The sequence below is a fragment of the Eschscholzia californica genome, unplaced genomic scaffold (assembly GCF_041429995.1).
Source record: "Eschscholzia californica isolate CP2 unplaced genomic scaffold, dmEscCali1.0.p SCAF_3, whole genome shotgun sequence".
Taxonomy (NCBI): Eukaryota; Viridiplantae; Streptophyta; class Magnoliopsida; order Ranunculales; family Papaveraceae; genus Eschscholzia; species Eschscholzia californica.
In genome coordinates, this window is record NW_028238420.1 from 37,746,285 (window position 1) to 37,818,373 (window position 72,089).

Consider the following 72,089-nt stretch of genomic DNA (forward strand, 5'->3'; position numbering starts at 1 on the left):
TTTTGAAATTTGATGGGAGTGAATTCAAGCCTTAGAGTTAGAACAAACACTATCTAAATTTAACCCCCCAAACAGATGTTCCCAATTCAAAATATCAAGTGGATCTAGATATACTACTGACCTTGGTATACCTTCAACAAATGAGGAGCTTCATCTCCATATTTAAACACATACTTGTTTAAGAATGAATCCTCAGACATACTTAACACATAACTAATTTTAAAATCTTTATCGATCAACCCTTTCGAAATAAGAACTTGAAGAACTAAATATCTAGGAATTATCCTTTTCTTTAAACTAAGCATAAGAACAGACGGGTGTTTAGCTATAAGAGAAGAATTATTACCCATTTTGTTCACTAAGAAATCCATTATCGCCGTTATCTTCTCCTCAGATGCCATCATACAATATGGTTGTTTCTTGAATGGCATCATGAGCCGTTTGCATGAACTATCTTTGGCTAGAAGAATTAGATTCAAACTTGAATAACTAGATAATAGTGTTTGAATAGAGATTTAAACATATTTTTGATAAGATCAATTAGGGTTTTTTTATTAGATTCAATGACCTAAAACACTAAAATACTAAAACACTAAAACATGAGTTTTTTAGAAAGGGTTTTCAAAAACTAACTTTAGGTTTAAGAGGTTTTGATAAAAATCATCAAAATCCATGAAATTGGATGATGAATTCATAAAAAACAGTACCTAACAGCAGCTTGAATAAACAAAAACAGAGAAAAGAAGCAGTTGGAACCTTAAGGTTTCCAAAAAATTTGGAAACCCAACTGGCCGGACCGGCCAGGATGCGTCCGGGTCGGACCAGCAGGTCTCAGACTGGCAGCCCGAGACCGGGTGGGCCACGGACTGGAAATCCCAGTCCGAGACGGACTAGGAATCCGAGATAGAAGCGTCTCGGACATCCCAGCGCGTCTAGGACGCGTCTCGGACGCCCCTCACGCGTCGAGGACGCGCTCTTGAGAATCCTAGTTGGTCTCGGTCTAGGACCGAGACCCTAGGCGCAAGTCCAGACGCATCTAGGATGCGTCTGGAGCAACCGGACGCAACTAGGATACGACTGGAAGCTTCCAAACGCACCTCGGATGCGACTGGAGCATCCAGATGCGTCTAGGACGCGTCTGGAGCAACCAGAAGTGTCTAACACGCATCTGGGCGCTTTCAGAGGGAATCCAAAGCAGGAAGCCCGTGCCGTTTGTGGACAGAAGCGTCTAGGACGCTACTTTCAGACCTTGCATCCGAGATGGCCCATGTGCTGTCCCAACCGCGTCTCACTGTTCCAAACACCTCTCGGACTTAGCATCCGAGAGGGTCCTACATAGACCCGATGGTCTGGACGCGTCTAGACGCTTCCAGAACTCATCCTAGGCATCACATCCGAAATGCCTATGGGTTGTCCTAGGTCAGAAGTGTCTAGTACGCATATGACCCGACCAGGACGCCTCTAGCTAGGCTAGAACGCGTCTGACCAAGGGACAGAGCACGATAGGAAAGTGTTGTCCCTAGGTCCGGCATATGACTAGGTTGCCCCGAGACAAGTCTAGGGTTGACCCGAGACCAGTCACGGGACTTTGACCAGGGTTGACTTGGGTCTTTTCGAGTTTGACTCGAAGGCTTTTGGGCCTTGACCTGAGTGGGAGTTTTTCAAACCTTTTTCTCCTGATTTCAAGCATATTTTTCCGACATTGACCGGGCCATCGAAGGGCCCAAACGGAGTTTTTCTTTGAATCGATTTTGGAAATCATTAAGGAAGAAACATAATGTGCCTTTAGTTCAAATTTTACGAAAATAAACTTTAGACCCCATTAGACATGGACATGTCACAATTTCCTACAATTAGCTATACGAAACATAGGAAACCTAAAAACGAATCTAGGATACATACTTTGTATTTAAATTATGAATGCATATTATTGTATGTATGAATATATGTGATTGCGTAGATTAATATACCTTTAGATAGGTAAACGCTTCTTGTTTCCAAGCGCAAGTGTGATATGCCCGAATAATACTTAGAGTATAGGGTCTTAGAATCCATTAACGAACCGAACGATGAGGTTATGGTTCAAGTGGGAGTAATCAATGGAGGTTCAAGGATATGAATCCAAACGAACCATAGGCGAACAAGTAATAACCTAAAAGATGAGATCTTTTAGGGGCTATACTAAGATTTAATAAATCATTACGCAAACCCACATAAACTTTTACGTAATAAATCATAACTGGTTATGCTAGAGTTCACAATAACGTAACTTGATAAATTACGTAATAAGTTCCAAAAAGAATTTTGAGTAAAGCCTACCCAGATTAAGACACCTGTTGAGCCCTTGTTCATCGATGGTAGGTTCTGCCAAAGCAGGGTGTCATCTTTTACCTCGGGACAATACGGGTAGATCTATGAAGAAGTTAACATGTCTAAATGGTTATTCTCAACGAGTCAGCAAAAGAATTTTAGATTTCGGGGCTAAAGGACAATTTGACACTCAAGTGTGAAATTAGTCAACCAAGAATCATAAGAGTATGATCAGTAAAATGTTACTCACCCAGGGCGACGAGTTAAGGACATTGCCAAAGTACGCTTAATTTTGAAGGAATGGGATCTTTGAATTATATTATTCTTAGGGGACAATAAATACAGAATAATATAGGCAAATAAGAATTATGTCAGGATAACAAGTTTAAATCACTTTCGCGTTTCTTACATGTAGTTTAATTATGACAAACAACAACATCTTCAATCTCCACACCGTGATTGTGAAGTTGGATGACACCTACTTCGTTCAATGGGAAAGAAATCTGAGAAAGGTTCTCGGAGCAAGAGCGGTAGTATTGGACACTCCAATCCCCATACTTTCAGATACCTCTTCTGATGAAGAGCGTAAGCAAGTAGACATTATTCGAAGGAAGTCAGCGCCAGTAACCGGCTTAATGTTAATGTCCATGGAAGGGAAATATCAAGATATGTTCATTGACATAGAAGCATACACTATAATTCGACAACTCAGAGAAGTGTTTAGAACACGATGTCGAATAGAGAGATTTAGAGTCAAAATGGTAACACTGGAGAAACGACTTGAGAAAGGGAAACCATTTCGTCACCATGCTTTGGAAATGATTGATCACTTCAAAGACATGAAATGGATGGGATCTCCTATGGCAGTCGAACTGGCGATTGACATCATCATGCGTTCACTAGACGATAGTTATCAGGATGTAAGAGCTAACTTTGAGCAAAAGTTTGGAATAGTTTCCTTTGAAAGTCTACTCGCAATTCTGGAAGTTGCTGAAAACAAAATCAGCATACCTAAAACTGCAGAATAAATTCTTAGTGTTCAAGAAGGTACTAGAACGGAAACGAAAAACGTTAGGAGAAAGAGACATTCTGGCAGAAGAACATGCAGGAGAGTGCCAAGACCCATAACTATCCTTCCTAACAATAGTTGTCTGTTTTGTGGGAGCACATCTCATATCTGGATAAAAGATTGCACATGCTGTAAGGAAGAGCTAAACAATGTAGCTGAGAATTACGACTAAGGTATAAATATTAAAAGTTCGTTCGGTTAAGTACTTTTCCTTTAAGGTATTGGATACCTAAAAAGCTCTTTTCATTATGAATGATAGGAGCAAATGGGAGTTGAGTATTTAATGAAGAAGGAGATGAACCGGTCAAAAGCTAAGGAACAAGAGTTGCTACAAAAGCTCAAGAAGGATCATAGACTCCATAGGCATTACTTTAAGTTAGTTTTAGTTTTCTTTTTTCTTTTTCCGAACATCGACTCTGTAATAAGATTATGGAGGTAAATAAAGTATTTAGTATTTTATGATGTTCTTAAAAGATGTCTATTTAACTTTTAAGTAATTATACCAAACGATTCAACTTAGTTATTCTAATCAGGTCAAATAAATTTGAAAGAACATGGATGAAGCTAAAGTTGCTTGGTCACGTATTTCTCAACGATAGTTAATCATGGTTCCAACAAAGAAATTTGACAAGATCTCTTATGACAAAATAGAGGTCAATTAATCATTAAAACTTATGTTAGACATGAGACTGTGATTAATGTGACTAGAATAGACTAAGTACTATATTGTAGGAAAAGTTTTAGAAACTAAACCCAAATCAAGTAAATAATCAATTTGACCAAAAATTATGATGAGATCATAAGGTCATTTAATCTTCCAAAAATAATAGTCTAATACACATCTGCCGACCCACTAAAACCTAGAAAAGCTATAGTGAATAAATGATTCCATACAAGTATGGATTTTAGAAAGAGTTCTAAAACTAGTCATTTATTCAAAAGTCTAAATCCTTTTAGACATAGATTCTTCGGATGAAGAATAACGGGGTTTTTTTTTCACAAATCATCAAAACAAAATTAGATTGTTGCTCTCGATGGTGTCTTATTTAAAAGAGGGGTCTTTTAAAGAAGACAAGTGGGAGGAAAATAAATATTCGAATGTTTTCAAATAAGAGAAACAAATAGGAGCAAAGAAGTTACTCGCTATAATGGGAGTAAGGAATTACTCGCCGTGAAACTTCTTAAGGAGTTAAGGAGATCTCTCGATATTTGCTCATAACCCCGGGTGAGTCCTCGGAAGAAGACTCACACAAACTGTAGCAGAACCACTCCGAAATTAGACTGAGAGTCTAAAGAGATAAGATTAAGATTGGGTTTCTAACATTCGTAAAGAAATTCAAAGAATTCGATTTCTTATAATGATTAGTCTTGTTCGACAAGAAGGTAAGTGGGAGTGAAACAAGATTGTTTTAAGTCCTGTATGTAGGAACATACTGGGGTTGAGAAAATCATTAGGAATGTCAAAACAGTTAAAGAACTGACTCAATAGGACAAAAGACGAGGGTAAATTAATGAGGGAATCGAAGTCTATACCAATAGATCAAAGAGATGATGAGACTCATTCAAAAGGAGTTTTGAAAGAGATCAAGATAGAAAAACTCTTAGAGAGAGATTCTGCCCTTCTCGCATGAAAACTGTCAAGCAAAATTCGGAATTAAGAAATTCTGATAAGCAAATTAAAGAAAAACATGAGAGAAATACTTATGTCTAAAACATGAGATCGATCATGAAGATGATTGATGTTTACCCGAACATCTAAGAAATACTTAGAGTATAAAAGATGTCGTCACCCATAAAGGTCAGAGAACGACCTAGAATGCTAGGAGCATCCATGATTAAGTAATCTGAAAACAAAAATTGAAGAAAGTCATAAAAGCAATCTTCCGAAAATAAAGGTAAGAATCTTTTAGGAAGGACAAACAGATGAAAAGGAGTATTCATGCTGGGAGTCGTTGCTAACTCTACTAGTGAAGAAAGTAAAGTTAGAACTTAGGAAGTGTTAGTTTCAGTTTAAGAAACTGATATTATCATAAAAGCTTATGAAGACGTTTTTAAGCACGATAATAATAAGCGAAGGGAAAATGTAACTAAATTGTCACCTTAGAATGAACATAGAAGATGAACAAATCTAAGGAATTAGGATCAAGGTAGAGAATCCTAAGAGACTTGTAAAATTGAGAACGTAAAGAAGTTTACGCGGGTGCTCAAAATTTACAAACTCTTGTTATCCGAAATAAACTCAGTTTATTCCATCATCTAAATTTTGGTTTAGAATTTAGACGAAAAAGTCCAAAATAATGGAGTGTTCTAGGTAGGTTTATTAAATGCGTGATCTAATAAAAGAGACCCTGCTAAGTGAACATGGAAGCACACCATTATATTGTCTCTAGTCCAGGTCCTTGTTTGGACAACAATGACTTAGGAAGACTAGCATGAGTGATTGACAAGATAGCGTTGTTTCTTGGGCTATGGGAATAGGAGTATTCAAAGTTAACTTCGTGGGTGTATAGATGATACACTGAAAACCAGCCAAAGTGAGAGTACTTCACGAGTTAAAGTCATGAATTGTCATAACTCTCATTTAAGCAAATTTGAGAGATTCCTCAAAACATGAGTACTCGCTCAGTTTATGTAAGGAATGTCGAACTTTGGTACCGTTAAACGCCAGCAGTAAAAAGAAGCTATAAAGGCGGATTACTGGGGGAGACAGGATAGACATGAAATTGAGTGGGAGTGCAAGAATGGAATATGTCTTCCTGAGTAAAATCAGGATAAAGTATCTCCGGGCCACTTGATGAGAAACAACTGAAAAATGTATGGTCGTGCTCAAATGGATTAAGAGTTAATCATTTGACTTGACAGTTTGTTCTCGGGATCAAGAAAGTCTGATAAGTATGACATATCAGATGAGATATGAAAAGACATGGGAATCGAGCATTGCACTTGTTCCAAGTACAAGTGGGAGACTGAAGGATATATTCCCTCGGCCTAAAGGAATAGTATCCTTCTGAAGGAATGTCCTTCGACCAAGATGTCAATGCATACGATTTGGCGAATGGGATCATGATGACCTTAGACGGAAGATCATTAGTCCGGTCGAATTAGGGGTCGTAACGCTTAGCTAGAAGCCAACTACGATCGTCGGATAACTTCGGTAATCTGCGGCTAACATAGACCGGATCCTACAAGGGTTACACATAAGAGTGATGGTTTGAACGGAGAGAAGTGACTAGTGAAAGATTGGAAAATAGGTGGACTGGATCCATTATTAGTAAGTCCATATGGTTTGGAAGAGTCCGGATAAAAAACAGACATAAAGGAAGCTCCGGGAAGGCTTTAGGAGGGTCGGCCATACGATGGCCGACCTAAGCAAGGGGCCAGTCATCTTATGGACGATTAAGCCCTAAGTGGGCCGGACAAGTAAGCCCATAAAGGGCTATGTTGGCCGGCCACACTAAAGGTACCTTAAAAGGGTGTTTTGAGAAAATACCTTATAATTAGGTTTAGGAATCCTAGTTTGGGTCAAACACCTATTCTAAGGATTTTTATATAAGGACCTAATTAGACAACCTAAAAGAGGAGAAAAAAAGTTAGTAAGAGAAAACCTAAGCCAACTGAAAAGATGTTCAGTGTAATTTCTCAAAGAGAGAGAAAAGGAGTTTCTCTCAAATATCTAGTCAAGAAGAAGGAGCTCTTCATCTCAACCTTCAAGAAGGTCCTAGCTGACTCGAAAGAGGGAGTTCAAGTTATACACTCGGTGTCTCAAGTAGAGGAGCGACAATTGGAGCTCTTATCTTCCGAATACTGGTCGGGATTTAGTTCGTGGGAAAACGATTAAAGGTAATCATCTTTCCATTCTAGTTCATTGATTAGTCATGTATATCGATCCTCGCAATCTAATGTTAACATATAGATGTTTGAGATTCCGCATAAAACATTAGATAGTGTATTAGATACACAAGAAACCTAACATTTCATTCGGAACTCATCCTTGGAAACATCCACCGAAGCATTCAATGGGAATGCTTCATACTCTTGTCCCTCCATTGGCATGCCTAGTAGGAGAGCAACATCTCCGGGAGTGAAATTAATCATCTTCCCTCCGATGTTGAAGGCTTGGGACTCTTTACTATAGGTACTCAATATATCAAAGATTGCCTTGTCAGGATTCACGTTTACATTTTCTTTTATGAATTTCCTACTTGCGAGTGAATTAAAGAAGCACCCAAAAGGGGAAGCCCACAACATCGTCTTTTGTTCCTATGTCATGTCCATATTTACCTACATGACATGAATACATTCTACTATTTTTTTCATCAATTGCAGCATGAGAATAAACGTAACCTGTTTCTAAGGTAATCAGTAATTTTTTCATATAATGTTGTGTTGTCCAATTCCTTTCCGGGTCTCTAATTGAAGCTAGTATGAAGAGCTCGGGGATATCCCCGTAGTCTTTTATAAATTTACTTTCCATCATAAAGAGAAGCAAGCAAGAACACAACATATTCTACCAATTATAATGAACAATTTCAAATACAAATTACAACGATAAAGAAAAGAAAGAACTGAGGCGATATGAATCGTCTCGATCAAATAACCCGAAATCAACCTAAATCAGCTATTCAAACGATTCAAACATCACAAGTCAAGACAAAAGGAAACATTTTGAAATTTGATGGGAGTGAATTCAAGCCTTGAGTTAGAACAAACACTATCTAAATTTAACCCCCCCAAACAGATGTTCCCAATTCAAAATATCAAGTGGATCTAGATATACTACTGACCTTGGTATACTTTCAACAATTGAGGAGCTTCATCTCCGTATTTAAACACATACTTGTTTAAGAATGAATCCTCAGACATACTTAATACATACCTAATTTTAAAATCTTTATTGATCAACCCTTTCGAAATAAGAACTTGAAGAACTAAATATCTAGGAATTATCCTCTTCTCTAAACTAAGCATAAGAACAGACGGGTGTTTAGCTAAAAGAGAAGAATTATTACCCATTTTGTTCACTAAGAAATCCATTATCGCCGTTATCTTCTCCTCCGATGCCATCATACAATATGGTTGTTTCTTGAATGCCATCAGAATTTCATCTTCAGACCAACCCCATTTCCTATAAACATTCAATTTCGATTCCCTAGTTGACTTACTCATTGATACCAATGCATGGATAGCTAGAACAAATGTTAACTTTAAAGGATCAAAACCCGCTTGTTTGAGATCCATTACCATCTTCTGAAAGATGTTAGTATTTACTATTAAAGCTCTTGGTTTGGTTATGAATAATTGATTGATATTGGATTCTGGGACATTTTGATTTCGCAGAAGTTTGATATTAGGCACCACTGTCTTATTAAGATCTCGTAGGAAAATCCATGAGGATCGTTTTAGGGCAGCAATGACATTTTTGTTAGTATGAAGAGTGTTTTTGAGGTAAGTATAGGAAGGAATAAGATGTTTTTCTACGCTTCGTTTGAGAAGATCTGGATCACGTGATAAGATTTTTGCAAGGTCGAGACCAGAAAGTCCAATTGAATTATAAAAATCCAATTTGGGTTTTAGGGTTTTGAGAGGATCTGATGAAAGTATCCCAGGACGTATACTAATAAGCTTGAAAATGTAGGGTTTAGTAAAACCATTGTTTTCAAGGAAAGTGATGACTGAATCTGGTTGAGAAGAGGTTTTGAAACGAAGTTGTTTAGAAGCAGAGATGGCTTTATCTTCTGAAAACCCACATGAATTTATGAGGTAAGAAACTATAAAAGGAGAAGAAGAAATGGTTTGATTTGTGGAGGAGGAGAATGATTTAGGGAAAATTGGAGAAGGGTTTTGAAGAAGAAGGGAATATAAGAAATGGGTTGTTGAAGAATTTCCATTAATGATTTTTCTGTGAAGTAGAACTGTGTTTCGAACAGAAAAGAACATTGAAGAAGAAGAAAGATATAGAGGAGCCAGAATTTAGAGAGAGAGAGAGAGAGAGAGAGAGAGAGAGAACTCACTGCCACTGGTAATAGGAAGGGAGGAGGAAGAAACCTTCGATCGATGGGATTTGAATATATCTGCTTCTGGTTGGGAAAATTTTCACCCCTGCCTTTAATAAAATGAAAACTTTTTAAAGGCCACCAAAATTGGGTATTTAGGTGTTTTTTTTTTTTTTTTTTTTTAAGCCAAGGGAACAATTTCCATTAATAAGTGAATAAATCACAAAGTTCAACAAAAAAAAAAGTGAATAAATCACAATGTTTACATGGATGAATTCTTATTTCTCTCCTCTGAAAACTTCATGAGAGTTAAATACCTTTAAATGCAAAGTGCTTCACGAAGGGAAAGAAATTAGACTAGACATAGACACTATTGGGATCCTAAAGATCCGAGAAGAGAGACCCTAAAGATCTGACAAAAAGAATCCTGAAGATTCGTGAAAGAAGACCCTAAAGGTCTGACAAAAAAAAGAAAACAAACGAAACACCGCCATTGTCGCCGGAAACCGTCATTGTCGCCGGAAAACCGCCATTTGTTGTCGGAAACCCGTCCTTGTCGCAGGATAACCGTCTTTATCACTCCACCATATCCATCATTGTGTAGAAGATAAAGTCGAACGAAACACCGATTATAGCCTTCTCCATTTCCATGAAGCAAAGAATCTTATATTTAGATTGATTATGATTGTGTTATATCTGCCGTTCTTAGACCCCCAAGCCGATTGATTGCCATCCACCAAAGACCTCTTTAGGGTTCAACATGTGATGGTGATAATTAATGTGATGGTGAAATATCCACATGTGATGGTGATAATCAAAATACAAACTGTTCGCCGATGGAAAGAATTGAGATCGACTGAGTCGCCTGACATCGTTGATGGTGTTATATCTTTATTAGAAAACAAAAAAAAAAAGAATCTGGCAAAGGGAAGACCCTTCGCCGGAGAGGCAAAAGCCTCCCTGTAAAGAACGAAGCAAACGGTTATTAAAGGATTGTACTTTTTTTTTTTTAAATCATTAGTAAGAGGGCCGGATATTTAGGTTTAGACCCTTCAATTTCACTCCCTTTCGAATTAATTTGATACACCTATTGTTTCGGCCTCCTAAGGAAGCTGATTGTCCATGTATTAATGGCCTTCAAGAATGACAAAACGTAAAGGTAGGTGTGTGAGGGTGCTTCAATTTTATTGTTGAATGGTAAAACAACAAAAAGAACTAATCCATGATAGTCCAATATTGAGTGAGAGAAGGACCGGAGCCTAAAGTTAGGTACACGTAACACGCTCAATCTCAGTAAGTTAAGCGTTTTGAGTGAGCTCGTAGAATCAATAACTAATAAGCTTTGAGACATTACAAACCATTACAGATAAAAGTAAGTAAAATTTTGACTTTAGACCATTTTGCTCCATAGCTTTCAATCAATTGTTCATTTTCGATATGGAAAAGGAGGGTTTTTATTAACTTTTTTTTCCTCACTTGTAGAGACACTTAAAAATTCATTGCAGAAATCAGAAATTAACTAAAAATTCCAATATGATGAACTTGTAAAACGGAGAAACCTACTACTACAATCAGCCTGGGAGACAATTCTCAAAATGAAACACAAAATAATCTTTCGGAAGCTTTAAATTTACCTGACTTCTTGTTATTCATAAAACTTTAATGACTTATCTTATTTTCCTTTGGATTATAAAGGAAAAGAAAAGCAAACAAAACATTGAAGAATACTATTATGTCAATCTGCTCAAGAATGTATCTTTCATATTCATCAAACAACCTAAAACACAGTTTTAATTCAAGTCCAAGAAAATGGAAATGGGCATCCACAGATAATGGTTTTCTAGACACTTAAGGTTTACACCTTGACCTTGAGCCTTTCTTTTGTTAACTTTCATAGGAAAGACACAGTTTTACAAACCAGATATGGCTATAAGCCGATATGCCATTACATGCAACTGATTAGTTTATGGTATCGATCTAGCCTTCTTCTACTACTAGAAGTAGGTACCTTCAGGAGGTTGGACCAGTTTCCGGTTGTGTGAGGTCGACATCTCTTTTTTCAGTTGCGTCAATATGTCCTCCATTGTGTACTCCCGCTGCCAATTTGCCAACATCCCAAACTTTCTTGGTTCTACCTGCAGATGTTAGATGGTATTATAGCTCAGTGTCCATAATGAGCCAAAAGGTGAAAGAGAGGATCAATTGGTTTTAGACTAAAGGGCAGTCTTATGTAATAGTAGACGTCGCTTATGGGAGCGTCTGCACACTGCGCTTTAGGTGCAAGCTCAAGCTTAGTAAGTGATGAGGCCTTCCAAGTGGCTTCTGGTGCTTCTGTTAGAAACAAAACCCTGAACGTGCGGACAATGGCGATAATCCTTACGCTTAACACTTGTCTTACTATTACAAATAACAAATAAAGGAGGATTGCAAATGAGAAACGGGTCGCTGATATCTGGTTGAAATAATGAGAATTATGGACACAAATACAATCACTGAAACTACCTAGAGTCAGGATGGTCTTACTAATTTTCGACCTGTGAGGAGGAGACAAAAACTGGGGCAAGCTTTCAAGTGCGAAGACAACTATACATTTACAATGTGAAAACATAAAGAGTCAAAAGAAAATCCATGGCATTAAATGAGCTTGACCACTTACCACTCCAGTGTCATGGTTCACGCAAGTCATGTTGATCCGTGAATGAAATCTAACACTTGGAGGCTTCTCTGGGTAGTCTTTGTCACAGAAAAGCTTCAATTGATAAATGCGACCTTCATGGACAGACTGAAGAGAACTAATGAGCTTATATTATCGTCTACCTCGAGAACTAAAGAAGACGAGCAGGTAAGTTTTAAGGGCTTACATTATGGGGACCAATTATGGTACCCGTCCAAGAACGCATGTAAACATCATCTCCGTCATCCATTCCGTAGCTAACTGTGCCATCTCCAATACCCTTTTCGCCTCGCTCAAGTTCCTCCAGCAATCTGAAGTTTCTTGGGACTGCATAATATATGCACACATAGACACACATATATCCATAAACAAAACTCAAGACATAAAAGTGGGAACTGAAGAATCTCAAATAGGTTAGCCAAAGACGCATTATATAATGGAAGAATGCGAGCTGAAGTTGATATTGGGTGCTCCACAATCTGTTATTCATGGAGCGATAGGAGAAATACAATCTTCAGATATGATCAAGATGCAGATACATTCTAGGCTTTTGACCCAACTCATTGAGAGCCTATAGAACTCAAAAACAATGTATATACGTAAGGACTTATAAACGTTGACATCTGACTTCAGGTTTTCCATGTAAAATGTGTAAAGCTTCGCGATAATCCCACCACTATCTTATTTGGGATTATATGGTCAGATGAAAACACATTGTGGTCAATTAGCAAGTTTGGTTTTTTAAGCCAAGCTATAACCATGTTTACATTAGCTAAAACCAATAAAGGGAATGCTTCTTTTAGTATCGTCAACCATGCCCAATACACAGATACTCATACACTCGAGTTGGGCACTTGGTTACTCGTCCTGAACACTCCTAGACAGTGCAAATGGTATTATGTGTGATGTTTATATTTTGTGAGTACTTGCACATTCATTCTTTCTAGGAGTTAGGACAAAAATTCAAAGGTAACAACGTCATTTAAGAAATTTATGGTTTAACATTAGACAAATAACTGCACATTCATTCTTTGACCTTAAGGAATGATAGACCATTTTCCATGAGATAGGCTTGGTCTATCCACTACGCCGATCCGATCCACGTGTTACTCGGTGGGTAGGCCAATCCCAACTACTTAGCAAGCAAGATCGCAGTACAATTACATCTTTTTCAATTTTTAGTTGCAGACTTGCAATATAATATTAGAACGGGGTTTGGATTCGGGCTAACTAATACCAACCGTAGGCTGCTCCCCACTTGGGCTACTGCGAGCAAGGCTGTTGAGACTTCAGCCAAGTATGGGTATAAAGGTTTACTTACCAAAATCCTTAGTTGGACGAGCTTAAGTAGGGTGAATTACAAAGTGGAACTAGCTCCCCAACTTGATAACTTGTATATGTATATGCTTATCAAGTGGAATTATCCAGACACACAAAAAACAAAGTTAACCCTTTTCTCTCACTTCAGTGAGAAGATCGAAAGCAAAGAGGAAACAAAACCTTTTTATCGTATTAAGATAAAAATTCAGAATATCTTTAATTGGAAAAAAAACTAAAAAGTAAAGAGAATCCTACCTATATAGTTTACCTAAATTTGTTGATCAATTCAAAGAAACACCTTATCAAGCATGAATCCTACCCCTTATCAAGCATGAAAATAAATCTTTCTACTCAACCTCTAAGATAACACATCATGAACATAAACGCATCAAGAAGAAGACTGGAGTTTTTTTTCTAAGTAGATGGTAAATATGGACTAAAACCAAAAATCATGAACATATAAAGTGAAAACCCATTAAAAAGAACATGATTAGAACATATATCAAAACCCATAAGAAGAATTTAAAAAAGAAAATTATAGCCTGAGAAAACTCAATTATTCCACAAGCAGAGAATAAAAAGAGAATCAAACACCCAAAAACACAGAAACCATGAATCCAAAACACAATTGAACAAAACCCATTAAGTATCTCACATAATAAACAAATTACAAGCAAACATATCAGAACAACAGAAACCTAACAATCAAGAAGACCTCAAAAACCCCAAAAGAAGAACAGATTTGGGGAGGTTAGATTTCTTACCAACAACACCAGATCCTCCGGACCCAAACGTCATTTTTGAGGAAGAACTGTAGTTTCCGACGGAGTAGATAAGATCCGATGAGAGCTAGAGATAACGGCGATAGAGAAATTGAGGAAGTGGGGAAGAAGGGTAGAGAGAGAAATATGGGCTGTGGGTGGAGTTGAAGGTGAGAATAAAGTTGGATTCTTTTCCGTAAAACATTTTAATTCGGTCATTAATATTACGTCACAAAAAAGAAAGAGGAAAATTTCTTTCTTTTCATTTCTAATTAATATCTTGATTTTGTCCACATAATTGCAAGGATTACAAAGTAAGAGGAGGAAAGAAAATATTCTATTTGCAATTTGGACTAATTTAGAAATGATATATTTGGAAGATTACACTTCGGTGTGACTTTTGGCAACGCTTTTGTGGTGGCTTCTCGTTACACTTTTTGGTGACATCTGCGATGCTTTGGGTTGTCTTAGACGATGCTTTGGGTTGTCTTAGACGATGCTTTCAGTGTTTCTTTTTGTGACGCTTTTAGTATGTTCAGGATGTTTAGTATGACTTTTCAGGATGTTTGGTGAATTTGGGCGACACTTTGTTATAATTTATTAGCAATGATTGTGGAGTAGCTTCTAGCGACGCTTTTAGGAGATACTTTCCATGGCGCTTTCTTAACAGCATCTGAGATGACTTTTGATGATGTTTTTTGGGGTGACTTTTGTGATATCTTTCAGGCGGACTTCTTGCGATACTTTTGGCAACATTTTTGTTGGTGACACTTTTAAGTGACTCCGAACCTTTTGAAGTGACTTTTGTCGGTGGTATGGGATGATTTTTGTAAGAGATTGAGGTTCTAGGTGACGGAAATAATGTACCTATATGTTTATTTATAAATGTAAAGTATTACAATAGATGGAAACAAATAAAGCGAGTTAATGTAAATATAGAAATATCCCTTAATTCAAGTGTATCAAATCCTTTTATATTTTGTAGAAAGATGTTTAACTTTAGAGCTATTTTTTTTGCCCCTACTTTGTGACCAACTTCTTTTTTGGCCCCCTACATTTTATAAATTCAAATACGTCCCCCTTTTTTAATGTAAATGTCATAACTGTCCTTCATATAAATATTTATTCAAAATAATGTTAATTATAAAACATGAATTTCCACCTCACTTCCACCTCACCTCTCTCTCTCCACCTTACCTCTCTCTTTAACTCACCTCTTTCTCTCTCCAACCCACCTCTCTCTTTTCCGATGAAGGTCGTCGGTCAGAAAAGTTTTTTATCTGTGACTTGAAGGTCTGTTCTTGAACAGACTACCTCCGACGGAGTGTTTAGAGAGAGAGAGATGAGAGAATTTTTTTTTTTTAATAATAATTTTTTTTATGACATTTACATTAAAAAAGGGGGTCATCTTTGAATTTATGAAAAATAGGGGGCCAAGAAGGAAGTTGGTCTCAAAGTAGAGGGCCAAAAAGGAAATAACACTTAACTTTAACAACATGTTTGGTGTGGCTTTTGACAACCCTTGCTATGTGATAATTGAAGACTTTATGTTAATCATTTTTAGCAACGTTCTGTGCGGAACGGTGCCGTACAAACAGAAATTGGCACCCCCTCTCTGTTCCAATGACTCCCTTCCTTCCTCCCCCAAATCTCTTTCCCCGACTCTCTCCCTCTTAATCGATGTCGAAATTAGAAGAGGGAAATGAGGGAAACTCTGTTTTTTACAGGGAAAAAAGGATGGAGAGTAAGAGAGGACAATGCATATGATTCTATGACAAGTTATACTCAAACTGATGTCTACAAATCAGAAATAGATATAATTGTTAGTGTATACATAGCTTTATGAGGGTCTGTTTTGTAATTACTAGCTTTGAGTGAGACATCATTGTAATTATCCCTTCTCTACTTCATTATATAAAGAATGGTTGCCTTACTTTGTGGGTATGCTCAATTTCACCAACTTACATGGTATCAGAGCCGCCTCCCTAATCCTTTTTGGGTCTTGTGCTATTCTCCTTCTTCTTCTTCCTCTTCTTCTTCTTCTTCTCCTTTCTTACTGTTTCATTCATGGCTGACTTCACCATTAATACTTCTTCTCCTACCAGAAATTCTTCATTCCCTACCTCCTCAACCACTGTTTCAACACTACCTACTCTCACTAATATTACAAATCTCATCTCCATCCGGTTGGATAACACCAACTATTTGCTATGGAAGAGTCAGCTCCTTCCAATCTTACACTCTCAAGACCTTTACAAATTTGTTAATGGCTCTTACCCACCTCCACCTGAATTCATTACCTCCTCCTCTGAAACTTCTTCTGTCTCTTTACCTAATCCAGACTATGCATATTGGTATAGAATCGACCAAATGCTTCTCTCCTGGCTAAATGCCACTCTTATTGAGCCAATCCTCACCCAAGTTCTTGGCCTAACTTCCTCTCGAGCAGTCTGGGAATCTCTGGAGAAAAGTTTCTCCTCCTTCAACTCAGCTCACCTCATGAACTTGAAACTCCAGCTTCAAACCTCTAAGAAAGGTTCTCAAACTATCTCTGAGTTTCTTCTTCGACTAAAGGGTATCACTGACTCTTTAGCAGCCATAGGCCATCCAGTTAGTGATGATGAACTGGTTCTTATAGTTCTCTCTGGCCTAGGTCCTGAATATGAGGGGTTTGTAACCTCCATTACAACTCGTTTAATACCTCCCACTTTCTCTGAGCTTCACTCTCAGCTTCTTACTCGTGAATTTCTTCTTCAACTTCTCCAGACCAATACCCCACAACCCACTGCCCTCTTCTCTCACACATCTCCTCCTCCTCATTCGACCACTCAGTCTTACCCTTCTCGTGGTCGTGGTTATTCAACCAGAGGGAATCGAGGTCGAGGTTCTTACTCAGGGAGAGGAAATTTTCGCCAAAACTCATCCTTTGTTCTTGGAAAACCCCCTGATCGATCTCCTATCACATGTCAATATTGTGGTCGTATTGGGCATTCAGCACGTCAATGCTTTCATCTGACTCGTCAAAATGATTTATCTACATCTTTTGCTGTTCTTGGGATCGACTCTCTTCCTCCTGATCCAAATTGGTATGTCGATTATGGTGCAACATCTCACCTAGCATCTGACAATGCTTCTCTTAGCTCTCGTTCTGAAATTCATCCTCTTGATCAGGTTATAGTGGGTAATGGCTCGGCTGCTTCTGTCTCAGGAGTTGGTAACTATAACTTAACACCTACTTTTACTCTTACAAATGTTCTTATGGTTCCCTCATTTAAGAAAAATCTAATCTCCATTTCTCATCTCCTTCGTGATTTCAACTGCAAAGTAGTTTTTAATCGTGGCGGTTTCTATGTTCAGGATCTTCTATCAATGAAGATACTACTCGCAGGCACGATTGAAGATGGATCGTTTCGTGTCTCCACTGCCCCTGCTCCTTCTCTTCCTTTCTCTCTCTATGCAAAATCAATGTCAGCTGGTACTCGAGCAACACCAGATGTTTGGCACTGTCGGCTTGCCCATCTTCATCTCCAAAATTTAAATTACCTAATTAGTAATGATGTACTACCTGTAACTTCTTCTAAAATGAGCAAATCTATTTGTATTGGATGCGTTTCAGGAAAACATCATCAATTTCCTTTCAAACTTGTTCAACATTCCTCTGTTCAACCTAATGAGATTATTCATAGTGATGTTTGGGGGCCATCACCTGTTCTCTCTAATTCTGGTTTTCGATATATGTTGCTTTTAATTGATGATTACACTAGATTCACATGGGTTTACTTCATGAAGAACAAATCTGAAGTTCCATTTCATTTCAAAAACTTTAAGGTATTTGTGGAAAAACAATTTTCAAAGCCAATTAAAACACTTCAATCAGATGGGGGAGGAGATTATATCAGTAATGATTTCTCTCAATTTCTTCTCACTAATGGTATTCAACACAGAAAATCTTGTCCTCACACCCCACAACAAAATGGGATTGCTGAACGGAAAATCCGATATATTGTAGAAACCTCTCTCTGTCTTCTTCATCACTCCTCTATTCCCAAAACCTTCTGGCCAGAAGCTTTTCAAACTTCTGTGTATACCATTAATCGATTGCCCACATCGGTTCTAAATAACAAATCCCCATTTGAAGTCTTATTTAATTTGAAACCCGATTACTCCTTTCGAATTTTTGGTTGTCGATGTTTCCCTCTCCTCACTCCCTATCGTTCTTCGAAGCTTGATGTCAAAACAAAACCCTGTGTTTTCTTAGGGTACAGCTCTCATCACAAAGGTTACTTATGCCTTGATGAAAACTCGTCCAGGATCTACATCTCTCGTAATGTAATCTTTGATGAAAATCTCTTTCCCTATTCTTCTCCTACTTCCAGTTCGTCATCTTCCTCAAGCAAACCCTATTCTCCTCTTCTTTTGAAATGGACGGTTGCTGATCAACCTCTCTTATCAAATCTTGGTCGTCCAAATCCCTCACCTTCCAGCGACCGTACTAACTCAGCTTCTTCACCCACTCCAAGTGTGCCACCTGGTTTTGAAAATTTTCGTCCTTCTGGACCACTCAGTAACACGTCATCTGCTCGAGGGACACCACATTCCCCTTCTCAACGGTCACCTGTCCTCAGTCCCTCTGTGGTCCCTCGACAAAACGTTCTGTCTAATGTTATTCCACTTGTCCCCATTACTCCTCGTCTAGCAGTCTCAGCTGGCCTGCCTACAGACGTGGTCCCTGCTCCTAACGTGTCTACTAATAATAATCCCAATCAGAGTAGTGTCCCCCACGCGTCCACTTCAATTCCGCCTTCTTCCTTTTCTGAAATAATCCCTACGAATACTGATTCGCAAAACCCTAATTTTGTTTTTCTCCAAATTCAATCAAACTCTTCTCAACTTAATCCCTCAATTCCTTCTTCCTCTACTCATCCAATGATCACTCGCAGTCGAGATGGCACAGGAAAACTCAAAATTCTACTTACCACTAACAAATCTTCTTCAGATGTTTTATTGTAGGAACCTAGCACATTTGCTCAAGCCTCGAAGATAGCTCACTGGAGAGCTGCAATGGAAGATGAAATTCAAGCGTTGCACAAAAATGGAACATGGTATCTCATTCCTAGAACACCTAATATGAACTTAGTAGATTCAAAATGGATTTATAAAGTCAAACAGCGACCTGATGGCTCTGTTCTTCGCTACAAGGCTCGTCTTGTGGCTCGTGGATATACTCAACAAGCAGGAATCGATTATGCTGAAACATTCAGCCCAGTGGTTCGACCAGAAACGATTCGAACAGTTCTATCACTAGCAGTTACAGGGAATTGGGAAATTAGGCAATTGGATATTAAAAAAGCATTTCTCAATGGTGATTTGCAAGAGAGTGTCTTCATGACTCAACCGAAAGGGTTCGTCGATTCAAGGTTTCCAGAGCATGTCTGCAAATTAAACAAAGCTTTGTATGGATTAAAGCAAGCTCCTAGGGCTTGGCACAAGAAATTTAGTGACTGTCTCCTTCGGTTGAAGTTTCAACAATCCATCTCTGACTCGTCTATGTTTTATCTTCGTCTTCCTCATACTCTAATCATCTTACTTCTCTATGTGGATGATATAATTGTAACAGGGTCCTCTTCTTCAGATATACACAAACTTATTCATCAGCTCAATCGGCAGTTTGAATTGACTGATATGGGGCAGTTAAGCTATTTTCTAGGAGTGGAGGCTTCAAGGGATCATCACACACTCACATTAACCCAAACAAAGTATATTACTGATCTCCTTCATCGATTTGGTTTAAATTCTTCCAAACCAGTATCTACTCCAGTCACTACTGGCACTAAATTATCAAAATCAGATGGTGTTCCTCTGGATGATCCTCAACTATTTCGAAGCCTTGTAGGAGCTCTTCAATATCTCACATTAACTCGACCTGATATTGCTTACTCTGTTAATCAGGTCTCTAAGTTTATGAACAAACCTTCATCAATTCATCTCATTGCAGCTAAGAGGATACTTTGTTATCTCAAGGGTACTATTTCGAATGGTCTCTGTTTCCGACGAGCAACCAGTCAGCACATAATTGGATATTCCGATACTGATTGGGCTGGTTCGCCGGATGATCGTCGCTCCACCTCAGGCTCATGTGTCTATCTTGGTCCAAATATCATTATATGGACATCTAAAACCCAACCAACAGTTGCTCGGTCTTCAACTGAAGCAGAATTTCGAGCAGTCTCTCACACCTGTGCTGAAATTCGATGGCTTCATAATATGCTTCTTGAATTGGGAATTTCTAACTCCTCTACACCAATCATATATTGTGATAACATAAGCACAACATATCTTTATGTCAATCCCATCCTTCATTCAAGAACGAAACATGCTGCCATCGACTTTCATTTCGTTAGAGAACAAGTCAAAGCAGGCAACTTAAAAGTTCACTACATTCCTGGAGATTCACAAGTAGCAGACGTCTTCACCAAAGGTCTTTCATCCACCAGGTTTAATGAGTTAAAGGCCAAGCTCTCACTTGTTAATGGCGTTCGGCTTGAGGGGGGGGGGGGTGTTAGTGTATACATAGCTTTATGAGGGTCTGTTTTGTAATTACTAGCTTTGAGTGAGACATCATTGTAATTATCCCTTCTCTACTTCATTATATAAAGAATGGCTGCCCTACTTTGTGGGTATGCTCAATTTCACCAACTTACAATAATCTCAATCTCTTCTGGTAAGGAAGCATTTCATTGTTGATGAATTATAATAAGGTTTCAGTTTACTTTTGTTTATAATTTCCCAAATTCCTCTAGTTTCAAATTGAATAAATTTTTTTTTTACATTGATTAACAAATTTGTACCACTAAGAAACTTTGCCAAAGAAAACCTTTTTCTTTTCTTTTTTCATTGATATCCTAAACACAGCTAGTTATTTGAGTATAATGTAGTAGTTGAATATGCTTAGTGTTTGATAAATTGTTTATTCCATTCGCAAGTTGAAACTTGTTCTCAACTTGGGCGTGTTTTTTTTTTACTTGTCAGTCATGTAAGTGAATATCATGTTAATATTAGCATTTCATTACCACTCGCCTCCCTCTCCTCCGTAAAATATAAGATCATCCTGGCGACGTAGTTATTTAGTATTAAGAAATGTGGGGCACTAGGGCCAAAGATGGTTACACATTTATAATTTACAACATTACAAAAATGCAGGAGAGCACTTTGAGATGAATATATCTTTGCCCAGCCAAAAGTTGTAGGTTCAACGAACCACATCAAAGAATCAAATTGAATGTTAAGATTATTAGGAAGAGATCTCGAATAATAAAGAGGAAGGAGCATAGAAGTCTAAAGCAGCAATAGTAAAACATTAGGATTGTCTTCTAAATCGTTAAAACATTATGAAGTTGTCTTATCTGTGAAAATCAATAACAATAATCATAAAGAAGGAGGAATAGGAGAAACATTGTAGAGGCTATGAATCTCATTCAATTAAACTAGGGTTACAACTTAACAAATATATACTAATGATAAAAGACTAAAAGGTCCTTAAAGGGCAAATTACTAAACAACCCCTAACTATTACATATATTATTCTAACACCCTCCCTCAAACTCACGATGCGATTTTGAAAAGTATCGAGAGTTTGCTAACTAAGCAACGAAAGCGTGGAACCGAGTGTGACTTGGTGAACAAGTCACTGCTAAACCAAATACTGCAAATTACTGCAAAACTGCTAAACCAAAATCCAATATCCGATACTGTCAACCAAAGTCCAATATTGGCCACCGAAATCCAATATCCGATCCTACCAACCAAAATCCAAAAACTCGATGTTGCCAACCAAAATCCAATATCCAATACTGCAAACCAAAATCCAATACTGCAAAACTGCTAAACCAAAATCCGATACTACGAACCAAAATTCAATACTGCAAATTACTGCCAAACTGCAAACGGAGAAGATGCAATCGTTGAAGAGAAGAAAAATGCAAATGCAATATTGCCCAAAGGAGGAAGAATTTGCAAATGCAATATTGCTCAAAAGAAGAAGGAAGAAGATGCAAATGCAATGCCCAAAGGAGGAGGAAGAAGATGCAAATGCAATATTGCCAACATTCAAATGCAATACTGCCAACAAGTTCAATAACAAATCCAAAACCACTTTCAAATTTTCAGTAACACCACCTCCTCCAAATTCTAAAACCACCTTATCTAAAACCACTCAAATCAAATCCCAACCAAAACTACCATTCAATTACTTCTTAAACCATTCAATTTCATTACCACCAACAATTTCAAACCGCCGAAACCACTCAATATTACCATTCAATACTATTTAATACCATTCAAAACTACCAATCAAATCAAAACAGGCATTCAAAACTAAACCACCTTCTTCTACCCCCAAAAATCAAAACAACACCAAACAAACTAGCTAAACAAATACGAAGAAGAAGTGAAGTAACAATACCAGATCTGTAACGAGAAAATAATTTTTCTGCGGAAGCAAACGATCTCTTGAAGAAAATAATTTTCTTGCGCAACCAAACGATCCCTTGCAGATGATAATTTTCCAGCTACCAAATCAAATCCAAACGGTCCCTTAAATAAAGCAAATCATCCTACTCCCAAATCCAAACCGGCCACCAACAAAATCAAAATTAAAAACAGCTTTCCTTAGATCCAAAACCGTCAACAAATCAAAGAGCCATGGAGAACTCCAACCAAAACTCACAAAACGGCACTTCACAATCACAACCAGCTATATCTTCCTTGTACCACCTTATGCAATTTCCAAAACCACCCAAGTGAAACCCTAAGTGAAACTTACCCACCTTTAAAACCAACCAGCAATTTCCAAAAACCGCCTATTCTACTTTAAAACCAATCCCAGCCAAAACTACTAACCAAAAACCCCCTTACCCAATCTAAAACCACCTTCCAATGTTTACCACTGTCTTCAGGTTCCTTCTCTTCACAAAACAAATATACCACTGTCTTATATACCATACTACTAACACATCTAAACCACAAAGACCATTTCTTTTAAATCCCACCTTCATTCAAAACTGCCATTACAACTTCCACCTTTTTTTTTTTGTTGAAGTTACAACTTCCACTTAAATCTAAGTGCCAGATCCAAAACCACGTAAGTGCCAAATCCACACCTAAGGGCCAAAATCCAAAACAGCACCACCCAAAATCCCAAACTATCTGTTGAATCCAACCAAAGCAACACTAGCCCCTTCTTTAAAACTGCCTGAATCAACTAAATCCAACTAAAACCGTTTGAATCCAACCAAAACAAAATAATACCACTCTTCTTCTCCAAACAATAACGGCCTAAAACAGAACTACTCTTCAAAACCCCTACAAATCCAACTCGTCAAAACCGTCAACACCAAAAACCCAAAACCACCTTCATCTTCTCCACTCTTCTAGCTCAAGCCATAGAAAAACTTCAAGAACCATGCTCTGATACCATGTGAAAATCAATAACAATAATCATAAAGAAGGAGGAATAGGAGAAACATTGTAGAGGCTATGAATCTCATTCAATTAAACTAGGGTTACAACTTAACAAATATATACTAATGATAAAAGACTAAAAGGTCCTTAAAGGGCAAATTACTAAACAACCCCTAACTATTACATATATTATTCTAACATTATCAACCACATCATATATACTCTGTTTGTGATACCCAAAATAGTTATAATGGTTTGTTTTGCTCGACGGGGCAATTGCAATACATATATATATATACACACATATGTGTGTGTGTGTGTGTCTAATAGTTGCATCTTGCAGGATGCTTGTATTTGATCGTCAAATCAGCATCGTTCATTGCATTCCACAAATTAAAATGCAAGTATTATCTTGTTGTTTTACCCACCAAGACAATTTTGTATTAAGAACCACCGGACTTGGTAAATTTTCAGGCTTCACATTTTAGCGGATGTCGTAGCCTTTTTGGGTGGTCCAAAAAGGATTATTTGCTTGGGACGGCCAACACCACATTATTTCTTCGATGAATTCTTAGTTCGATATCCTGCATTGGTATGTATATACAAACGCCTTGACTAGTTTATATTTTATTCATTGTTTTAACTACTCTGTTTAATATCACACACACACACACATATTACATATACATGTTCTTTTGCCATTTATCGTAGGGCAGTCCGAGTAAAATATATTTGAACTCATTGATGCACACCGATTTCCTAATTAGGTTCTTTTTGAACAAAAATCATGACTACTTTCAGATCAACTACTCAGTTTATTGTTACAAGCAAGAACTGTTTTTCCCATCACCCAAGCGGGTCGATTTTGACTTTTGGGACATATCCCCATCTGAAATTCAACCAAAATTTTAATTAGTACTTAACTCAGTTGCAGACATTACTCAACCTATTTATGAGCCATAAATATAGATGATCTATAAATACATATATGATAATGACTATAGTGGTTTTGAGGTGTTGGAGTTTACTACTAATGCTTAAGTATAATACTTACTTGATGCAGAAAAAGAAAAAACAGTTGTTTATTCTGATTGGATTAATGCTTCTTCTTTTCTTCTCAACTTTTACTATATTTTACTCTAGCTTATTAGATCTTTTCTTAGATATAAGAAGAAATGTTTGTCTTATTTTTGTTTTTCTTCTTGTATCAATGCTCTCACCCATAAACTTTCAATACCATCAATTGTATTTCTAATGCGGAGTACGTTGGCTTTTATCTCTTTGTCTAAGTAGTTGGGATCGAAAGATCCACCTCCATTACTTCGGAATCTGATCCAAGTCTAGGTAGACTGAGTCGAGGCAATGTCAAACCCCCCGAGTTTATTAGTTGGTACATGTATATATATATATATGTATAATAGTTCGTAAAAATTCACTCAGATCAATTGGAATTTCATCTATTTTTTTTTCAAATTGATGCGTCTCTTGTTGTTCTTTTCGTTCTATAGTGTATGTAACTGAGGTACTTACTAGTTACCCCTCTATCGATTTTAGTGACGGTCGCTTTTGTTATTAAAAACAAAACTTATTAGGATACCATTAATTACTAAATTTGATCACATTTGAGTACAAATTAGAAAGGGAGGAAGAAAACCTACTTTGACATATATATAATACAAACAGAAATTTAGAGTAGATTTCCATGAGTCAAACCGTCCAAGCTTTTTAGATTACCTACCTTTACTTAGATAAAATAGTCAAATTTGTCTGGTTATTTGATTTTGACTCGGATTATCTATCTTATTATGGAAATACCATTATGATCTTCATTGTAAAATGGGTTCTACTGCAACCCATTGTTTTGGATTTTTAAGCTAATTTAATTGGTATACTATTAACCGTTTTTGTTTTTTCTGAAAGAAGTATTCATTTCATTAATGACGGAGTAAATTCCAAACATCTCACATGACTTTGATTAAATCATGTGAACACAAAAATAAATAGATAAATTCTATTCCTCCCTCCATTTTAGTCTCTCCCCCGGTCCTCCGCTGATGTGGTGACATATTACAGATACTTGGATCTTTTAAAGGTCATAGGAAACCCCTAAAAGACTATACCAAGACCGTTGAAGGCCATTACAAGACATAGAGATCTTTACTTCATTTATACTATATAATCACAATTTTTTCTACATACGAGTAATAAAGACCGCCCCTATGAATCGAGCCCATAACCTCTTGAATTTAAAAATACTGCACATTGAACATAGCAAATAGCGGAGAAGTTAGAGAATTGATGAGTCTGTGAATTGAGGTTGTTGATCGGAGATGAGATTTTCTTCTTAATGTCACATGCTTTGAGTCATCTTGATGTGGAAAGAAGTTAATACACAACTTCATCCGCCCTCTACTCTTCCACCATAATTTATAAGATAAACAAATTTAGTTGCCAATTTGCCATATTAGGTGGCTAAGTTATCAAGTTGAATAAAATTCAAGTGAGACAAAAAATCTTGTCGATTAACGTTTGATATGTTTGAATATGATTTTTCACGAAACTTTTCTTTTCAATATAGTTAGAAAAATTAGGGATGACCACATTACCTAGATTCTGCATCTTTGAAAATGGAACCTGAAACCTTTAAATTTTTGAATTTATGTCAACTCTTTCAACCATGGAAGGGTTGACATGTTGGATCTTTTGAAAATAGGTTAATGACATGGCTGTAGTCAATTTCTTTTTTATTATTTATGAAAAGGTCAAAATAGTCAAAAGTCAACGGATGTCACTCTAATTGTTTTGATTCTACTGGTTTTTTTAACTAGGTACCCTTTCTTCCCATCTTTCTATGTCAAGTCCCTACATTTGTGAATGAGAGATGGGAGGAGAGTGTTTATATTCAATATTTCTAGAGAGAGAAAGTTAGAGAGAGAGTGAAGATGAAGGAAGGAAAAGTTGAAGATGAAGGAAGGAAAAGTTGAAGATGAAGGGAGTAAGGTGGAAATAAATATGTATTTATCAAATGACGTTATACCTTCATTATTATCAACCGTCTCAATTACTCTTGCATTTAATTGTTTGGGATATTTTGCAAAAGGGGCAAAGTAATGTTCCAAGTGATGAGTTTGGAGCACAAATTTGAATTTTTTTGAGTTTGGAGCATTGACTAACTTTCACTTAATTTTCCATCCAAAGATAACAAAAACTAACTTTTTAACTTAACTTTCCATCCAAAGTTAACAGAGACTAACGGATGTTACTGTCAATTTTTCATTACTGTTAGTTCTAGCATTGACGACTCACATTATTTTGCATCGGATGTTACTGTCAATTTTTCATTACTAGTTAGTTAGTAATTAAGGTGGATGCAACCCTGACTTGCTGAGAAAAATTGTTATGATCGATGATTGAACTAGATTAGTAACTCTTATATTTTTTGATATTTTGGATAACATAAAGATACTTAATTGATTTAAAGATTGTTATTTTTTTGACGAGCTAAGTTACTTTGATTTAAGAGTTTACCGTTGTAATTTTTTGACAAAACTAAATTCCTAGATGGATGAATGTGAACAAAGTGTTGGGAACATTATATAAATATTTCAATATTTTTGAATGCAGGTTATATTCATGTTAATGAATTGATGAATGCTACATATGGATTAATCATGTAATTTTTTTTAATATTTTGTACTAAACTTAAGTAGTTTATGAAAGTTTATATGAAAATAATGGAGTTTGCATTGGTTCAAAAGTGGACTTCTTCTACAGAAGAAAAAGTTTTGGTCGTAAACTATGAGTTAATTCCGACCATTTGTTTATATGAATATAATGGAGTTTGCATTGGTTCAAAAGTGGACTTCTTCTACAGAAGAAAAAGTTTTGGTCGTAAACTATGAGTTAATTCCGACCATTTGGCAAAATGATGTGAGTCGTCGATGCTAGAATCTAACAGTAATGAAAAATTGACAGTAACATCCGTTAGTCTCTGTTAACTTTGGATGGAAAGTTAAGTTAAAAAGTTAGTTTTTGTTATCTTTGGATAGAAAATTAAGTCAAAGTTAGTCAATGCTCCAAACTCAAAAAATTTCAAATTTGTGCTCCAAACTCATCACTTGGAACATTACTTTGCCCCTTTTGCAAAATATCCCTAATTGTTTTAATGGAAATTCAATCCAAAATAGCTTCTTCTTTTCAATGCTCAAACCTAACTTCCCATCCCCAACAAACAAACATCTCTCTCTTCCATCCTTAATCACTCTCCTCCTCCTTCACCTGTAATTAATTCCACTCAATTCCACCATCCATCTCTCTTCTTTCTTTCTCTAGTTTTCTTTTTTTCTGCCCCATGGGTACCACATTTTAAGGTTTGCAACAACTCGTAAGCGGAATGCTACTTCTAACGTATCTCCCTTTACAAAATTCCAACCATGTAAAAATTTGGTGACAACGATATTTCCCGTTGTCCCTTGGTTAATTCAAATATTTTTGCTCGAAGTAACGCGAAATTTCCAAGAAAAATGTGATTTGACTTTTAATATAGTTAAAACCACTTTATGTTCACCTCTAAGATTGAATCCATGAGAGTAAAGGGCAAAGATTGCTTTAAGGTGAAGTATAAATTTCTACCAAACTCTTAATTATACCAACAGTGGTGATACAACCACCGGAAGGTGACGAACATTGGAGTGAAAACAATATCAACCGTCAGAATATCCTCAGTATCTTATACACAAATCTACAGAAATTTGATCCTCAAATCAGGACCGTTGATTTCAGTTTAAGTCAGCTTTGACTTTTGTGGCCCTATCATTTTCGATTATCCCAACTCTTAACCTAATTACAATCCTCTTAATGATAACCATGTACTCGATTTAATACCTTCACATGCTCTTGTTTATATTTTTCTTCCATTTTATTAATTTTATTTTCTATATTTTTCTAAAATTTTAAATAATGTACTCCACTAATTGCTTTAGAGAGAGAAAGAGCTGGAGAGAGAGAACCCTACTTGCTCAGAAGATTTAGGCAGTTGGGAATTGAGAGTCAGTTTGTCCTACAAATGTTTGCAGGCAAAGCTAAACAGAGAAAGAGTAGACCCATTACCCTAAATTTGATTGCTATATCCATTAAAATTAAGACAAACACTAAGAACACACATAAGAAAACCCCCTTCACCCAAAATACCAAAATAGTAAGGTTTTCAAGTAAAACCCCATAAAAGAAGTAACAACATTAGATTTAGGTAGAAGATAGAGAGACAGAGAAAGAAACCCTAGTTACTAATTTAACTACTACAGTATATTTAATACCATGCATGGGTAAGCTTCTAACTTCAAGATTTCATCTAATTGTTCTTCCTTGATTTCTTGGTGGTATTGTCATGGAGGAAATCAAGCAAAACAGAGCTTTTGCATTTTGGGCATTTAGGATCATCTTCAGATAACATAACATACATAAGACACCTAGGGCAACCGACAACCACCATTGATGTTGCTTCTGGACTGTCTGAATATTGAAGAGTTTGATCTTCTGTACTATTATTCTCTGATGAAACACATGAAATTGGTGGTGATATTGGTGATGAATTACCAGACTTATTTGGTGATTCAACTCTTGGGTTCCCATTGTTGTAAACCCTTGGTGGTGGTGATAAGTTCAGTTTCAAGTCTAACTTTGGACTCTTCCCGTGTCTACTCATGATTCTTTCGTACCCGATTTCTCCTTCTTTCTTCTCTTTGTAGTAGATTTCACCACTCTATATAACCCAAAAACAAATACCCAGATTAGAATAAGCACAAAAAGAAGTAATTACTATAAATAACTATGAAAACAGAGCAATTTTTTCAAGAATAAATCATGAAAACAGGGGAAAAAAGGCGAAGAACCAGACTGATCATGACTCATACAAGTATATATATATATATATATATATATATATACCTTGAGGTCTAAGAATCTTTGGCAACCTAAAGGAAGAGGATGAGGTTCTTCTAATTCAACAGGTAAGGAATAGTTGTTTGAATGGTGAATTAAGAGGTCTAGAGTGAGAGGAGGGGGAGAACTAGGGTTTGAAAAACTACCAACAACATGAATTTGTTGTTGTTTTTGTTTGCGTTTAAGTTGTAAGGTCATTATATAAGCAATTGAAGGAAAGGAGAGAGATGGGTATTCTTTATAACTTAATTTATTATATGGGGAGAGGTGGAGGCTATAATGAAGTACAGAGAGAGAGAGAGAGAGAGAGAGAGAGAGGTTTGAATGGAATTGAAGGATGGGTAGAAGATGAGTTTAAATTGAGGCCAGAAATTGTATTAATTGTGATGAAAAATCCCAAGGTGTTTGCAGAAGAAAGAAAATTGAAGTAAATATTGCAACTACAAGTACAGAGTTCTTTCATTCATTGCTTTGAGAAAAAGAGGGAGAGAGAGAGAGAGAGTTTTAGAGAGAGAAAGAAGAGTAGAAACAGAGGAACCCACAACAGAGCATGAACTATTATAAAATTTAAACAAAATTTAAGCTTGATTAAAACTTTAAATAAAGATAGCAAGAAAGAAAGAATAAGAGATGTCTTATTTAAACCATCACAATCTCCCCTCTCTCTCTCTCTCCCTACCTATCTCTATCTTTATATACCTCTCTTTGTCCTTCCCCTTTCTCCTGTGAGACTGGTTTTGGTTTTAATTTTCTTACATATTTATAGTTAAACAACTTGGGCAGTTACATTTTTTCCTTTCAAATGAGTTTTTTTCATGAACTTCAGATTATATTTCCAAACCATAAATTTGACCAAAAGTCCCTAAAAAATTTGGGCTTTGGTTAAAAAGGATCAATCAAATTTTTCTTTGGTCTTCAGCTTCCTGAGTACTTTTTTAATTTGCAACGCCTTGCAATAGCTTTGCAACGCTTTGCGACAGCTTTACAACAACTTTGGAGTCTGAACCGCATTGCAACAACTTTGCAACCGCTTTACTACAACTGCATTGCAACCCCTTGCAACACCTTGTAACACCTTTACCTTATTGGATTTTTAACCAAACCAAATACAAATATTTGGGTCTTTAATAAAAGAAGGATTAATTCCGTTTTGAACCCCATATTGTGACCAACTCACAGTTTTGGACCCTAATTGTGTCCGGCAGTTCGTTTTGGCCCCTAAGGGCCAAATCTTTTACTAAATTATCCTCAGGGACCAAAATGAAATTAATTCTGAAAAAAAAAGGATAAAGACACAAAAACCACATCACCTATTTCTTTCTCCTCCATTTCACCTTATCTCTCCTCCATCACACCACCTCCTCTCCACCTCACCTTTCTTCTCCGACGAATGGTCGCCGACCGGAATAAAAATTCAGGCCGGTCACCTTTAACATTAAAAAAAATTCTTTCTCTCTCTTCTTCTTCTTCCTCTCACTTCACACTTCTCTTTCGCTACCACTCTCTCTCTCTACCAACTGTCTGGCGAAGGGGATCCTCCCATTTGCCAGACAGTTGGTAGAGAGAGAGAGTGGTAAAGAAAGAGAAGAGAGGGGAAGAAGAAGAGGAGAGAGAGAGAAAGAAGAAGAAGGGATAGATTTTTTTTATGTGAAAGGTGAGTGGCCTGAAATTTTATTCCGGCCAGCGACACCATTCACCGGAAAAGAAAGGTGAGGTGGAGAGGAGGTAGTGTGATGGAGGAGAGATAAAGTGAAGCGGAGGAGAAAGGAATAGGTGATGTGGCTTTTGTGTCTTTATCCTAGCCCAGGAGCGGACCCACGTTGGGGCCTATGGGGTCACGTGACCCCACGGCCCCGAGCCAGAAAGTCCTATAGTTCCGAGTTATCCGAGTGTTATTTTAATATACATATATAATGGCACCTAAAGTAATGAGTGTGTGGCTCATTGGAGGCTTGCTTAGTTTACCGTGAGGTAGATCATGGGTTCGAGCCCCACCATCCTCTTTTTTGTTGGTTAATTGTTTGAGTGATTTTAAAGGCGCCTTGAAAATAGTATTGGAGCCCATCTAGGAGGCAATTATTAGAGGGCTGAGTATGAAGAAATGGGGGCGCCAATAACAGTTTGAGCAACCCTTTTAAAATTACTCATTTGTTTTTACTCCTATTTTTTTTTGTGTTTATCGTTTGACACAGTAAATTTTCTTTTTAACTCCGATTTTCTTTTTTTAATATTATTTTGTAAACTCAAGTTTGATTTCTACATTTCCTAGTAAACATCCAACCTCTAGTAGCGTTATTTGTATCCTCATATAACCCATGTGCCCTCTTCATCTTTTAATTTTATATATAGTTTCTTACAATATTCTTTTTAAATTCACTCTTATCTCTCTTCCACTCATTCCTTAATTTCTTTATAGTATATGGATTTGTGAAAAAAAATTGATAAAAGGTCATACACATTTGTTTTTTTACTATTTAATATAATCGAATGTGCCCCCACAAAGAGAACTTTCTGGGTCCGCCACTGTCCTAGCCGGTCCTAACTGATTTAGTTCACAAATCCATGGTTTTAAGCTTTTCTATGATTTATTAGAAACATATTGTGAAGTTCATGATGAAGCCAAAGATTTGGAGATTGTTACTTTGAACTGCGGACATAGAGAAGCTGAATAAAAAAAATCAAATCGACACATTTACTAGAAAATTTGTAAGTAGAAAGTAGATGAACTATGCATTTTTTTTTGAGAAAGATGAACTATGCATTAACTAAAGAAAAGCTATGAGTGATGTACTTGAGGTGTAAGCATATGAGTAAGTGTAAAGAAGGTGTAGTTTTCTCTGTTTTGTGAGTGAGTCCTTAAAATTTTATTGTCAGTTAGGTAATACAAAACTTCCTTTCTTCTCTTAGGTTCTCGCTAAAAATAAATTTGTGTAAACCCTGTAGCTGTAACGTTGCTCCTGTTGAAAAATGGGCTTTAAACCAAATTTTGGTTTCGGCCAATATGAAGTGTGAGGAAGTTTGGGCTTGAGTGGTGTTATCAAAATATAAGGGGCAAAGAAGGAAAATGGCTCCTTGAAATTAATTAAAAGAAGTAGTAGAGTTCCTTATGTCTACAACTTGACTAAGCCTAGAGCATCTCCAATGCAACACTCAATCTTAGAAACTCTGAGTGCCACCTAGGATTTTTAGAGTTTTTTCTTAAAACTCCTCTCCAATGCAACGCTCTATTTGGATCTCTAAGATGACATGTCGAGAGTGGAATAGAGATATCTCAAGAGGACACTCTATTTCTAGAGTGTCCTCTTGAGATATCTCTAATTGTCTAACTCATCAATATTTGATTTTCAACCGATAGAAATCAAGTCTTCTATATTTTCTAAAATAACTAATTATTTATTGACAAAAATAACTATGCCACGTAAGTAAATAAGATAAGTTTAGAGTTTTGCATTGGAGACAAAAAAAAATTGAGGATCTCTATTAAGGGCATCAAGGAGTGAGAATCTCAATTGAAACTTGACACATAGGATGAATAGAGATTTTTATGAGTTTTGCATTAGAGATGCTCTTAGAGAGAGAAAGAACTAGGGCTTTCTTTGGAGAAGATCTTTTGTGAAGAAATTTAAAGTAATTCATTGGTATGTATATATGACTATTATCTAATGTTTTTGAATGTCTTTTTCTTGTTAATGAAAGGAACAACAACAATATTTGTGTTTATGATGAATGAAGATTTGTGATTGAAGGATAGTTGGTTTGAGTATATGGTGTTAGATCCTTTATGTTATAGTTATTATTTTTCTTAAATCTCCAACAACTCCTTCAGAAATACAATTTTAATTGCGGAAAATACAACACTCTGAGTAGATATAGAAGGGGTGGAGGTTGTTTTTAGCCTCTTTTCCATGTTCATCACCACCATCACTCCAACCACCATCTCCATTATAAGCACCACTACACCACCACGTGTTTTATGTCCTTATTTCAACAAAAAAAAATGTTCATCACCACCACCACCATCACTCCGACCACCATCTCCATTAGAAGCACTACTACACTACCACGTGTTCTATGCCCTTATTTCAACAACAAAAAAATGTGTTTTATGTCCTCTCCCCCCTTCCTTTCTCTTTTATCCTCTCTCCCCTCATTGTCTCTCCCATCACATTTTTAGTGAAGGAAAGGAGTTTTCTTCACTGGAATTTCGTCTAGGATTTTCCATCTTAACCCTAGACGAAGTTCTTCGGGAGGGAATCATTTTCCTTTGCTCAAACTGTGAGGGAGAGGAAAAAGGAAGGAGGAGACAGAAAGATGGTGGTAGTGGTCGGAATAGTGGTGTAGATGAAGAAGAGGGGCTAAGCACATACCCTTTTGTTCTTAGCCCCTCATATTTTATTTTGTCACTCAAATTTTAGAATCCCTAACGCGACCACCATTCTCACATAAGAAATCCAAGATTCAGCTATCCTTGATCACCCCTTGTGTACTAAGCTGGCTATCTAAAAAGATAGCTCTTTAAGCTCAATTTATGAGAAAATCTATTATATAAAACAGAAGGGAAAACGATGACTGGGACAAACATCCTTATTTAATTATGCATATTGTCTAGAAGCCCTTCTAAAAATTTAAAATATAGTCCTTCGTAGAAATAAAGTTACCTATTTAAAAAACAATAATCTTTTCCTTCTTAGAAATAAAACAGCTAATTTAAGAAAAAAAGAAACAAAATAAATTTCAATCATAATCTATTATATAAAACAGAAGGGAAAACGATGACTGAGACAAACATCCTTATTTAATTATGCATATTGTCTAGAAGCCCTTCTCCAATATTACAGTATAGTCCTTCGTAGAAATAAAGTTACCTATTTAAACAACAATAATCTTTTCTTTCTTAGAAATAAAAATTCTAATGTAATAAAAAAGAAACCAAATAAATTTCAAGGGTTAAAAAAAGAAATAAAAATCTCTCTCTCTCTCTCTCAATAAAATAATAAATAATTTAAGAGAAAATAAACAAAAAAAATAATACAAAAAAATAATAACTAATTAAAATCTCTCTCTCAATAAAATAATAACTAATTAAAATCTCTCTCAAGTGTCCGTGCCCTAGGGCACGGGATATACACTAGTTAAATATAAGGATACAACCTAATATTGATAATGAAATTTTATAGTTGAGTTATCATACAGTAACAAAGCAGGATGTTAATGTAATTTTGTGATATAAGCTTCCATAGTTACTTTACTCATTAAGAGCCCAATAGAAAGTTGATGAACGTCAATTACGATTAAGTATGTGCCCATTTCATTATTTGGAGAGAGATTCAGGTGGCATAAATTTCTATTGTACTTCAATGGAATACATGGATACATGCGGGTTTCTGGCAGCTAGTTCTAGGGCAAATAACATTGTTTTAGGGAAAATAGCATGGATTTTTTGAGTTTATCTCCTCAACACTAATTGATAATTACATTTACCCCCTTCAGTAATTGATAATTGAGTTTATCTACTTAGATTTACTATTTATACAAAATATTAATTAGGATCATGTTTGACGTAAAAAGAAAATTGAAACTAATAATCTACATACAAAATAAGTCTTACGAATCATATTCTTGACTAAACCTAAAACTAAAGTATAAATATGTCAATCCAATCACATAATTCTCTATCTCAATCAAGGATAAATCTTTTTCAAATATTCACTCTCAATCACATATATATTGACACTCTTTATTCTCTCTAAATCAATCACAATATATTCGTAATATTACATTGATTACTAGAATTATTATTATAAATTTGATTTTTGAATTTTAAATCCATGTAATCTGCTCAAATATACATAGATGTATCGTCTTAGTAAATTATGAGAAACTCACACACTGATTTAGTGTGCAAGAGAAAATTTAAATATTTGTTTCTTTACATGGTATCAGTCCTTTGATCCACACCCACGACTTCCAGCTCCATTTTCTTCTTAGCACCCTTCCAGTGGCAACAACTCAAACAATCCATAAGCTTCGTAAAGTAGTTTAGTAGAAGAAAATATTGTTTAGTCGAAGAAAAGTATTTTGCATTGTTTTATTACCTTTGTGCAGGTTATTTAAGGTTCGACAAAGGAGCATTAGATGAGCCTGTTTTTTGGGAGCAAAACGTTTCTCAAGAGCTTCCCATACTGCTCGTGAAGTGGTTAGTCCAACAACCCGAGAAAGGATTGAGTCAGACAGAGATGATAATACCCAACTGAGGAAAATTTGATCATGTTCTTCCCATTTAAGAAATTCAGGGTTAACTTCAGTTGAATTAGGAAGTGTTTGTGGAGGAGGTGAAATGGTTCAATCGTCGTATCCTATAAGTTCTTTTTTTTTGTTGAGATCGTATCCTATAAGTTGATAGCTTTCAAGTAAGGGTTTAAATTGGGTTAGCAATAATAAATAATTGGTTTCATCAGCTTGACAGAGATCAAATAGTTTATATGAAACTTATGGATTGTTTGAATTGTTGCCATTGGTAAGGTGCTAAGAAGAAAATGAAGCTGGAAGTCGCGGTTGTGGAGTAAAGGACTGCTACCATGTAGAGAAACAAATGGAGTATTTGAATTTTCTCTTGCACACTAAATCAGTGTGTGAGGTTCTCATTATATAGTAATACAATGCATCTATATATGGACAGATTACATGGATTTAAAATTCAAAAATCAAATCTACAATAATAATTCTAGTTACGAATATTAGAGCGTTTGTTAAAAAAATAAACCTTCTCAAATGGGACACTCTATTGACAAACCATGATGACGTGAAAACATTTATTATAGAAATTCTCAAAAAAGACACTCTAAAATTAGAGTCTCTTTTTGAGTTTTCTAAGTGTCACCATACCACACTTTAAAATTTAAATCAATAAAAATCTTTCATGTTAACTACTTTTTTCTATTAAATTTAAGAGAGTGCCATGTGTATTGGACAAAATTATTATAGAAGTCTTAATGGGAAAGAAATTTTTTAGGTCATCTCTATTTTGCCACCTAAAAAGAAATTCTTAGTTGAAACACAACTAGAATTTTTAGAGTTTTTCTTAAATGTCCCATTGGAGATGCTCTTGACAAGTTAAGAAAACTCAATAAGTTAGGAAAACTCAACAAGTTCTTTACTCATTTCTCTGTTTGGGCCTTAATTAGCTCATGGGCCTTCATGGGTCAAATAAGGGGAATAAATGGGAGATTGTCTAGTAAGTAAATGTATTAAATAACAAGCTACTAATAGGAAATGGGTCTTAATTCAGGGTTTAATGAGTGCCAGCAAATGCCAAGTACTTGTGGTTCTTCTCCATTTAATTCCATCTTATTGCTGGTTTTGAGATAAATACACATTTATGTCTCTCATTTACTGCTTCAAATTTACTTTGTTTTTAATTGTTTCATTAAGTTTATGATTGATTCTTAGTTTTGTTTTAGGGTTTTACTATGTTATTTGTTTATAAACAAAACTAGCCGTGTTTAACCTTTCAGAATATGCCTAGTGTGTGGGAATATAATGCGATTACTAAAAATTACCGACCCAAAAAATGATATTCTAGCTCGGGGATTATCTAAATTACAAAAGTATTTAGCTTTTATTAATTGAACCAGCGGGTCTTGAGATTTAGCCTTAATCCTTCGAGTTTACTTTCGTGAAAAGACAGAAGAATATGAGTGCCCAAGCATCCTGTCTTTTTTATTTTCAATAGAAGTTGGAGGTCAAAGATTGGAGAGGTAGACTTTTGACAATTTTTCTTTTTTATAATCTTCCAACACCAAATCACGATTTTAAATCCCACATACCCTACTTAAATATAGTACAAAACTAATCTCTTTAAACCCTACTCGAGAAAATCAGATTAAGATATAGTAAAGCTTTTTGTTTGACTCTTTGTTACTTAGTTAGTGTTATATTAGTGGGCTTATTAATGTTATGGCTTTTTACTTGATTCATTTCTTCTATACTCAGTGGTTGATACGTGTTTATTTTTCAAAAAATTCACAAAAACTATAAACATACTACAGTATATAGTGTATGGTGTATGAGCAAAATCTTTAGAAAGGAAAATGAATTAATTAGTCTCGTGGATCGAAGATTTTTTTAACAACATCCAAGCACTTGAATGCAATCGTGCATGTATAAAATAATCAACAAAGAAAAGTAATAATCACAATCTGTGAAAATGTGCAATTTAAACCTCACTTATTCAATTATTCCGACTTATATATTTACTAAATTTATAATAATTTACTTGTGGATTGTACGTGAGAACTTTAACAATAAAAAACTATTTCGCGTAAGCCTTGCTTCTATTTTTGTTCTTTTTGTTGAAAGAACACTTGCTTCTATTAGAAAACAAAAATTTAGTGTTGACAAAATTAAGCAACACATTGATTATTGAAATCAAATCTTGCTTAGACTTTATAAAGAATTAGATACTACGTCGCGCTACTTGGTGCTGTGATTATATATGCAAAAGAAGTTTCTTGAGTAAGGCCATTATGTATATAACTTATCTACCTATTGGTGTTGAATTGGCCTTCCACAAACTTAAGACGTCGAGTGTTTTTCTTTTAACCCGAAGGATAAGGTAGTCCTTTTAAAAGGAGAATATAAACCTTGAGGCATGCAATAGCAAAATAAAAAACTTGACTTTTGTTTATACGCAAAATTAACTCCCCAAGTTTGAAGGAGAGGTCCTCACGGTAACTAAATGTTTTGCAAAAAGATTCTCTGCCGTTTAGGGCTTTTTCTCTGAGAAATTGAGTTCTCGCCGGACACCATAACTAGGGTATGGTAGATCGGCAAAACCCTAGTCATCACTTTGATTATTCTACTAATACAATGGAAAAAGACCTAGAAACAATGGTTACGCTAATGGGAAACCTAATGGGAAAGGAAGATGAAAGAAGAGTAAAGTTGAGTGAGGCAGACACAAAATCGGAAGATGAAGGCAGGAAAAGCTTGGTAATAAAACTAATATCAGGGAGAACCATAAACATGAATATACTTAAGGAAATCTTATTCAGGGCATGGAAACCCATAGGTAAAATCTGGGTGAATGAGTTCTGTGACAACTCCTACCTCATAAATTTTGAACTTATGGATGATAAAGAGAAGGTTGAGGAGGGATCACCATGGTACGTCCAAGATGACCTAATGCTATGGGAAAGATGTGAACGAAACAAGCTCCCGTCAGACTATAAGTTTAACAAGATAGATTTTCACGTTCAAATTCATGGATTACCAGTTGAGTACTTGACGATTGAGGCGGTGAGAAAGATTGGTCTTATGATAGGAGAACCAAAACCTATTCCTGCCGACGAGGTAAGCAAGTGGGGGAGATATGCCAGAATTAGAGTTAGCATAAATGTTACACAAGCCTTAAAACCAGAGGTGAAGATTGAGTTATCTAATAACAAGTTATGCACATTAGTAATAAAGTATGAAAAATTGATTAGATGTTGCTACTACTGTGGAAAACTTGGCTATATAATGGCTGATTGTGAAACAAAGGCGAAGGTTCGGGAAGCAATATCTGACAAGTGGCCGGTAGAGATACAAGAGAAAGCTAAAGAACTATTATTACCAAGGTTTAGTGATAGTATGAAAGCAGAATTTAAACCCAAAAATCAGCTTCAGAAAAATAAGATGATCGGAGAAGAAAGCGATGGACGAAATTCGGTGAAGGCAAATACAGGAAATTGGTTACCCCGAAAAGCTGGCGAAAACAACTCTAACAATTTTGAAAAGCTTCCTAACCGGAACCAATATGTGAATTTGGATGGGGAAGCTACTCATAATCATGAATCACTGTTAGAAAACTCTACCAAAACTACTACCCAAGTCGGGCTTGACGAGGATACTATCTCTGAAATTGTCATTATACCGTTCAAAAACAATAGAAACTTGCAAGGCCGGGACGATTCTATACTATCAAATAATGGGAAATTTTTGACTGATCCAGGGGTGGAGAATTCGGTTAGGAAGGGTGAACAAACTGTAGGGAATAGTCTATTGGGCTCTACAACAATTATACAATCAGGAAAAGAAACTCTCAAAGAGCAGGAATGCTTACAAACACATTCACCAATGGATATTGAACTGGGAAGAAAACAACTCCTGAGCAGACCCATTAATGAAATGAATGAAGGCAAGAAGTTAGATGAGGAACAAAGTTGGAAAGAAGGACGAATTGAATCAGATAAAGAGCAGGCAAAGTGTAAGAATATGACGCAACTTGATCGCTTTGAGCATACGCGTAGCCGTGGTTCTTGGATGAAATTAGCTAGAGAAGTGAACAAATTCCAACCTGCAAAAACCGAATTGAATTTAACAATTACAAAGAGAGGTAGGGACATGAGTATTCAAGAGGTTGAAATGGTGGAAGAGGGTGGTAAAAGAAGAAAACTGGATGATGAACTTGTTGAAAAGGAAAGGGTGACGGCGGCCAGCCCCATAAGGCTGCTCAACCAATGATAGTACAAAGTTGGAATTGTCGGGGAGTGGGGAATGCTCCGACAATTCTGTCCGTGAATACATTCCTCCGGGCAATTAAACCATCCATTATTTTCTTGTCCGAAACGAAATTATCACAACAATCATCGGATCGTTGGATTCAACAGTTAATTTACAAGAATTACTTTATAGTGCCGTCTGTGGGCCTAAGTGGAGGCTTATGGTTGCTTTGGGATGACGAAATTGATATTGAAATTGTGACATCTTCGAGTAATCATATACACTCAAGGATTAAGGAGATAGGGAAAGGAGAAAAGTGGAGCTTATTATCAGTATATGGACCTCCTTGTACAAATAACAGAGAACATTTTTGGAACTTCTTACGAGATTTTGCTACTCAAACACAAGAACCTTGGTGCGCAATGGGTGATTTCAATGCGATTCTAATGGAGTCCGAAAAATGGGGAGGGAGATTAAACAAAAAAGCTGCAGAACAGTTCAAAGAGATGGTTCATGATTGTAATCTGATAGATTTGGGGTATTCGGGACCTGCCTATACATGGTCCAACGGTCGTGGAATTTCACATCACATTAGGGAGAGGTTAGACCGAGTACTTGTGAATCCAGATTGGCGTATTCGATTTCAGGGTGCATTAGTAAAACACTTGCCAAGAGTTAATAGCGACCATGCACCAATTATCTTAAATACTTCTAAATCTCATATTAAAGGACCAATTCCATTTAGGTTTGAGGCACATTGGGTGATTCATGAGGAGTTTGAGGAGATGATGAAGGAGAATTGGAACCAAATTAGTGGAGATTTTTCTCAGAAATTGAATCAAATGGCTACTAGATTGACATACTGGAGTAAAAGGAGGGTTGGTCAATTATTTGAACAAATTAAATTGGCCGAAGCCGAGTTGATGGAGATTCAAAATCAACCACCTACTAAGGTTGGTATTGAGGAGGAGAACTTGCTAAAAGAAAAATTGGGAAGATTGAGAAATTTAGAAGAGGTGTTTTGGCGGCAAAGAGCAAAGAAACATTGGGTGGAAGACAATGATAAAAACACTAGGTTTTTTCACTTGTCTGTACTGAATCGAAGAAGGAAAAATAACATAAATGCAATAAAGATGGCGGACCAAAGTTGGTCTTCGGATCCAAAAAAAATTACTAACGTGTTTATTGATCACTTTTACAGGGCTTCAAGAGCGGAACAAGTTACAGAATTTCCTAATGGACTGGCGATGACGGAACAACCACTACTGGCAACAGAAAACCATATGATTAGTCAAGCACCGTCAAAAGAGGAAATTTGGAATACAATAAAGGCGATGAAATCGGGTAAAGCTCCAGGTCCGGATGGATTTTCTACAATCTTCTACAAAAAGTGTTGGTGTACTATTGGAGATGAGGTGACAACCCAAATCAAAAATGTATTCGAATCAGGTCAGCTACAAGGTAAATTGAATCACACCTTTATAGCTTTAATCCCAAAAGTGAAGAATCCAGAAACTCCAGCTGATTTTAGACCTATCTCACTATGCAATGTTCTATACCGGATCGTCACTAAAATATTGACCAACAGATTACGACCACTATTAGGGAATTTGGTTTCAGAAGTCCAAAATGCTTTCGTGCCGGGACGTAAGATTTCTGACAATATTATTGTTGCTCAAGAAATTTTTCATTCGATTGCTCATACGTCTGCGAAAGAAGGGTCGTTTGCTTTAAAGGTCGACATGGCCAAAGCATATGATAGAATAGATTGGCAGTTTCTGAGTGAGGTATTGAGAAGATATGGGATCCTGGGAAATACACACCAACTTATAATGAATTGTGTGTCTACTCCATCTTTCTCGATATTACTAAACGGACGACCAAAAGGTCATTTTTATAGTAAGCGGGGACTTAGACAAGGATGCCCACTTAGTCCGTATTTGTTTATTCTATGTTCTGAAACCCTCACTAAACTCATGATACATGCAGAAAATAGTGGACTTTATAATGGGTTGAAAGTGAATAGATATGCCCCAAGTGTGAGCCATCTTATGTTTGCAGACGATTTATTCTTCTTCGGGAAAGCCTCGGAAGATAATGTTAATCAGCTGAAAAATATATTAGAGATTTATGCTAATTGTTCTGGACAGTTAATCAATTATCAAAAATCATCGATACAATTTAGCAAGAATTGTGATACTGACATATTAGGGGTGAAAGAGATGAAGGAGGAGATGTCTATTTAGGGAATTACTTGTTGAAGCCCAAACACAAAATAGCATCTTATGACTTTATCATCAACAAAATTGAGAAGAAGTTAATGGGGTGGAAAAGAAACTCGTTATCGCATGCTGGCAGAACGATCTTACTCAAAAGTGAACTAGCTTCTATACCAATATACTTTTTGTCGACAAATATTGCTCCAAAAGGTGTTATTGATAAAATTGAGAGGTGCCAAAGAAATTTTTGGTGGGGACACAATACGGCAAAATCGAAGATGCACTATATTAATTGGAGGAAACTACAAGCAAAACAAAAAGATGGTGGTCTAGGCATAAGGGATATGGGAATGGTTAATCAATCGATGGTGGGAAAATTAACTTGGAGGTTCTTAAACGAACCAAAGGCTTTATGGGTAAAATTATTGAAGGCTAAATATCTCAAAAGCGAAGACTTTTGGAGTTATAAGGCCAAAACGTCCACCACTTCCACATGGAAAAGCATGTTGGAGATGAGAAATTTTATTCAAAACGGCACTTGTTATTCGGTGGGAGATGGCTCAAAGATTCGGATTTGGGAAGACCCTTGGGTACCAAATTTAAGAGGGTTCAAACCAAATAAAAAAGAGGGTTATCAAGAGATTCCAAACCTTTTCCTTGTTAGGGACTTACTAACTGTTGAAAAGAATTGGAATTTGCAATTATTAACAGTGATGTTTGATGAAGTTTCTGTGAAAGCTATTAAACAAATTCCGGTGACCAAAGAAGGAGGGGACGACCAACTCGTTTGGGTACATACGACAAAAGGTAATTTCACTTCCAAATCACTTTATACTTCTATTGCAAAGGAGAAACCATCTTCCTCCTCTTCTTTCACCGAGTTGCCGTTTGGCATTACTTGGAGAAGGATCTGGACAAAGATAAATCTAGCTCCACGAGTTAAAATGTTTGTTTGGAGAGTGTTACATGATGCATTACCCACAAAGTCAAGGGCGCTTAAATACAATCCTCAAATTTCAAAAGAGTGCTCTATGTGTAAGGAAGAAGAAGAGGGCCTCGATTATGTTTTAAGAACGTGTAGGGTGGCGAGAGAAACGTGGCTGAGTTCACCTTTAAATTTGAGGGTGGAAGGAGATGAAAGGTTCCAAGACCTAATGTGTCGTTGGTTAGCTAGCAGTGAAGAGGAAGAGGTGATAGAACTTCGAATATATGTAGCTTGGTTTCTTTGGAAAGCTAGAAATAAATGTGTGTTTGAAGGGGAGAAACCGAACTGCTATTCGGTCATTCGGGAAGCCCAAGCTATGCATAAAGATTTCTCTGGCTTAACTAGTTATCAAATGGTTACTGAAGACAATGAAAATGATGGGGCTCAAAAGTTTTGGGTTCCACCCGATAATGATCGGCTCAAAATTAATTTTGATGCAGCTTTTGTTGGGGAAAGAGCTGCTTTAGCGGCAGTGTGTAGAGGAAAAGACGGAGCGTTTATTTTGGCAGCTACTTCTCTTACCGAGGCTTCGTCAGCCTTGGAAGCTGAAGCAAAGGCAGCGAAGCTGGCGATGAATCTAGCTTCCCGTATTCCTGAGTATGAGTGCACAATTGAGGGAGATGCTTTGTCGGTCATTAAAGCATGCTTGTCAAACCCTGAAGATGGACCTTGGAGAATCAGACCAATAATTATGGAGATAAAAAATGAAGCTCAGAAACTTAGAAATTGTTTGTTTCTGTTTTGTCCGCGACTGGCAAATCAGACAGCTCATTTGTTAGCTACGGATGCTTTTAATTTAAGCTTAAACCAGACTATGGAGATCACTATGGCTCCTAGATGTATTGTAAGTCAATTGACGAGTGATAGAACAAATATTTCTCTGAGCTCGAGTAGCTAATAAATTTAGGCATTAGCCTCTTTTCATCAAAAAAAAAAAGGAGAGGTCCTCTGTATCAGTGGCCATTGTTCTAAATGTGATCTTCTTGCATTTGGGATAATAAAAGTGTAGCTTGATGAAAGCAACATCTAATTTTCCTGTTCCAGTTACTAGCTTAACTTGTGTGTTTTGACATATGAGTTTGATAATTTTTGTAATCTTTTACTTCATTTATTTGACACCTCCAAAATTAAGTGCATAAAATCTTCAAGGGTTAAATAATTTTGAGAAATTTGGCCAAAACTCCCTAAAAAATATGGGTTTTGGTTAGAAAGGATCAGTCAATTTTTTTTAGTACTCAACTCTTTATGTACTTTTTTAATTTGTAGTACCTTACGCTAGCTTTCCAACACTTTGCGACACCTTTGCAACGTCTTGCCAAAACTTTGCAACATCTTGCTACCGTTTTGAAGCGCCTTGCAACAGCTTTACAACAACTTTGGAGCGCCTTGCAACACCTTACAACAACTTGTAACACCTTACAACAGCTTTGCAACGCCTTGCAAAATCTTTACAAAAAATATTGAGATTTTAACCAAACAAAATACAAATATTTGGGTTTGAAGCAAAACAAAATGTAACTTGTCTTTTCTTCGACCCAATTTCCTGAATAACTTACTTTATTCACTACAAAAAAAAATGCCCAATAGGGACATACGTTTTTACGTCTGTCCCTAATAAAATAGTAATAGGGACAATTTTATGCTATTTGCCCCTTATTGGATAACAATGGGCACTCTTTACGCCTTTATGTCTTTGGTGTATTTTTTCTTGTGTTAAAAATTAATTGCATGTAAGTTAGGTCAAGTTTTTATATGATGTTAGAGATATAAGCTCACATGCCTTGTTAATTGTATTATATCGTACTGATGTGTAAGAGGCAGTTTCCATGTTGGCCGGTTTCCAAATTGAGAAAGACGGTTTTGGGTCAATTGGCGGTTTCCAATTGATGAGAGGCGGTTTGTTTTGGATATAGGCGGTTTCCAATTTTGGCACCAAAATTTAGAAACCAAAGTTCTTTTTTATGAGGCTTGTTATGACGGTGGATATCCTATATAAATAGGGGTTTGAGTGCTTGTAATTTACAACCAACACCAACACAAGCAACAACAACTCTTCTTTAGAGAGAGCTAAAGAGAGAGAGCAAGTGAGAGAGAAAATTTTTGTTCATAGTTTTGAGCGGTGTTTAATTTCTCGGTCGTCGAAGATTTAGTATAGAAGGTTAATTCTATACGGTATCATCTTGGGACGAACTTGCGGGTTGTGTTAGTCGTCTTCATCTATCCTTCAATAAAGATTTCTTGTTCGTCCGAGGACGTAGGCTTTAAAGCCGAACCTCGTTAAATTCTGTTCGCATATTTGATTTTGGCTTAGCTTTTCAATTAATCTTCATAATCGGATCAATTTCTAGGATAGGTTCGATAGCTTCCGCGACTTTTAGTACCAACATGATGGTTGAGGTTTTGCAGACTATGTACAATGTTACTGCGGTGAAGAGTTTCAATCATGTCGAGCAGTGGTTCAGGGAGATCGATAGATGTGCAAATGATAGTGTGTGCAAGTTTCTTGTTTTTTCATATGTGCAGGTTTCTTGTTGTTAGATAAATACTATTTGGTATGTTGGACTGGTTACGTAACATACATCTTGGACGTTCTTTTGTTAATATTTGTTAAATGCTCTAGTTAGTCAAGGTCGACAATAGCTACAAGCGGATTACATTATCTTTTCGTATGAAAAAAATAGTATTGAATGTCAATGTTTCAATTCGTTTTAAGTGGAAGCGTCAAATTTATTTGCTTATGGGCAGGTTCTATTTAAAAATATTTGTCTCAAAACGAATTCCTGCAATATTTGTAGGGATAGCTCTCAGCTTTCCAAACGCAAGCTACAAAAAGTTCCCACAGAATTTGTAGGGACGACAATTAATTGTCCCGAATGCAAGCTGGAGAAAATTCCCTGCGATTTATAGGGACGGTAATTAATTGCCCCGAAAAATAAACTTCCGCCAAAATTTTAGGGACAGATGACAATGGTCCCGATTGTGAACCGGGAAAAACTCCCGCCAAACTTTTAGGGAGAGTTACTAATTGTCCCTGAACATCTTTGCTACGAGGACAGATGTAAATTACCCCCCTCCCCCTGTCCCGCAGAATTTGTAGGGACGACAATTAATTGTCTTGAATGCAATCTAGGGACGATAATTAATTGACCCGAAAAATAAACTTCCGCCACAATTTTAGGGACAGATGACAATGGTCCCGATTGTGAACCGGGAAAAACTCCCGCCAAACTTTTAGGGAGAGTTACTAATTGTCCCTAAACATCTTTGCTACGAGGACAGATGTAAATTACCCCCTCCCCCTGTCCCGCAGAATTTGTAGGGTCGACAATTAATTGTCTTGAATGCAAGCTGGAGAAAATTCCCTGCGATTTATAGGGACGATAATTAATTGCCCCGAAAAATAAACTTCCGCCAAAATTTTAGGGACAGATGACAATGGTCCCGATTGTGAACCGGGAAAAACTCCCGCCAAACTTTTATGGAGAGTTACTAATTGTCCCTAAACATCTTTTCTACGAGGACAGATGTAAATTATCTCCCCCCCCCCCCCCCCCACACCACACAAAAAACAGTATTGGGGCAAAAGAATCTGTCCCGAAACTGTCCAAAATACTATTTGGAAGGACACTTTCACCGACAGATAAACCCCGTCCCCAAAACTCTGTTTGGGACGATTTTGCGATTTTGAAATAGTGTTTGTCTGTCCCTAATGACCATGTTTTTTGTAGTGATTTTCGTTCAGAAGGAATTGGTTTCCGGTGAGTTTTTTGTGCTCCTGCAGCTGTAGGAGAGAGAGAAAGGAGATCTGAATTTGTGAATTACAAAAGGAACAAGAAACCTTCATAGAGAAGGTCAAAATAGGTATTTGCTGAAAATTTGGTTGCGTCCAGATTTGTAATGATACATAGAGAATATGAATTGGACTAAACATAGAGAATATGAATTGGACTAAACATTGAATTTGAAAATGTTTTTTGACTTCGCCCTTGGAAAATGCTAACGAACCTTAATATGAACTCAGACCACCCTTGGTTAGTCATAGGTGATCTTAATAGCATTCTCGATCCACAAGAAAAGTGTGGCGGTAAGGACTTGTCTAACTCATCCCTCCCCAAAATATTAGACGTCATTCAGCAGTTACGTTTGGTTGATTTAGGTTTCCAGGATAACCCGTTTACGTGGTCCAATCGCCAATTAGGTGGAAACCTAATTCAAGAGAGACTGGATAGAGCTCTCGTCAATGATACTTGGCTTCAATCCTTCCCCAACTCCAACCTAGCTCACCTAAACACTAGTGGATCGGATCACAATCCTATTCTCCTTAACACCATAAACATTAATCAACCTAAACCTAAACCTTTTAAATGCATCAGAACATGGATGTCGCACCCAGATTGCCATGATTTCATAGCAAGTAAATGGAATAGTAACAACCTTAATTCTCCTCAACACATTCAAACAAACTTATCTAGTTTAGGCAAACACCTATCTAAGTGGAACAGGGAAGTGTTTGGGAACCTAGACCTGCAAATTAAAACCACCATAGCAGCCATTCAGAACTCTAAAAATAACAATGAACTTATTACTCTCAAAACTCGACTAGAAGAGCTTTACAAGCAACAAGAAAGTCAGTGGAAGGAAAAATCTCGTAATAACTTCATCACATTAGGGGACAAAAATACTAAATATTTCCACTCCCAAGCCATACAGAGAAATCGTAGTAATCGTATTTTGGCAATAAAAGATCTAAATGGGGAGTGGAAGGATGACATTAATGATATCTTCAACATCTTCACTGACCACCTCCTCACCATTAACACTACCTCCAATTGTAGTAGCTCTCACATCATTCTTAATCTCTTCAACCCTATCATAACCCAATCTCAAAATACAGAAATGATAGCAATCCCAGACAGAACTGAGATTGATCTTGTTATCCAGTGGCTGAAAAAGGATGCTGCTCCTGGTCCTGATGGCTATCCTCCTTTTTTCTTCCAATCCAACTGGGATACTGTCAATAAGGATATTTACCAATTAGTTCAAAATTTCTTCCAAACAGCAGAACTTCCTCCAGATACAAATCATACCCACATCTGTCTTATTCCCAAAACAGCCGTGCCTCAATCCCCAACAGACTACAGGCCTATTAGTCTGCTAAATACTACTTACAAAATCATTACTAAAATTCTTGCAGAGAGACTTAAAATCCACCTAAACCAATTCATCTCTCCTTTCCAAGCAGTCTTTGTCCCAGGTAGACAAATATCTGACAACATCATTATGGGTCAAGAGATTATCCACTCGTTTAAAAAAATGAAAGGAGCAAAGGGATATTTTGGCCTGAAGCTAGACATGTCGAAGGCTTTTGATAGAATTGAATGGTCTTTTTTTACTGATATTATGCACAAGCTTGGTTTTTCTGATCATTGGATCAACATGATTTCCAACTGCATCTCTACCTCCTCTATGTCTGTCCTTATAAATGGTCACCCAGGACCAAAATTTCATCCTTCCAGAGGCATTAGACAAGGGGACCCCTTGTCTCCTTTCATGTTCACTTTAGCCATGGAAGGACTAAGCCGAATTCTAGAATCATCTCCCGATAATAATAAATTTTTAGGATTTCCCACTAACAACCCGAATCTAACCATCTCCCATCTTCTCTTTGCTGATGATTGTATCATTTTCAGAAAAAATTCTCTAGAGAATGTGCATAATCTGAAAACCATCCTTAGTCTTTTCTGTTCAGCTTCTGGACAAACTATAAACTACAATAAATCTAATATATTCTACTCCAAAAACTCTCATCCAAAATTTAAACGCATAATCATGAGAACTCTAAAAGTAAAATATGCTTCTACTTTAGAAAAATATCTTGGAACGCAGCTTTTCATCGGAACCCACAAAACAAAATTTTTTAATAGTATTCTAGATCATATTAAGAATAAATGATCTAAATGGAACCACTCTTTCCTTTCTTAGGTCGGTCGTACAGTAGTTGTCTAAGCTGTAGCGACAGCCGTTCCTCGATATCAGATGCAATGCTTTGTCATTCCCAAAGGCATAAGCAAACGCATAGTGACTTTTCAAAAGTTCTTCTGGTGGGGAAAGTCCAAAGACATTTGTACGAAAGCTTGGTCGTACATCTGTCTTCCGAAAAACTAGGAGGGCTAGGTATTCATCATCCTCATATAGATAACACAACCCTCCTAAGCAAGCTAGCATGGAGACTCAAGTCTGGCCCAAATGCCATTTGGGTTAAATTCCTGAAAGCCAAATATTTTCCTAAGACGGACTCTCCGGGTCCGGCAAATCCCATCACTCATGGAATTGGAAAGTAATTAAAAAACACTATGATCTTATTAATAGTCATATCACTTGGGAGGTGCAGACGGGGGAAAACATTAACATTTGGAAAGACAATTGGATCCCTAGAGTTAACGAGCAAATTCAAAATATAAATAATTATACCCTAACTACTGTGTCTCAACTTATAAGTAATAACATGTGGGTCGATAGCATTCTTAGACAAAATTTCAATGAAACCATCAGCAACCTCATCAAAGGTATTCCTATTCAGCCTGAAGGAACCGATAAAATGAAATAGAATCTAACTAAATCAAGAAATCACTCTGTCTGATCCATGTATCAGCACCTGAGTTCGATTAACCAGTCTACTCCTCCTGAGGAAGTGAACTGGAATTTTATTTGGTCTATTCCCACCATCCCTCGCATTCAACTCTTCATTTGGAAAATTTGCACTAAAGCGCTTCCAGTTCGTCAGAGGATAGGTAAGTATATTGGTGATATGTTTAATTGTCCAAACTGTTTAGAAATAGAAACTATTGAACATGCTCTCTTGTACTGCCCCTTGCGAAAAATATTTGGTTTCATTTTAACATTATCTCGACTAATATCCCCTCTCTATCTGAATGGATACTTTCGTGGCAGAATCTGAATCAACTTAGTTGTACCGCGGATAATACACATTTTGTTACAATTTTATGGCACATATGGAAAACCAGGTGTGATCACTGCTTTCAGCAAACCTTATACAATGTTAACACTATTTTAGATCTTATTAGAACTTTTCCCAGGATTAATCCTGCTCAGTTAAAGGCTCGTCCTGCGACTGTAGCCAGATGGCAAACCCTCCCCATCCTTTCATTAAAATAAACGTTGATGCATGTTTTGTGAATGTTGAACAACTCATCGGTACCAGTTTCATAGTACATGACTCTCAATCGAAATGGATAGAGGGTATGAGTTACTCATATCTATTTGATAACAGTGAAGAAAGTGAGGCATTAGCCATTCTCAACAGTCTTATTTGGATAAAAGAAAATAACCACATGCAGGTCATAATTGAAAGCGACAACATCAACTTGATCAAACACCTTAATAACCCCAGGCATCAAGTGCAATGGCAGTCTTTGGCGCATATTCGCAGTATAAGAAACATCAAGCGTGATATCCAACAGGTTAAATTTAGTCACAGAAATAGAAATGCAAATTCTCATGCGGACAAACTCGCTAAATGAGCTCGAAGGAAGGAGAGATAAAAAAAATGTGGAGTTGTATTCCCTATTTTCTTTTACATATGTATTGTAATGCCACTCTGAATGCTTAGTTTCTTAATATATTTATCATTACAGTTTAATCAATCCAGTGACTCCTACTTGCTTTCTGTGTATTGCATTGAGAGAGAGAGAGAGAAATGTCTAATTGTTTTGTTGGACAGAGAGTTTCGGGTACACTAGGATTTTTAAAATAACCTGCCCGATTAAACCCGAAAGTCCGAATAGACGGAGAGTTTCAAAATCCGACCTGCCCGATCCGATGAATGACAAGAACCCGATCGGCCCGACCCGGACTGATTCCCACCCCTAATGACTCCCCTCAAATAAATACCAATAAAACCCAATAGTACAACTAGGTGTTTATTTGTTATTATCAACAACCAAATTTGCATCCAATAAAACATTAGCAGAGTTCAACAAAAAAAAAATAAAAAAATAAAACATTAGCAAGAATAATTGAAACACCCAACCAATTAAGGCAGGAAAAATTCTGTTCCACCTAAACCAATTAAGGCAGGAAAAATTCTACGATGGTGGTTGTAAAAGCTTCAAATTATATTAATGATCATATCTTCTTCCTGATACCATTTTCTCATTTAAGTACTCCTTTAATGGCATTTAAGTGTAACAACTGAATGCATGATATAATTAAACACATCAAATCCATCCTGCCCAAATCTTATGCCCCATTTGAAGTGTACCAGTATGACATTTTATTACATTGTGTGCATATGCGCGTACCCCTCAATGAAATGGTAACGAAGAACAAAAAGTTGTTCATTTGAGTCGCTTCCAACGAAATGAAAAAATAATAATTAAGTCACGGATGGAGCACGATATATTTACCTAAGAAAAAATGGGAGAAATTACCAATATAATTTTGGGTTGTTTATGTGAAAACAGGGCCACTTCAGTGATAAGAGGCGGTGCCCATAGAAAATCTCCAATAAATAGTTCAAGGGAAACTTTTATAAGCCCTCATGAGCTTTTACTTTACCCCCCACCCCAAGGCCCTTGGTAGTGTTATAGGCGCCTCTCTCAAGGCAAATTTGAGAGAAAGTTTGTGAGGAAGGAGGCGCCTATAGAGCTTCTCAAAATGAGATGACGAAAGGTCTACACCTTCAGCTTCTCTTATCTTCTCTCTTTCTCTCTCCAGGGGCCAGGGAACCAAAAGAAATTTCCAGACGAAGACGGTCTCCCTCTTACAAACCTCCTTCGTATGGAAACCGTGGACAAAGAAGAGGAGATAAGGGGCGTGTTTGCGATAAAAGAAAACATCTAAAGAAGTTTTCGAAAACTGTTGGAAGGTCCACTCCACTCGGCTAAACCGAGTGGATTCGGTCCAACTTAGCTTATAGGATTCCTAGTACAATTAGGATTCCTAGTACATCAAGATTGTTGTATTTTAGATAAGCATGTACTTAGATAAACATCATAGAGTTTTATACTCTTTGAACTCTTCCATTGTAAACCTATATAAAGGAACCAACACATAATGTACAAGACAAGTTGTAGTGAATAATAAACAAGGTATTTACCAAAACACTTTTCTCTCCCTACACGATCTCGAGCTCTATCTCTCTCCTTCTCGGTTCTAACCCGACACCTTATCTCTCTCTCACTCATTCGGCTTCAACCGAGTGTGTTAAGATCATAACTCGAATTTAACGAGTTCTCAAATTATCTCTCTTTCTCGGCTTCATCCGAGATAAGATTCAACGAGGTTTTTACCTCTTCACATGGTATAAGAGCCATTTTTTTTAACCATGACTACTCCCGAAACTTCGGAAACTACTCAAGTTCACACTACTACTAATGGTGGACCGTTTGACGTTCATCATTCGGATTCCCCCACCACCATTCTCATTACACCACTTCTAACCGGTGATAACTACTCCTCATGGTCAAGAGGTATGATTAAAGCCTTAAGAGCTAAAGGCAAACTAGGATTCGTTGATGGTAGCATCGAAACACCCACCGATCCTAATGAATTAAATTAAGGGGGACGATGTAACGATCTTGTTTCTAGTTGGCTTATCGATTCAGTTGATCCACCTCTCCGATCATCCATCTTATACGATGAAACCGCCTACGATATATGGAAGAATCTCTTTGATCGATTCCATCAAACCAATGCTCCTAAAATATTTCAGTTGAAAAGAGTTATTTCTTGTCTCAAACAAGAAAAATTTGGACGTTTCTACGTACTTTACACATCTCAAGGCTCTTCAAGATGAACTCAATTCCTTGCTAATCACTGAGCCTTGTATATGTGGTCATGGTCGTTCCTTGGTTGAAAGAACCAACCAAGATAGAGCTATGGAATTTCTTCAAGGTCTTAATGACCGGTTCTCATCTATTCGGAGTCAAATTTTGTTGATTGAACCCTTCCCATGGATTCTTCGAATCCATTCACTTATTAAACAAGAAGAGGTTCAACAAAATCTCATTACTCCCATGAATGTTGAATCCAATACTGCTGCCCTTGTCGTTGGTTCCAACGATTATACTCAAAACCGTTTCAACGGATCTGATAGACAACGTTCTAAACGTCCTCGACCCTTTTGCGAAAATTGCAAAATTCATGGACATGATGTTTCATCCTGCTACAAAATATATGGGTATCCACCCAATTATGGTCAACGAGGAAGTAACCGTACACGTCAAGACGCCGTGACTGCCTCGGTTTTGGACCAAAACAGTTCGGGGGTACCTGCAACAACCTCTTTTACTAATGAACAATATCAAGGTATATTGGCACTTTTGGACCGAAATAGGCAACCAACCACCAATCAACCTAACGGCAACACCAACAAAGATCCTCTAATCAACCTTACCGGTAAGTACTCATCTTCTTTTCATCCTCCATGGGTCATTGACTCAGGAGCCTCCAAACATATTTGCTCGAATCTTTCTCGATTCTCTTCTTATTCCCTTGCACCACCGGATTTATACGTCCGCTTACCGGATGGTTTACGGGTCTAGGTTGAACATATTGGTACCGTCTATTTTTCAAATAGATTTTATCTTGAAGATGTTTTTCATATTCCATCTTTTCAATTCAATCTCATCTCTATATCTCAAATATCTAAATCACTTCGTTGTACCGTCTTATTTGATCGTAATTTGTGTCTTTTTCAGGACCGAACAACGAGGACGAAGATTGGGCATGGTAGTCTTCATGATGACCTTTACTTCCTTCAAACGGAGCGTCCCATCTTCGATTTCTAGTCTAGTTAGAGATAGTTCTAGTCATGAGTCTTTTCTTTTATGGCATTGGCGTTTAGGCCATCCATCTTTTAATCGTTTTAAATATTTTAATTCTAAACTTTCATGTTTGAATTTTAAGTTTTTATCTAATAAAGTATCGTGCGATGTTTGTCCACTTTCTAAACAATGTCGTTTACCTTTTCCCACTCGTACATCTTCTTCATCTCAAATATTTGAGTTAGTACATGCGGATTTATGGGGACCTTTTCCGGTCCCTTCCACCTCCGGGTGTCGATATTTTCTCACCCTTGTCGACGTTTTTTCACGTTGTACTTGGATATTCCTCATGAGTTCTAAGTCCTAATCGAATATGTTAATTAAGAACTTCTTTACTTACGTCTCAACGCAATTCAATTGCAAGATAAAGACTCTTCGATCGGACAATGGATCCGAATTCATTAATAAATCTCTACAAAGTTGGTTTCTCGAAAAGGGGTTACCCACCAACGTAGTTGTACTCATACACCGCAACAAAACGGGATAGTTGAACGTAAACATCGCCACATTCTTAAAGTGGCACGTTCCTTACGACTTCAAGCTCACTTCCCTCTATCTTTTTGGGGAGAATGCGTCTTAACTGCGGTCTGCTTAATTAACCAATTACCAACACCTATTCTTGATGGTAAATCTCCCCATGAAATCCTCATGGGCGTTCCTCCCAATCTTTCTCACCTTCGTGTATTCGGATGGCTTCGTTATGCCCGAACTCCTTTAGTCAAAACAAAGATGGATGCCCGCTCTTCCGCCGGCATCTTCCTTGGTTTTCCCAATGGACAAAAGGGTTATCGTATTTACGATATCTCCACACGACAAATTTTCGTTTCTAGAGACGTCAAATTCGTTGAAAACCAATTTCTTATGTCATCCTCCTCCTCTTCGACTATATCACCCCGCCCCCGTCCGACACCGTTTCTCTCGTTCGAAGACGATGACACTTTCAACTTTCCAGCGAATAATGAATCACCCACTGTCTCCGCGCCGAACAACAGCACCATCACCGATGGACCTGCTGTTCGTGACGCCTCCAGGACTTTTACCGATACAGGAGTGCCTTCAGACACCCCAGATGGACCGGGTTCAGGTCCCTTCACCACGACCCCTCTTTCTAGGGCGCCTTCAGAAGTCGCTGATGACACTCCCCAACCAGGAATGCCTTCAGCGACTACGGACACCTCTGTCCTCGACGAATTCCCGTCTGAATCACAGCTGCCGAAGCAATTTCCGACCCTATCGGAGATTTCCGGTCGCCCCACACGGTTCCGTCAATTACCCGCTTGAAAACTACTTCTCAATTAATTCGTTTGCCATGTCTAACCAACAATTCCTCTCTTCGGTGTTAACCACTACCGAGCCCAGCTCTTTCACTCAAGCAATGAAATCTTCTCATTGGAAGGAGGCTATGGCCAGAGATATCTCCGCTTTGGAAGAAAATAAGACATGGTACATCACTAATCTACCACCTGGCAAAAGACCTATTGGTTGTACAAAATTAAATTTAATTCAGATGGTTCCATCGAGCGCTATAAAGCTCGTCTAGTAGCTATAGGTTACACCCAAATAGAAGGACTTGACTATAACGACACTTTTGCTCCAGTTGTCAAACTCGTAACTGTTCGTGTTCTTCTCTCTCTTGCCGCCATTAAGGGATAGTCTCTCCACTAGTTGGACGTTAATAATGTCTTTCTTCAAGGCGATCTCCATGAAGAAGTATACATGAAACTTCCTCCCGGATTTTCATCTCAGGGGGAGTCTAAAGTGTGTCGCCTTCATAAATCTCTATACGGCCTTAAACAGGCCTCCCATCAGTGGTTTTCTAAATTATCCTCTGTCCTTATTGAACGAGGTTTTTCGCAATCAAAAAGCGACTGTTCTCTCTTCACTTTCTGCTCGCACTCCACTCAGATTTTCGTTCTCGTCTACGTAGACGACATAATCATCACAGGAAATAATAATAATGCTATTTCCAAGTCAAAATGATTTCTTAACAAGGCCTTCTAACTAAAAGATTTAGGTCGTCTACAATACTTCCTCGGTATCGAAGTATCTCACTCATCGCAAGGCATATTCTTATGTCAACGGAAGTATGCTCTTGACATTCTGAAAGATTCTGGACTAACTGCGGCACGTCCCTCTGAATTTCCCATGGAACAAAAGCTCCGTCTCAGTCCTACCGACGGTGAACCATTAAAAGATCCATCTGTTTACCGACGGCTCATTGGCCGATTACTATATCTGACGGTCACACGACCAGACATCACCTTTGCAGTGAATAATCTCACTCAGTTCATGCAGACACCTAGCCAAGTACACTTAGACGCTGCTCATCGTGTTCTACTATATTTGAAAGGTACCCTTGCCAAAGGAGTCTTCTTATCAGCAAATAGCTCTCTTCATATCACAGGATACTGTGATTCGGATTGGGCCGGTTGTCCTTCAACCCGTAGATCAACTACTGGATACTTTACAATGTTGGGCAATAGTCCACTCACTTGGAAATCAAAGAAACAACCAACGGTTGCAAAATCCTCTGCAGAAGCAGAATATCGAGCTTTGGCCATTCTCACTTGCGAATTACAATGGCTCAAGTATCTACTACTTGATTTTGGAATTGATCACACAGACCCGATGACAGTATACTGTGACAATCGGGCCCCTCTCCATATTGCTGATAATCCCGTCTTCCACGAACGTAGAAAACATATTGAAATAGACTGCCACATCGTTCGTGAGAAGATCAAAGACAACATCATTGCCACGCGCTTCACCACTTCAGACAACCAGTTAGCGGATATCTTCACCAAGCCACTTGGAGCAGAACCGTTCAAGAACATAATTGGCAAGTTAAGCGTTACTTTCATTCCCGCTTTAACTTGAGGGGGAGTGTTGGGAGGTCCACTCCACTCGGCTAAACCGAGTCGATTCGGTCCAACTTAGCTTATAGGATTCCTAGTACATCAAGATTGTTGTATTTTATATAAACATGTACTTAGATAAACATCATAGAGTTTTATACCCTTTAAACTCTTCCATTGTAAACCTATATAAAGGAACCAACACATAATGCACAAGACAGTTGTAGTGAATAATAAACATGGTATTTACCAAAACACTTTTCTCTCCCTACACGATCTCGAGCTCTATCTCTCTCCTTCTCGATTCTAACCCGACGCCTTATCTCTCTCTCACTCATTCGGCTTCAACCGAGTGTGTTAAGATCATAACTCGAATTCATCGAGTTCTCAATTCATCTCTCTTTCTCGGCTTCATCCGAGATAAGATTCAACGAGGTTTTTACCTCTTCACAAAAACAAAAAAACATTTAATAAGATATAACTAGCAAGAGTTTTTGAAAACAAAAAAAATTAAAACATCTAAAGAAGTTAAAGTGAGAGAAAAGAAATGGTAAGAAAAGAATTATTTTAAAGGTAAATTAACAGAAAACTTCAAGTTGGGGGAGTAACTTTCTTTTTTGTTGCAATATCTTAGTTTGGTATAGGGAGTTCAACTAAAAAAAAACCCTTATAAAACCTATACTCCAATGAGTTAGATATATCCAACTCCATACCTCCTCTTGTGCACGCTATCCAAATATTCCTTATGTCCAGTCCATACTTTCTTCTTCTTTTTTGTTGGAAGTCCAGTCCATCCGTCCATACTTCTTGGTCTCTCTCTATACATAAATATACATATATTAACATATAATAAAAAAGTTCTTTCGACAGTCTCTAGAAAAACTATAATAAAATTCGTTGTCCATGAATACATACGACAGTCCTACAGTTGATCTAATATTAACATAGAATAAAAAGTTCTTTCGCATCACCAAACATGTTAAATCATAAATATTTTCCGATTTTTTGTAAGTCAAAATCGAACTCTCATTGTGGAGATGTTCCCAAAGAATAGAAAAAAGATTCTTAAAATGTAATTGAGATGGTCTTAAAAGAGCAATAATAATATTTGTTTTAATATCGTTATCACCTGGATCAAATTTAGGGGATGGGAAAAGGGGGTGTCGTAAGTGCGACTGCACCGCGCCCCAAAACTAGAAAAATTGAAGAATTCATGACCCCCTGGAGTAACTATATTGATATAAATGTTTGAAAAACTAAATTGATATAAGAATTTAGTTGGGAGGATAATCTAAAACTCCAAAATTCAGGGGATAATAGGAAACTAGACCCAATTTAAAATAATATTTGAAAAAAAATTCATTTCGTAAAAGTACAACTTTACTCTCGAAATCAACGTGAAAAAACATAATTGGAAATTGTTGAACAAATTTTGTTTATTTCTCAACAAGTTTTTAAATTTATGAACAAGTTCATTTTTGCTAAAAGAAATTGTTTTGTATTTTGTCTTTTGCGTTTGACCACCACAGACTGCCACTAACATTTTGGCTTAAGCATTTTTTTATTTGTCTTGTGAAGAAAGAAATGACTTCCTCATTTTTTGTTTCGTTTTCGATTGAAACATTTAAACTAATGCTTTTTTTAATTTGTCATTTCCAAAAATTTAAACTTATGGATATTATCCTTTGTATTTTGACAAACTCATTAACAGACAATTAATATGTCAACATTTTATAACAAATGAGGACTTTATTACATATGTTGTCAACCGTATATAACAACACAATTATATATGTTGTCAATAGTTTATAATTACATATTTGTATATATTGTCAACATAGAAGAGTAAAAAATGGATTATGAAAAAAAAGATTGTCTTAGTTAACAACGTACTGTAATTATATATGTTGTGAACAGTTTAAGAAGTGTTTCAAAAAATGAGTTTTTTCCCGAGTGAGATTTTTTTTCCTATTTGAGACCCGATTTTGGGGTTTTTGTGCATTCTTTCAATTTAGTTGTAGCTTAGTTGGTAAATGAATTATTTTACAAACAAGAGGTTGAGAAGAGTTCAATTCCCTATCTTCTTATCTTTTTTTTAGTCAATTACTCGTATATGTTTGTAGAGTAATGATTTATGGAATTTAAAATTCAACAAAATTATTGCTTCCATCCTCCTTTTAAATAATGATTCTTAAATATGTTTATATAAATCTGGAGTTTAATTTATTTTTCTTGAAAGAAAGTAAGTCGGGTCAGTAAGTAATTTGTCGAAGGTAATTTGAAATACCAAATACAAAGTAAATAACTATATATATATATATATATATTCATTCACATGTTTCTAAAATATAACATAAAAGCCTAAAAGGACGTAAAAAAAAAGTGAAATTTTTTGTTTACAATATCATGTACTGTATAATTATTCTTTGTTTTATATTATCGAAGGGTGCCGAATAAAATTTTGCATCCGTCTCCCTTTTCTGAGCCACAGGACTGATCAAATCCCTAGTAAATTGTGAAATATTATAATATTTGATCAATGAGGTAGAGAAAGAAGAGGACCATGAAACTTTCCTCTCCTCTCTCTCTCTCTCTCTCTCATATCTTCTCTTCTTTGTACTAAAAACAGTGTGATTGGGCATGAAAATAATGAAGTTTGAGTATAAGTTCCTTTTCCTTTCTTTGGTCTTTCTCTTCTCAATTTCTTCTTCAATTGGAAAACTAATCCATCCTCCAAGATTCCCATCTTCTACTCTTATTCATCCTGAATCTCAACTTGGTACTACAAAAACTAAACTTTATCATACAAAGTACTTCACTCAAACACTTGATCATTTTAATTATCATCCTCAAAGTTACCATACCTTCCAACAAAGATACTTGATCAATTCTAAGCATTGGGGAGGTTCTAAAAATAATTCACCCATCTTCGTCTACACGGGTAATGAAGGCGATATCGAATGGTTTACGCAGAATACTGGATTTATGTTTGAAAATGCCCCACATTTCAAAGCTCTTCTGGTTTTCATAGAGGTAACTCATTAAAAAAACAGGAGTCAATCCCTAAATTGGAGTATATTTAATTGGTCAAAAAAACCAAATAGCAATTAGTAAGAATTAATTGTATGAACTATTATTACCCATTATAGAAATAATAATTTGATTAAATCTAGCTTTTAAATTTCTAAATTACAGCATAGATTTTATGGGAAATCAATTCCTTTTGGTGGTGATAAAGAAATTGCTTATAGTAATTCAAGCACACTTGGGTACTTAAGTTCAACACAAGCTTTGGCTGATTATGCAACTTTGATCATTGATTTGAAGAAAAATTTAACTGCACAAGACTCACCTATTATTGTCTTTGGGGGTTCCTATGGTGGAAGTATGAATTATTTTTATTCCTTTTAGTCTCTTTTTCAATACTTTATTGAACAATTACGTTTATTGATTTCCTCAAATTTTGGAAAATAAAATAAAATATGGTTTTGATTTCTTGAAATTTTGATAAAATATTATTAATTTTGTTTTATGCCATTTATTTTTATTTTCTTATTGATTTTTTTTTGTTATGCAGTGTTGGCAGCATGGTTTAGGTTAAAGTACCCACATATAGCAATTGGAGCATTGGCTTCATCAGCCCCAATCCTAAATTTCATGGGAATTGGCTCTCCATATAGATTCAATAACATTGTCACTCAAGATTTCAAGGTAAACATCTAAACTTTTGTTTTATTTTTCATTTTTTATTGTTTTATTTTATTTTTCTATTCTTTTTGTTCCCTTTTGATTTAGAGATTGACAGATTTTTAGGGGTGAACATGCTTCGAAAAGTAAAAGATGCTTTTTATATGCACATAAGAACAAATACATCCTTACCCAAGTATGCTAACTTTTTGGCCCACTTAATTATTTAAATAATTATGGTCGAAAATATTTTGAAAGTGTGACATTCATATCGAGTCAATGAGAGAAAAGAAAAAACACCTTATTATTTTGGCTTGTTATCTCATTTTTCTCTCACAATAGCTTTTGTTCTTAGACTTTTTTTATTTTGCTGTTTTAATTTTAATATGTTTATAGAGCGAAAGTGAGAATTGTTATGAAGTGATAAAGAAGTCATGGAAGCTCATTGAAGATACAGAAGAACAACAAGGTGGACTTGATGTGCTTCAAAAATCATTTAGATTATGCAAGTAAGTAATTTTACATAAGTTACATTTTTATTATCGTATTAGCCTAACTAAATTTTCTAATTGTCTTCTTTTTTTCTTTTTCTTTTCTTAATTATAGGAATGAAGGTATAAGAATTGGTTCACTAGCAAACTGGCTTAGTACTGCGTACGTTTATACGGCAATGACTGATTATCCCACCTCTTCAAATTTTTTAAATCCCTTACCAGCTTATCCTGTGAAACAGGTAAAATACTAAATTTATACTCAAACTCAAACCCAATTTTTCTATGTATCTCCTTAAACCGAAGTTAAATCAAATGTCAATGTAGTTGTATGTAAACATAGAGAGATAGTATGATGTACCAAGAAGTCTTTCGCTCCTATTATTAAGAATAGTTATTATTCTCATTAATAGCATAACCACATAGACAACCATATGGTGTCAACCAACATTGAATGTTGGGCCACTCATTGAAAATAAAAGTACAACGAAATCATATAAAGTCTTACCACGAGCAGATTGTATACGATTGGGCGAATATGGATTCCATCAAAGTTTGTTTGTCAAAAGCATCCACCGAGCATGACGTCGTTATGAACAAGTCCCCACGTATGGAACCTGAAAAAGAAGATGACTTAATTTAAATGGGATTTGATAGCTTTTTTATGGTCTAACATTCTTGTCAATACATTATTTTGTTCTTCTTCGGATTGAAATCTGTAGTGAAGGATATAGCTCCACGAGCGAAGGCTCCTAAACCCAAAAATGAGTCAAAATTTGACATGAGAACCCCATCTTTAGTGTGGCGACATGGCGTAGTTGGTCCTAGTGCCGCTCTACTTGCTCAGTCTTTTACTCGTCTGGCTAAGTTGAGTCATGGTGCCAATTTATTGTCGCTTTTACCAATTCTATCTTGCCCCGTCAATTTAACTATGTCTTTGTCGAACTTTTTATAACGCCAAGCTGGCTTTCTTTAGTACGTGATAACACATGTGGTTTCCACTTTATAGAGAGGTTCCAACCTAGCTGGTCAAACAAGTCGCTTAGAGATCCATGGGGTAGTTTTAATTTTTAAAGGCACCCCTTAAAATGTTATTGGAGTTTTTCTCGAAGCCAATTTTAGAGTCAGATTGTGAAGAAAATACGTCAATAACGCATAGCTAGAGCATCTAAAATTACCCTAAATTGATTAACAGGAAAGAAACAAGTTCTTGACATTTGATGTGTTGGTACAGATGTGTAAAGCCATTGATGATCCGTCGGCAGGGAATGAGACCTTTGCTAGATTATATGGTGCAGCAAACATATACTATAACCACTCAGGAACTGCCAAGTGTTTTGATCTGGCTGATGATTCGGATCCACATGGACTTGCTGAGTGGTCATGGCAGGTAAACTTGGGTTATGTTCACTCAAGTTAAATCGAAATTTAACTACTTCAATCGATTTCAGCAATGAATTTTTGTAGCACATTATATCCGTCTAAGATCATCAATGGTAATCACAGGCATGCACAGAGATGATACTATTAACAGGTGGGAGCGACAAAAAAAGTATATTTCCACCTGCTAAGTGGAGCTACAATGATCGGGTTGCTTATTGTAAAGCCGTATTTGGTATCGTACCCAGACCCTACTGGGCTATAACTGAATTTGGTGGCCATGTAAGCCTTATAACCTTATTACTGTATGATCGGTTGATTTTCTTCATTACAATTATTCTACTTTGAGAATTGAGATTTGTCTTTCGAAGTGAAAATAACTCTGAGAAAAATTGATATTGTATTTGGCTGTGAGCTTATACCAAAATATTGTAACTTGTTTATTTATTCAAATATAATATTTATGCAGGATATCAAGAGGGTTTTGAAAAGATTTGGAAGCAATATCATATTTTTCAATGGCTTAAGAGACCCTTGGAGTGGTGGAGGGTACTTATCATCTCTCTCTCTCTGCCTGCATTAGTTATAAGCACTAATGACGTTTGAATGGTGATTTATTTGCAGGGTTTTGGAGAGTATCTCAAAGACTATTGTTGCCATAGTTGCAAAAGAAGGTGAGTTTTATATCCATTTCTCTTAATTTGATTTATCTAAGAAATTAAATTAAGGATTAGTTAGAAAACAAGAAAACTTATGCACTTATTCCGGTGGTATCTATGATGCTCGAAGTCTTAGCAGTTACTATTAATATTACTTCTGTTTTTTTAACCCGGCCAAAGCCTAACATGTACGAGATTTTCTTTTTAACAAAGGTTCTACAAACTCACCCTAAAGATTTCAAAACTTATTAAGCTCGAACATACACTTGTGGACACGCGGTTCGGGTTCTCTCTCACGTGATGTGGGACTATAATAATCTTCACCCTAGACGACAAGTCGTCCCCTGCTCTGGTACCATCTATGACGCCCCACGCTTTAGCAGTTATCAATATCTTCTTTGTTTTTGACATTTTTTGACATTTAGATACAAACCTTACCAGTACGAGGGTTTGTTCTTGTTGGGAGGTCCACGAGACCACCTAAAGTGCCTTAACACCTGCTAACCTTATGCGTATGTTTATAGCCTAGACTCTTTACTTTCGCCCACGCGATGGGACTATCACAATTTCTCTACCACCTTTGTTAACTTCATTTTCTCTTTTGGGCTTTTACCTCTGTAATTTAATAAAAACCCAATAAAGCCAACAACTGAGAGCTCAGAAGAAATCCATGGTTTATGCTTAGGTTATTAACAGTATAAATAAAGCAGTTTGATGAGTTTTAGGCCTCTACTTTAGATGGGCTTTAGGCTCAGTAGTTTAGAACGTTTAAACTCAAACGGTTAATTTTAATCAACGTGGTTGAGACATATGGCTTTTATTTGGAATATTTTATATCCACTCACCATTTTTGGTATATTACCTTCACATATTTTTCTTGAACGAAAAGTACTTCTGATGTGAGTGTACATAACAAAAATGGTGAGTGCATTTCACGTTTCCCCTTTCATTTGGTTCTATATTGCTGGGTGGGCTTTGAGTGTAATGGTGATCTTTGGGCCTTTCACATGGGGGTTTTTCCCCTTGAAGAAGTTCTATAGACGCCCATAGTGGTTACACAGCCACTAGCAATAACGTGGAGGCCTATAGAACTTCCCTTTCTTGTCAACAAATCTATTAGGAGTACTTTTCATGTATAGTGAATAAAATGTTGTTCCTTTTTTTTTTGTTGAGAAGTTATTAATTAAATGTTGTTGTGGTGATCTTATTAGGTGCTCATCATGTGGATTTGAGGTTTTCAACCAAACAAGATCCTGAGTGGCTTCAAAATGTGAGGAAGGAAGAAATAAAGATAATAGAGGGGTGGCTACAACAATATTACCATGACCTCTCCTAATTTTTATTACATTTAAAAATGTCATCAAAAAATTTATTACATTTAAATAAATAATGTATCTCTTTCCTATATGGTATACTTGAGTGTCTTTAATTTAAATCTTACTCCAATGCAACACTCCAAAAAGCTCTAATAGTTGCACACGTCACACATATATTTAACAGGAAAAAGTAGTTGAGAGAGAAATGTTGGGGTCCCTCCTTAAAATAAAAGGACTCCTAGTTGGAATAGGATTTCCCTTATTCCTTGTTTGGGGAAAAAATAGAAGTTTCTATTTTTTCAAGCCTAAAAAGGAATTCCTATTTCTTTTGGTAAACCTCCTTATTTATCATTATAAAAGGGAATGAAAGGGAAGAGATTATACACAACAACTTCCAGAAAGAGAAGTCAGAGAAAGAGAGATTTCTGAAGTGGTTCTTTCAAGAGAGATTGAAATAGTAGAATATTGGTTTGAAGAAAAGAAGATTATTAATCTTGTGAAGCAATTTAGTTTGTGGTTATCTTCTTCAACCTTTAGTAATCTAGGATTTGTTCAAATCCTAAGGAGTAAGAGATTTTTATTTCTTTGTTTCTTTGTTCAGTTTATCCACCATAGGTTTGGTGAAGAGTTGTGTAACCCATTATTATCATTATAGTGGAAGATTTCTGGACTAGGTCCCGTGGTTTTTTTACCTTCTAGTTGAGGGGTTTTTTGTCACGTTAAATAATCTTGGTGTCTCTACTTTTACTTTCACATCGTTTATCTTCATATTCCTGAACAAGTTAATTAGGTTATTTTTCCTATCAAGAAACACTATCTATTGGTCTTCAAATTAAATTTGGTGACTTGGTCACTTAAGACTCTAAAAAGAAATCTTCAAAATAGAGTATCTAATTGAGATATCTTAAAATTGATTGCTTCCACATCATCTTAAGATCTCAATTGAGTTTTGCATTGGAGAAATTTTTTCTAAAAATTACTCTAAAATCTTAAGTGTCACTTAAGACTTTAAGATTGAATCTTGCATTGGAGATGTTCTTATAGTGGACAATTTAATCATATTTGTAAATCATATTTTAAACTTTTGTATTTGTCAACACCATATCTCTTTCTCGCCTCCAGATCACTCTCTCACTATTCCTTTTCAGCTTTCTCTCTCCTCTACCAGTGCCGGAGACTTTGAAAGTTATAATTTTTGGACTTTTCTCGCTCCGTATTCCATCTCTGTCTATCTTCCTTCTCTTTCTCCCTTCGTCTCTCTTCATCTCTCTCTCTCTCTCTCTTTTTCTCTCCCTCCCGAGTCCACCCTCTCTTTTTTCCAATGAACTACTTAACACAATTGGGGCCCAAATTGTTAGAGAGTCAATTCCACTCGGTCACAACCGAGTGGGTCGGTCTCCACTAAGTCCTAATTCTATTAGGATTATTAGTCCTAGTTCTATTAGGATTACACTAGATAAAGATAGAGTTTAGTTTTTCGATTTTACAAGACTCCTAAGTTGTAAACCTATAAATATGTATCTCTATAGACAATGTAATAATTAAGTTGTAAGTGTTAATAAACAAGGTATTTACCTATCTCTCTCTCACTATCAACTCTCTATCATCTTCATCTCTCGGTTCACTCAAGCCTCACCATCATCATCTCTCTCGGTCATAACCGAGAGACGCCATCATCAACTCTCGGTCATACCCGAGAGCCTCAAGCAGTCAAGCTCGATCATAGCCGAGAGCTTGTCGTCATCTTCCTCCTCGGGTTTCAACCGAGAGCTTACTCAATCACTTCATCTCTCTCGGTTTCCACCCGAGTGCTTCCTCCATACCTCGGCTTCATCCGAGCTATCACACATAGGTATTTATCGTTTCACATGGTATAAGAGCCTTCAATTTTTTTTCTCTTGAATCATGACTACTCCCGAAGTCTCCGAAACTTCTCAAATTCATGCAATCACTAATAGTGGACCGTTTGAAGTTCATCACTCGGATTCTCCCACTACTATTATCATCACACCGCTTTTAACCGGTGATAACTATTCCTCATGGTCACGAGGAATGTCAAAAGCCTTACGAGCTAAAGGCAAACTCGGTTTTGTTGATGGAAGTATCGATAAACCTACCGATCCTATCGAACTAGAACAATGGGGACGATGTAACGACCTTGTTTCTAGTTGGCTTATTAATTCGGTTGATCCACCTCTTCGATCATCAATATTATATGATGAGACGGCCTATGATATATGGCATAATCTCTATGACCGTTTTCATCAACGGAATGCTCCAAAGATTTTCCAACTCAAGAGAGCAATTTCTTGTCTTAAACAAGACAATTTCGATGTTTCCACATACTTTACCAAACTCAAGGCTCTTCAAGATGAACTCAACTCTTTGCTACTTACCGAGCCTTGTACATGTGGTCATGGTCGCTCCTTGGTTGAACGAACAAATCAAGATAGAGCTATGGAGTTTCTCCAAGGTCTTAATGATCGATTCTCCTCAATTCGGAGTCAAATTTTGTTGATTGAACCATTCCCTTCTATTCTTCGAATTCATTCTCTTATTAAACAAGAAGAGGTTCAACAAAACATTGTTTCTCCTATGAATATAGATAACAATGCTGCTGCCCTAGCCGTTGGTTCCAATGAATACAATCAAAATCGGTCTTATGGTTCCGATAAACAAAGACCCAAACGACAACGACCGTTTTGTGATCATTGTAAACTCCATGGACATGATATTTCCACATGCTATAAACTCCATGGTTATCCACCAAACTACGGTCAACGTGGAAGACCACGTTCTCGGCAAGATTCGGCCACCAACTCGGTCACACATCAAAACGATGTGGGGGTGCCTACAGCAACATCTCTCACCCCGGAACAATATCAATCGGTTTTGGCATTGTTAGATCAACACAAACAGCCCACAACCTCTATCCGTCTCAACAAAGATCCACTCGTTAATCTCACCGGTAAGTATACTTCTTCTTCTTACCCTCCTTGGGTTATTGATTCCGGTGCCGCTAAACATATATGTTCGGTTTTATCCCGTTTTTCTTCCTATTCTCTTGCTCCTCCGGATTTATTTGTTAGATTACCCGATGGATCAAGAGTTAAAGTACACCATATTGGTTCGGTCTATTTTTCCAATAGATTTTATTTACAAGATGTGCTTCATATTCTATCTTTTCAATTTAATCTCATATCTATATCTCAAATTTCTAAATCTCTTCGTTGTACCGTCTTATTTGACAATGACTTATGTCTTTTTCAGGACCGAACAACGAAGATGGAGATTGGGCATGGTAGTCTTCATGACGACCTTTACTTCCTTCGCACGGAGCGTCAAATTTTTTCCGTTTCCAATTTAGTCCAAGATAAATCTAGTCATGAGTCTTTTTCTTTATGGCATTGCCGTTTAGGCCATCCATCTTTTTCTCGTTTTCAATTTTTTAATTCAAGACTTCCATGTATGAATTTTAAATTTTTATCAAATAAAGTGTCGTGCGATATTTGTCCACTTTCTAAGCAATGTCGATTGCCTTTTCCTACTAGCACTACTTCTTCCACTCATATATTTGAGTTAGTTCATGCCGATATATGGGGTCCTTTTCCGGTTCCCTCCACCTCCGGGTGTCGTTATTTTTTTACCCTTGTTGACGATTTTTCTCGTTGTACTTGGATATTTCTTCTAAATTCTAAATCGGATTCTACCATTCAAATTAGGAATTTTTCTAATTATGTTCACACACACTTTAATTGTGTGATAAAAACGATTAGATCGGACAATGGTTCCGAGTTCATAAATCATTCTCTCCAACGTTGGTTTCTTGAAAAAGGGATTATCCACCAACGAAGTTGTACTTATACCCCTCAACAAAACGGTGTTGTAGAGCGAAAACATCGCCATATTCTTGAAGTCGCTAGATCTTTACGACTTCAAGCTCACCTCCCTCTTTCGTTTTGGGGAGAATGCGTTCTAACCGCCGTCTATCTCATTAATAAATTACCCACACCAATCCTTGATGGGAAATCCCCTCATGAAATCCTCATGGGTGCTCCTCCGAATCTTTCACACTTACGTGTATTCGGATGCCTTTGCTATGCCCGTATCCCCTTGGTCAAAACCAAGATGGACGCCCGGTCCTCCGCCGGCATTTTCTTGGGTACCCAAGTGGACAAAAGGGTTACTGTATCTACGACATCTCTACTCAACGTATTTTCATCTCACGAGACGTTACATTCTTCGAAAGCCGCTTTCCAATGGCTTCTCCACCTCCGGCACAAGCTCCTCTCGCCGACCCGTCTCCATCCCTCTCTATTGATGATGACGGAACCTTTGATTTTCCGGTGAATACCGAGCCTCCTCCCGATTCTCCATCCGACAGCAGCAGGTTCACCGAAGAACCCACTGTCCCTGTCGTCCCGGTTTTGGATTCTGTTTCAGGGGTGCCTCCAGACACCCCTGCTCACACACCTTCGGGGGTGCCGACAGAATAACCTACTTCCCCTTCGGGGGTGCCGACAGATATTACTAACATGCTCCCTGGTTCAGGGGTGCCGACAGATTATTCTGACACACACCCCGCTTCAGAGGTGCCGACAGAAACCCCTGTCACCACTCCCGGTTCGGTTTCTTCTCTTCCACCGCCCGCGACCGGTGTTCCCACTTCCGGCGCTCCCGTCGTTGACTCCGGCAGACCGGTTCGGTCTCGCCAACCTCCTAGTCATCTCAAAGACTATGTTTGCTCCAACACAACTACCGTCAAATACCCACTTGAAAACTATTTTTCTATAAATTCCTTTTCAACTTCTCATCAAAAATTTCTTTCCTCGGTCTTGTCCTCGACCGAACCCACTTCCTTCACCCAAGCAATGAAATCTTCTCATTGGAAGGAGGCCATGGCTAAGGAAATTTCGGCCTTGGAAGAAAACAAAACATGGACTCTCACTAACTTACCACCCGGCAAGAAGCCTATTGGTTGTAAGTGGGTGTATAAAATAAAGTTCAAGCCCGATGGCTCCATAGAACGCTATAAAGCTCGCTTAGTGGCTAAAGGCTATACTCAAATAGAAGGGTTGGACTACAATGATACTTTTGCTCCGGTTGCTAAACTAGTAACCGTTCGAGTTCTTCTCTCTCTCGCCGCCATTAAAGGCTGGTCTCTCCATCAGTTGGACGTTAACAATGCTTTCCTTCAAGGCGACCTCCATGAGGAGGTTTACATGAAACTTCCCCCCGGATTTTCATCTAAGGGGGAGTCTAAAGTATGCCGCCTTCATAAATCTTTTTATGATCTAAAACAGGCATCCCGTCAGTGGTTTTCCAAATTTTCCTCCGTTCTAATTGAACGTGGTTTCTCTCAATCTAAGAGTGATTATTCGCTTTTTACCTTTCGTTCCTCCTCCACTCAGATTTATGTTCTAGTCTATGTGGATGACATCATTATCACAGGAAATAATGATCATGCTATTTCCAAGTTAAAATCATTCCTAAATAATGCTTTCTCACTAAAGGATTTAGGACGTCTCCAGTACTTTCTTGGTATTGAAGTTTCTCGTTCGTCACAAGGCATATTTTTATGTCAAAGGAAATATGCACTTGATTTTTTAAAAGATTCTGGACTGACCGCTGCACGTCCCTCTGAGTTCCCCATGGAACAGAAACTTCGACTTAGTCCCTCTGACAGTACACCTTTGACGGACCCGTCAGTTTACCGTCGCCTAATTGGCCGGCTTCTCTACTTAACGGTTACACGGCCAGATATCGCTTTTGCTGTGAATAACCTGAGTCAATTCATGCAAACACCCAGTCAAGTACACCTAGACGCCGCCCATCGCGTACTACGATACTTGAAAGGCACCCTTGATAAAGGAGTATTTTTATCCGCAAACAGCTCTCTCCATATTACAGGTTACTGTGATTCAGATTGGGCTGGTTGTCCTTCGACCCGTAGATCAACTACAGGATATTTTACAATGTTGGGATCTAGTCCACTTTCATGGAAATCAAAGAAGCAACCCACCGTTGCCAAGTCTTCGGCAGAAGCAGAATATCGAGCTTTAGCCATCCTCACATGCGAATTACAATGGCTCAAGTATTTATTACTTGACTTTGGAATTGATCACTCAGATCCGATGACAGTTTATTGCGACAACAAAGCCGCTCTCCACATTGCTGATAATCCAGTATTTCACGAACGAACCAAACACATTGAGATAGATTGCCACATCGTTCGTGAGAAGATCAAAGATAACGTCATTGCCACGCGCTTTACAAGTTCAGACTCTCAGCTTGCAGATATCTTCACCAAACCACTCGGGGCAGAACCGTTCAAAAACATTATTGGCAAGTTAGGCGTTACTTCCATTCCCGCTCTAACTTGAGGGGGAGTGTTAGAGAGTCAATTCCACTCGGTCACAACCGAGTGGGTCGGTCTCCACTAAGTCCTAATTCTATTAGGATTATTAGTCCTAGTTCTATTAGGATTACACTAGATAAAGATAGAGTTTAGTTTTTCGATTTTACAAGACTCCTAAGTTGTAAACCTATAAATATGTATCTCTATAGACAATGTAATAATTAAGTTGTAAGTGTTAATAAACAAGGTATTTACCTATCTCTCTCTCACTATCAACTCTCTATCATCTTCATCTCTCGGTTCACTCAAGCCTCACCATCATCATCTCTCTCGGTCATAACCGAGAGACGCCATCATCAACTCTCGGTCATACCCGAGAGCCTCAAGCAGTCAAGCTCGGTCATAGCCGAGAGCTTGTCGTCATCTTCCTCCTCGGGTTTCAACCGAGAGCTTACTCAATCACTTCATCTCTCTCGGTTTCCACCCGAGTGCTTCCTCCATACCTCGGCTTCATCCGAGCTATCACACATAGGTATTTATCGTTTCACACAAATCAAACATGGCAGCAAACAGTTTAATTAGGTTAATTGTTGATGGACCACATGATAAGCAAACTACTTAAATATGGCATCTGATAAGGACAAGACATACACGTTATAACATTAGGTTAATCCAGATAATGGGACCATGGAGATTAGTACAGAGGAGCTGATGAGATGTTTGGTTTCCATGAAATGCATCGATATCAAGTAATGCCAACTCAAATGCCCACACTACTAGACTCCCACCAGAGAGAGAGAGAAAGTCTAACATAACGGCCAAAAAGTTGTTCACATCTGATCACAATACCTAAATTACATGACTTTCTCATGGAATAATGTGGCAACTTCACATGTGGTTTCTGGTTGGAAAGTGACATTCATTTTATCTTTCTCACTTGGTATTTGAATCTGTCTAATTTGAATCAAATGGATTTAAAATTGACTTGAATTAGTCATTAACAAGTTATACACAAACAAATAAATTGAAACTCAACTAGGGTTGATGAAGTTTTTATTTGGAAAATTTTGCAAAATTCATTATAAATTTTTTGTTTTTGTTAAAAATGATCACTTATTTTATTATCATGTGAGTTTTATTTTCCAAGTTTTTTTTATTAGCTAATTTCTCTCTTTTAAATGAAGTTCTCATCTTTACAAAGCACTTTTTTTAATGAAGGGTGTCGCCTCAGCCCTCATGGTCGGCCTACCATAGGGTTGAGATGGAGAAGAAAGATAAACAAAG

At 37.0% G+C, this 72,089-nt stretch overlaps 6 protein-coding genes across 6 annotated transcripts; 3 read left to right on the forward strand and 3 right to left on the reverse strand.

Annotated features, from left to right (window-relative positions):
- The first annotated feature begins 2,732 nt into the window (after nt 1-2,732).
- LOC147550025 (uncharacterized) lies at nt 2,733-3,338 on the forward strand. The gene has a single exon (XM_086668410.1). The coding sequence runs from the start codon at nt 2,733-2,735 to the stop codon at nt 3,336-3,338; it is 606 nt and encodes a 201-aa protein (XP_086524536.1).
- Nucleotides 3,339-7,872: 4,534 nt separating this feature from the next.
- On the reverse strand, nt 7,873-9,437 carry LOC147550026 (uncharacterized). The gene has a single exon (XM_086672582.1). The coding sequence runs from the start codon at nt 9,314-9,316 to the stop codon at nt 8,156-8,158; it is 1,161 nt and encodes a 386-aa protein (XP_086528708.1). The 5' UTR covers nt 9,317-9,437; the 3' UTR covers nt 7,873-8,155.
- Nucleotides 9,438-11,113: 1,676 nt separating this feature from the next.
- LOC147550027 (ubiquitin-conjugating enzyme E2 variant 1D-like) lies at nt 11,114-14,360 on the reverse strand. Its single transcript, XM_086670544.1, has 4 exons — nt 14,131-14,360; nt 12,234-12,373; nt 12,029-12,154; nt 11,114-11,507 (listed from the first exon to the last, which is right to left on the reverse strand). The coding sequence occupies exons 1-4, from the start codon at nt 14,162-14,164 to the stop codon at nt 11,367-11,369; spliced, it is 441 nt and encodes a 146-aa protein (XP_086526670.1). The 5' UTR covers nt 14,165-14,360; the 3' UTR covers nt 11,114-11,366.
- A 14,331-nt stretch (nt 14,361-28,691) lies between these two features.
- On the reverse strand, nt 28,692-30,189 carry LOC147550028 (protein GL2-INTERACTING REPRESSOR 1-like). Its single transcript, XM_086672212.1, has 2 exons — nt 29,533-30,189; nt 28,692-29,347 (listed from the first exon to the last, which is right to left on the reverse strand). Exons 1-2 carry the CDS (start codon nt 29,722-29,724, stop codon nt 28,937-28,939), a joined length of 603 nt encoding a protein of 200 aa, XP_086528338.1. The 5' UTR covers nt 29,725-30,189; the 3' UTR covers nt 28,692-28,936.
- A 29,160-nt stretch (nt 30,190-59,349) lies between these two features.
- On the forward strand, nt 59,350-64,566 carry LOC147550029 (uncharacterized). The gene is made up of 10 exons (XM_086670181.1): nt 59,350-59,947; nt 60,110-60,299; nt 60,492-60,625; nt 60,998-61,110; nt 61,208-61,334; nt 62,327-62,482; nt 62,599-62,754; nt 62,942-63,021; nt 63,097-63,146; nt 64,343-64,566. Exons 1-10 carry the CDS (start codon nt 59,555-59,557, stop codon nt 64,465-64,467), a joined length of 1,524 nt encoding a protein of 507 aa, XP_086526307.1. The 5' UTR covers nt 59,350-59,554; the 3' UTR covers nt 64,468-64,566.
- Nucleotides 64,567-65,804: 1,238 nt separating this feature from the next.
- On the forward strand, nt 65,805-67,807 carry LOC147550030 (uncharacterized). Its single transcript, XM_086672623.1, has 2 exons — nt 65,805-67,415; nt 67,718-67,807. Exons 1-2 carry the CDS (start codon nt 66,353-66,355, stop codon nt 67,750-67,752), a joined length of 1,098 nt encoding a protein of 365 aa, XP_086528749.1. The 5' UTR covers nt 65,805-66,352; the 3' UTR covers nt 67,753-67,807.
- The last annotated feature ends 4,282 nt before the right edge of the window (nt 67,808-72,089 follow it).

What these genes read in the sequence shown, in the direction of transcription:
- LOC147550029 (XM_086670181.1), top strand. Translation starts at nt 59,555, where the DNA reads ATGAAAATAATGAAGTTTGAGTATAAGTTCCTTTTCCTTTCTTTGGTC. An exon ending in AAATCATTTAGATTATGCAA is followed by an intron (nt 61,111 to 61,207) that starts GTAAGTAATTTT and finishes TCTTAATTATAG; the next exon opens with GAATGAAGGTATAAGAATTG. An exon ending in CAGCTTATCCTGTGAAACAG is followed by an intron (nt 61,335 to 62,326) that starts GTAAAATACTAA and finishes GTGTTGGTACAG; the next exon opens with ATGTGTAAAGCCATTGATGA.
- LOC147550027 (XM_086670544.1), bottom strand. Translation starts at nt 14,164, where the DNA reads ATGACGTTTGGGTCCGGAGGATCTGGTGTTGTTG. An exon ending in CCATAATTGGTCCCCATAAT is followed by an intron (nt 12,155 to 12,233) that starts GTAAGCCCTTAA and finishes AGTTCTCTTCAG; the next exon opens with TCTGTCCATGAAGGTCGCAT. An exon ending in TGAACCATGACACTGGAGTG is followed by an intron (nt 11,508 to 12,028) that starts GTAAGTGGTCAA and finishes TAACATCTGCAG; the next exon opens with GTAGAACCAAGAAAGTTTGG.
- LOC147550026 (XM_086672582.1), bottom strand. Translation starts at nt 9,316, where the DNA reads ATGTTCTTTTCTGTTCGAAACACAGTTCTACTTCACAGAAAAATCATT.
- LOC147550028 (XM_086672212.1), bottom strand. Translation starts at nt 29,724, where the DNA reads ATGACCTTACAACTTAAACGCAAACAAAAACAACAACAAATTCATGTT. An exon ending in AAAGATTCTTAGACCTCAAG is followed by an intron (nt 29,348 to 29,532) that starts GTATATATATAT and finishes TGGGTTATATAG; the next exon opens with AGTGGTGAAATCTACTACAA.
- LOC147550025 (XM_086668410.1), top strand. Translation starts at nt 2,733, where the DNA reads ATGACAAACAACAACATCTTCAATCTCCACACCGTGATTGTGAAGTTG.
- LOC147550030 (XM_086672623.1), top strand. Translation starts at nt 66,353, where the DNA reads ATGACTACTCCCGAAGTCTCCGAAACTTCTCAAATTCATGCAATCACT. An exon ending in TCCACTCGTTAATCTCACCG is followed by an intron (nt 67,416 to 67,717) that starts GTAAGTATACTT and finishes TGTCTTTTTCAG; the next exon opens with GACCGAACAACGAAGATGGA.